At 41.9% G+C, this 72,089-nt stretch overlaps 1 protein-coding gene and 1 non-coding gene across 2 annotated transcripts; one reads left to right on the top strand and one right to left on the bottom strand.

The window, feature by feature from the left end:
- Positions 1 to 20,890: 20,890 nt before the first annotated feature.
- Positions 20,891 to 20,998, top strand: LOC130964857 (small nucleolar RNA R71). Its single transcript, XR_009080925.1, has one exon. It is a non-coding gene; the product is annotated as a small nucleolar RNA R71 (small nucleolar RNA).
- Positions 20,999 to 45,384: 24,386 nt separating this feature from the next.
- On the bottom strand, positions 45,385 to 45,777 carry LOC130962918 (proline-rich receptor-like protein kinase PERK2). The gene has a single exon (XM_057889074.1). It carries the CDS (start codon positions 45,775 to 45,777, stop codon positions 45,385 to 45,387), a length of 393 nt encoding a protein of 130 aa, XP_057745057.1.
- Positions 45,778 to 72,089: the final 26,312 nt, after the last annotated feature.

Raw genomic sequence — 72,089 nt, 5'->3', positions numbered from 1 at the left:
AAGCATTTTGGGCTCTAAAGATGTTGAACTTTGATAATCAAGCAGCTGGAGAAAGAAGGTTCTTGCAACTCAACGAGTTAGAAGAATTCAGATCTCAAGCTTATAAAATTGCCAAGATTTACAAGGAGAAAACAAGGAGATGGCATGATCAAAAGCTGGCAAGAAGAGAGTTTGTAGAAGGTCAAAAAATGTTGTTATATAACTTAAGGCTCAATTTTTTTCTAGGGAAGCTAAAGTCAAGATGGTCTGGACCATTCACAATCATCAAGGCCTGTCCTTATGGTCACGTGGAGCTTATGGATGACAAAACACAGAGGACTTTCACTATCAATGGCCACAGACTCAAGCACTACTTGGGAGACTCACTAGATAAGCAAAGAGTGAACTATAACCTCAGCTGAAGAGGAAGAACCGTCAAGCTAGTGACGTTAAAGAAGCGCTAGTTGGGAGGCACCCCAACATTTATATCCTTTCAATTTCGAGCTTTCTAGATTAGCTTATGATTAGTCACATAGATTGTTTGTTTTTCAGTTCAGTTGTTAGTTATTTTAGTTGATAGTTTCTTTGAACTTAGCTTCAAAAGTTTTTCTAGTTTTGCTGGAAATACAACCTTGCATGCTACATTATATGATGTTGTTAATTGGGTTGATTAACTAGCTAAAGAGCTAAGTTTGGTGTGGCCACCAACCCACTTATTTTGAGCTTACATCAAAACAATTGAATTAATCTTAAGAGTAAGCCCAAATTTAAGTTTGGTGTGGCCACCACCATAAAAAACCCATATGTACATGCAAGACCAGCCCAATTGATTAATGTCTGAATGCAATTAGTAAATTGGTGGGTGCATGAAACGGCTGCTTTATTGTGTACATATGAAATGGAAGTGGAAGGGTGTGAATGAATCAATTTTATTCAAATCATAATGTATACAATAAAGTTCAATCATGAGACCAATTACTATATGCAATGAACCTTAGTTTGGTGTCCAAAAGACACAAATTAAATGCTATTTAACTAGAGGAAATTGAAGCAAGTTTTGATCACTAATGGATTGTGTACCTAAATTTTCAAGAGAGGTGGGACCGACATGACATTAATCACTCATCAAGTCAAGGAGTCAAAGTGTACTTCACACTTTGGAACTCAAAAATTTGAAGAAAGCTGAACAGTTTGGGGTTGGCGCTTCTCCCCACGCTAGGCGGCACTTCCAAGTGTGAAAGCTTTAAATTTTTGCCAATTCACACCTTCTAGATTTTTCCCTTCCATCCTCTATATAATGCACTCACCCACCCCTCTTTTCCACACTACACACTCTCTCCTATAAGCCGAAACCTCTACCCCCTTTTCTTTACCTTATTTCTTTCTTTGTTTCTTGCTTTCTTGATTAGGACAATCAAGTCCTAAGTTTGGTGTTGAAGCAAACCCTTGATTTGCTTTCTTTCTTTACCCTTTTCATCACTCTTTGAACCCTATCCTCGCACCTAAATGGCACCACCAAAGGCCACCAGTTCAAAGAAGAGAAAGACCAAGGAGGCTTCTTCAGGCTCCTCAAGCTACAATGAGTTCAAGTTTCTCTCATTCTTCCACCAAAACCAATTTTAATGGTGGGTGAGTGAGAGACAAATAATCCCTGAAGTTGGCTTCCAACTAGGGAGAGACGAGCATAGAGAGATCAACATCGAAATTAACAGGAGGGGTTGGGCAATCTTGTGCAACCTAGCCAAGAAGGTGGTGAAAAGTTTAGTGAGGGAGTTCTATGCCAACGCCATGCCACAACCGGGTCAAGCTTTTGACTACCAAAGCTATGTGAGGGGGAAGAGCATTGACTACAGCCCTACCAATTTGGACAGAATGCTAGGGGTAAAGCACACAAGTTCCACCCAAAGCTATGAAAAAAGGGTGAAGCAACTTAATCCTGGCTTTGAATAGATCTTGAATGAGAATTGTGTCCTCAATGTCCAGTGGATTAATAACAAAGATGGAAGGCCAAACCAGCTGAGAAGATGAGACTTATGCCCTCAAGCTAGAGGGTGGCTAGATTTTGTGAGGAGATCCCTCAACCCCACCTCCAACACTTCGGAGGTAACTTAGGAAAGGGTTCTGCTAATTTATAGCATAATGAAGGGGGAGAACATCAATTTGGAGGAGATGATAGCAACCAACATCCATAGGGTGCTGAAAAGCACCAAGGATAGCACAAGGTTAGCCTTCCAAAGCATCATTCAGCGATTGTGTGATGAGGCTGGAGTGAAGAAGGTAATAGATGAAACATTGGTTGATTAAGACAAACCAATCACTGCCAAAAAAATGGAGAAAGTGGTGGCCATCAACTCACTACAAAAAGCCAGGGAATATAGGGCTCATGTGCAAGAACCACAATGGCCACCACAACAAGAAGAAGCATATGTGCAACTGCCATATCCACAGCTACTAGCACCAATTCCACAGTTTCAAGCACAATTTCCGAAAGGCTTTAATTGGGAAAAAATGCAAGGAAAGATTCACCAAATGCAAGGGAACATCAACCATCTGCAAGAAGATGTCACTCAACTTAGGGAGCAGCAAAAACAATAGAACAAATGCAAGAGAGTATCCAGCAGCTCCAAGGGAGTGTGGAATATATGAAAGAGCAGTAGGGAAAATTTTATTGGGGAGAAATGCAAGGCAGCCTCAACAAGATCATGGAGCGAAATCAAGTGCAACAGAGAAACCTTGCTAAATTTCGGTCCCTCTATGAGACTAGGACCACATCAAGGAGACAGTATGATATAAACACACAAGCGAAGCTAAATCACTTGTGTAATGTAGTAGCCACCTTGAATCCCAATTATCCAACATTCATGCAAGAAATGGAAGAGTTTAGTGCTAGGCAAGAGGAGATATTGGCCAAGCACAAGGAGGATGAGAGGACCTATATAAGGAGGCTAGGCTTTTGGAAGTCAAGAGACACTCAAGAAGAAGAAAGAGCCTCCACAAAGAAGAATAGGGATGAGTCCTCCAAGAAGAAGGATAGAGGGAAAGGACCTATGCATTGAAGCTGCTGATGAGTAAAAGGTTGTTGAGTCCCATGGTTAAAATTTATTCTCTGAATTTACTGCTAGTAGTGTCTTGATATGTTAGTTGTTGTTTGTTTTTTCTATGTTTTAGAGTCATTATATGAGTCCTTTAAATTCCAGTTTTTTTTTATATTGAGAAAGTGAATGTTTTCTTTGTTAAGTTCACTTTATCAATAAAATTAGTTGTTTCTATAAAAGTCAATGATGAGTTGTTGAAAAATAAGAGTGAGAGACTAAGACCCAAGTGAGCTAACTCAAATTAAGATATGAGGAACAAGTATGGAAACGTGAATGAAAATCTAAAAGTAAGTAGACCATAATGAACACTTAGACATAGAGGATATAACAAGTAGATGCCAAAGATAACCCTTGAATATCCATAGAACCAAAAAGTAGTAAGCAAAGACCTAGGCTTTGAGCATCAACTACTAGGATAAAAGAAAGAAAGAAATGGCTCAATGAGCCAAGATTCTAGTAGATGCTTGTGGTGAAGATGTGTCAAGAAGAGAGACCTGAGCAAGTAAATTCTTAGGGGTGTTTCAACACCTAGTACCCTAAGACCAACTGGTTTAGGAGTGCTAATTGAAAGCTTAAAATAAAGGGTTGTCTTGAGACAAAACACTTAGAGTTGTGGTCAAGCAAAGAAAAAAAAGAGTAATCAGAGGAAAAATAATAGTTCTTACTACTTCAAAGTGACAATCAATAGAAAGGGCTCTAGAAGCAAGCACTTAAAGAAATCCTCAAAGGTCTAAGAGTTCATTGTACTATGAAAATAACAAAATTCATGCATGATTTGATACTTAGCCTCTATCTCTAATTGTGAATACATCTCTTAAGGGTCAAGTCTCAATCAATTAGGAACAGTTCACATTGACTTGCTTGGGGACAAGCAAAATTTAAGTTTGGTATTGTGATAACTTACATCATCTACCTCCTTTTCATATCTAAAAAGACCATAGAATTAGTAAATTCTCATTCAATTAACACAATTACATAAACCAAATGCTGAATTTTATGGGACATTGCTTTGAAATGAGTCTTGTTTGAATTTTGGGTGAAAATAACAACAAAAGAGGAAGAAAGCAAGAAAAATAAGCTGGGCATGTGTATTGGGCGTGCCACTTGGTGCAAACACCATCATTTTTGACTGGGCGTGGCACACCAGCTACAGGGCGCCGCATGCGAGCTACAGGGCATGGCACGCCAGTTATTGATGCGCAACTATTTCATGGTACATTTTGTGCAAATTTAGAGGATTTCATCAACTTTCTTCACACTTATTCTCATAAAATGCATAGTTTTGTGTTTCCATATTAATCTTGCTTTACGGTTGAAAACATGCTTTTTAAGCTCTAAATAAGCTATATTTTAATTCTCCTTTATTACCATTCGATGTCGTGATCTGTTTGTTGAGTTTATAGGGGCAAGAATGGTCTAGAAGTGGGAAAAGAAGCCTGCATAAGTGGAAGGAGCATGAAAAATAGAGTTTTGAAGCATTGGCATCGACGCGCACGTGCAGCCAAAGCGCACGCGTGGAAGCTCGGATTTGGGATAGGCGCGCAAAAGTGGACGCATTCGCGTGGCTGGGCAAAATTCTCATCCACGCGTACGCATGGATCGCAAAAACCTATCGACGCGTACGCGTGACGCGTGCACGTGTCTTCTTTAATGAAAACATGACTGGAAATTTCAGAGGAGCTTCAGACCCAGTTTTGAGTAGAATTCTAGCGGGAAAAGACATAAAGGACAAAGGATTGAAGGGGATTATCATCTTTTACACATTTTTTAATTAGTTTTGGGAAGTTACATTTTTTTTAGAGAGAGAAACTCCAACTTCTCTCTAGAGTTTAGCTTTCTCAACTCCAATTGCACTTGGATCCTTTTGTTAGATCTGAATTTGATTCAATTTTACATTGCTCTAGATTGTAGATCTTTTTCTTCTACTCTCAGTTTAGTGTTCTTGTTATTCTAGCATTGTAGATCTTGGATTTGGAACTTGTTACTTTGATTTCTATTAATGCATTGAGGAATTTCATGTTTACTGTTGTTGATTGTTTGATTGTTGCCCATTGCTTGTGTTAGATATCTTGAATTCAATTTCTCTTCTCAAGTTCACAATGTCTTTCATTATTGTTCACCAAATGTTTGAGAAAATGTCAACTATAGCTATGGAGTAGATTTTCACTCTTGGCTTAGGGGTTGGATAATTGGAGACACTTGAATTGTCAAAGCTTTTTGTTGATTGATAAGTGGAAATTGCTAATTGACTTGAATTTCACTAAAGCTAGTCTTTCACTATGATTTGACTAGGACTTGTGGAATTAATTTGATTATTTCCACTTGACTTTCCTTCAATGTTAGAGGTTAACTAAGTGGAGCAATAACCAATTCTCATCATAATTGTTGGAGACAATGAGGATAGGAATTTCAATTCCCAACCCTAGCCAAGGCTTTTACATTGATTGATTGTCACTCACCTTTGTTTAGTTCAATTTATTGTGTCCCTTAGCCTACTTGTTATTTGTTCATTGCTTTTATGCAAACTTGTTTACATCTCTCGTATTCGACCTCAAACACCAAGAGAACTCCTAACCAATGATGTGCATCTTAGGGCAACTCCTAGGGAGAACGACTCGGGACTAATACTCTTGGTTATTGATTTGAATTGTGAACACACTCTTTGTTTGTTTGATGCATTATAGTTTGTTGGTTTAGACTATACCCACGATAAAATTCTATTGGAAAATTCTATACCGACAAAATATAGCTCATCAAAATGACGCTGTTGCCGGGGAGTTGCATATGTGTGCCATGTTGTTGGTTAGTGTAAATATGTTGATATGTGAATACTTACATCCTCATTGATTGTTCGCTAGTTTGATTGTTAGTTAGGATTAATCTTTGTTTAGTGCATTTTCTTGTTATGAGCTCTATGACTCTTTCATTGAATGACGCGCTCACAACCGAATCCGAGCTTAGCCACCTTTGATCCTGAAATTGAGAGAACGTTACTTCATATTAGGCAAGCTCGGAGAAGGTTAGCCTTTGGAGGTGGTGAAAGGGTTCCTACCAATTCACCAACCTCATCCGAGGTTGAATCGGAATCGTCATTCGAAGAAGGAACGATATACTCTTCCATCGATACTACTAATACCTCTTCTATTGATCTAGGTAGCGAACTATGGCCCCTTCAAGGAGAGTCACTCTTAAGGAAGCCGGTGCTCCGGACTTTATTCTTTAACCGCTTGAAGTGCTTCATCCGGAGTTAAATGCTAATTTTGAACTCAAGACCGCCTTGATTAATTTTCTACCCAAGTTTCATGGACTCTCCGACCGAGATCCTATTAGACACCTTAGAAACTTTCAAGGTGTATGTTCAACAACTAGGCGGGAGAGAGCTCATGAAGGATCACTATGGACGTGGCACGCTAGAGTAGGGCGTGGCACACCAGCTATTGCTACCAAAGAGAGTCCATGAAGATTACAATGGGTGTGTGATAACGAAAATTCTCTTGTATAGTTTGGAATTGATCAAAATCAAGAATCAATTCGTTAGTAGCATAGTCCAAACCAACAACGAAGTCTCATACTCAAATGTTAAATTCAATACAAAATAACCGAAAGTAATTAAACCTCGGGTCGTTTTCCCTAGGAGTCACAATTGAGCATGATCATCATTGGCTATGGGAGGAAATGGGGATTGGATGACATGATATGCAAGAAATGTAAATAGCAAGAAATTAAATGATCATGCAAGAAGTTAAAAGGAAAGCAATTAAAAGCAATGAAAATGGAAATTGAGTGCTAAAAAGGACTCTTGGTGAGAATTGGGGAATTTAGGATTCCTATCCTAGTTTTGGACCACAAACATGGCAATTGTGTGGAATTAATCCCAATTAGTCAATCCTACTTGAGAATTAGTCAAAAGGGCATAATTGATTCCAATCCTAAGTCCTAAGTCAACACTAGTGGGTCACTTAGAGTCAAGGGGAACCAAACCAATTAACAATCCTCACACAATGCGGAATAGACATCCACAATTTAATTCCACCCAACCACCCAATTTCTCAACCAAGAGTGTGAAAAGCTAAACATTCAAGAAGCTAAAGGTCAAAGCAAGGAAAATTAAAGTGCAAGAAACCTCTTCGCAAGTAATTGAGAGCCAAGGTTACCTATCCTAACCATTGACCACAAACACATGATGATTATGAAGAGTTAATCCTACTTAGTTAACCCTACATCGAGGATAAGTCAAGTAGGCATAGTTGATTTCAACCTATAAGTCCTGTGTCAACGCTTAGGGTCACATTGAGTCAATGGAGACCAAATCAACTAACTACTTTAATGTATCAAACAAGAATGGACATCAATGACTCAAGGGTCACCAAAGTCATCAATTTCAAGCTAAGAGTGGAGAAAAACTAAGCAAAAACTAAGCCAAGTATTTTATCAAACACTTGGTGTACATGAAAATAAAATAGTATTAAATTGCATTAAAAAGTAGAATCTAACTACCAAAAGCAAGAAGATCATAATAATAACTCAAGCAAGCATTAAATGAACATGAAACATAAATTTGCATTAATTGAAATTAAAATAACAAAGTGTGTTCATAAACATAAAAGAACAAAAGAAATGAAATAACAAAATAGAAGGAAAGAACAAAGATGCAATAACAATAAATGACAAGGAAAAGTAAATGAAAACAAGAATTAAAAGTAGAAATTGCAAGAAAGTAAACTAAGAAACCCTAATTCTAGAGAGAGGGGAGAGCTTCTCCCTCTAGAAACTAAGAGAAAAACATGTTAAAACTAAACCGAATTGCCCTCCCTTCATTTCTCTTCACTTCGGCCTCAAATAGCTTAAGAAAATGAGTTGGATTCGGTTTTGGGGGCCTAGAAATTGCTGCCAACGAGTTCCAATTAATGAAGTCACATGCCAGGACTTGTGCGTACGCACACATGCTGAATCCCGACTTGTGCGAATGCACAAATTGTGTGCGTACGCACATTTAGACTTATATCCACTATAGGAAATTGTATATTATTTTGAAGCTTCGAACGTTAGCTTTCCAATGCCGCAGCGTCATTTGGACCTCTGTAGCTCAAGTTATGACCAATTTAGTACAGAGAGGTCAGGACTGACAGCTTTCCAAATTCCATTTCCTACATGATTTCTTCCCTTTTGCATGTTCTTTTTCTCACTTCTTCAACCCATACTTTCCTTGGAAACCTGAAATCAGTTAACAAATACATTAAGGCATCAAATGGGATTAAAGTGAATAAAAATTGACTAAATTAAGCACAAAAGAGCATGTTTTCACTTTTAAGTATATTTTAGGAAGAAATCTCAAAAGCATGCTATTTAGATGAATAAATGTGGGTTTATATGATGAAATCCACTCAAATCAACCCAAAATATATCGTCAAATATGGATTCATCAATTTACCCACACTTAAACAATAGCATGTCCTCATGCTAAACACAACCAAGGAAGATGAATGAAAGGGTACAAAATTTATTCAATGCAACTACTTATATGCATACAAATATACTAAATTCTATCTATCTATATCTATACTATGGTTCCTCTTGAGTTTGGCAAAAACAAACAAGAGAATCTCAATCAATCCAAGGTAGAAACTTAGGGCCAAGGCAAAGCAAATATAGCAATGTGACCAATGTCCAAAGATATGATTTGAGGTTTTCAAAATTAAGTTCAATAACTTGCAAGAAGACACAAGATAGGCAATGGAATCATAGAATTGAGCGATCGAACCCCTCACCGGATATGTTTACACTCTAATCGCTCAGTGTGTAGGGCTTAATCACTCAATTCTCCTTTAATCATGTTTCTCAAAGATTTGCAAGTCATCTAACAATCAACTAATATTTGATGCATGAATGAAAATATCATGAGGACTTTTGAAGGTTGTAATGGGGCTAGGGTAAAGGTAGGATTAATATGGTTAAGTGGGCTAAGAGATTGGATCTTTGATTAGCTCAAGTATCCCACCTAATCCTATATCATCCTATATAATTAACAAAACAACCTAACTACCCATTTATCCTCTTTCTCACGTTCACTCATGCATCCTCTTTCCAATTCACACACATATGCATTATTTATTTACATTCTTATTGTCATTTCTTTTCTTTTGTTTTCTCTTTTTTTTCTTTTTTTTTTCAAAAGCAAAGTATGTACAAAAAAATTTTTCTTTTATCAACAAAAAGAAATGCATATGTTTCAAATAATGAATGCACGATTGTTTACCCATTTTTTGAAATATTTTCAATGAACACCCAAAGCACTAACTACCAATATTTTTCCACAAATCCCCCCACACTTGATTGACACAAACACTCAAACCTAAGCTAATCAAAGATACAAATCATGGACATAATGGTTTTTCACTTAGGAGAATGATGTGCTTAAAATTAGCACAAAGGGGAATTAAAGGCTCAAAAAGTGGTTTACAATAGTCGATGTAAGGGTTAGCCATATGGGTTAGTGAGTTCAATTTCAAAAAATGGCTTTAATCACACTAAATGCATTCAAAACATCAAATATAGGACATAAAAAATTAAACAAACCTAAGATCACAATCATAAAAAGAGTATATCACACAAGAACAAAATTTGTGGGAAAATGTACAACCACACAATTAAAGCTCAATTCACACTAGGTATTGTTCAAGCTCTTTTCTATGTTTCATAAAAAGATGCTTCAAGAAAGTTCAAAAACAATTTTTCAAATCTAATCAATGGAACGCCCTAAAAGAGATTTCTTGAAAATTCTTTGTTGTTTTAACCAAACTTGTTTCATATACTAGGCAACATGCAAATATAACTACAATAAAACTATAATCAAACTAAGATATATACAAGTAAATCAAACAAAGCATAAGGAAATAAAATACTAACAAATATTCACAAAAAATAGAACTATTAAAACTAGAAAATAATGCAAAGTGTTGAGAAAGAGAGAATTTACGCCCCAAAAATTGTGGATCCTCCCCCACACTTAAACGTTGCATGGTCCTCCATGCATGCACTCAATCTAGGGGTGAAGAGGTGCTCTAAGAGGCTCCACCTTCAGCTGGTGGGCACCGAGGCTCCGGGTTTCCGTATGAACACATAAACAACAAGAATTGAGGAAAAATGATGTATGTGGTGTGATAAAAGACAATGTGCATATTCCAAGTGCGCGCAGTTTAGAACACACACATTGATCAAGCAAAACGGAAACCTCATAAACAAAAGAAATAACATGCGTTCCTCAATTAGGTGGCCTAGGTTGCAAGTGAAAACTAAGCAAGAGTGAAGGCACAAATAACCCTAGGCAACCACAACTAAAGTGAATTGAATATGTAAGAAGTTGGATATTGAAGTTGTGCAAGTGAAAGATCAAAATTAATATAAAATGACACAATTAACAATAACCAATCCAATGATGAAAACAAACTACTTATTCATCCTTAGGAATAATAAAATAATCACATGTATAAGGTGCTTGTTACAAAAAGTGACAAGTCTTGATAAGAATCAAGTCAAGTCGACTAAAAAAAATGCAACGCATTAACAAGGAACAAATACCTTGTAATGTGATTATATTCACTTAAAACCGTAATGAATAAGTAGCTCAACTCAAATCACTAAATTAAAAGTGCACAATTCATAATCAAGTTGCCAAATAAGGATATAGTTTAACACATATGATCGCGACTGATGATTAGATTTTTGACGGTTTAGAATTTCACTAATGAAATCTCGTTGTAAAGTATAGTTTCTAAACCAAACAATAATCCTTTCATGCAAAAAATTGCTTGTCACTAGTACAAACCCCTAAAATTTATAAACTGAAGTATTCAGACCTCGGGTCGTTCTCCCTAGGAATTACAATAAAGTGTCTTGTTATTGGTTATGAGTTATTTTGGGGTTTTGATAAGAAGCATGAAAGATAAATGGCAAGAAAGTAAACTAAGGCCTAAAAAGGTCTTGGCAAGGGTTGGTGGTTAAGGATCTCTATCCTAATCACTAGCCACAATATGAGAATTGGCAAGGATTAATCTCATTAAATCATCCTCTAACTAGTAGTAAAGAAAAGTCAAATGAGCTATATCAATCCTAGTCCATAAGTCCTAACTCTCCACTAATTCAAATAGTGAGACTAGAGTCAATGGCTCCCAATCATCAATTACTTGGACATTAGCAACTCAAGAGTTCCTAAGTTACCTTTCCAAGCCAAGAGTATAAAATTCTACTCTAAAATCCAACCAAGCATTTCATCAAACACTTGAAAGGCACAAAAGAAAAGCATAGTAAATTGACAACAAGAACAAAATCTAACAACAATTATTGCAAAGAATTAACAACAACAATCAAGGAAATCACAATTATCATGAATTATCTCAAGTTGCATTATTGAAATAAAACAAAGGAACAACAATCTATCCAAAACAAGATGAAGAATTACAATTATTAAAGCACATAACTAGAAAGAGGAAGAAGAGAAGATTAAGATTTGATAAAGGAGAAGTGAATTAAAACATGAATTAAACCTAGATCTAAGAAAAGAGATTAACCTAAACCTAATCCTAATTCTAGAGAAAAGTGAGAGTTTCTCTCTCTAAACTAACTCTAACTAATCCTAATTGTGCTATATGGTATAATGATTATGATCCCCTTTATCCTTGATCCTTTTTATTCCTTTCTAGCAGTAATTGGCGCCAAAATGGGTTCAGAAACCCTTGCAAATCGCCAGGCACGTGTTGCTTTTTATGAAGTCATGTGCGAACTTCGACGCGTGCGCGCACGGTGCGCGTGCGCATCCCTGGCCGATTCTGCAATGTGCGCGCTGACGCCTTGTGCGCGTGCGCGTGCTCGGCTGATTTCACTTCTTTGACTTTTATGCTTCTCTCCACTTGTATGCTTCCTTCCTTGCTTCCCTTGATCCATGCCTAGCCTATTTCAATCCTGAAATTACTAGCAAACACATCAAGGCATCTTGTGGAATCAAAGAGGAATTAGAATTCATCAAAATAAGGCTTAAAAAGCATGTTTTTACACTTAAGCACAAATACGGGAGAGATTACGAAACCATGCCAATTCATAGGTTAAATGCGAGAAAAGGTCATCAAAATACTCTAAATTCAATACAAGATAAACCCTAAAAATGGGGTTTATCAACCTCCCCACACTTAAACCTTAGCATGTCCTCATGCTAAAATAAGAAGGAACTAAGGGGTATGACATTTATTGAATGCAACTAAACTATATGAGTCTATCTAAATGCAACTACCTAAAGCAAATGCAAATGCTTAGTTCAACAAATCAATTTCCAAGAGAACATGTGTAAGCACACGAGTTAGGGCAATAGGAATTAAGTCCAAACCACAATTGTATTTAATCCTCAAAATAGTTCAAACTTGCAAGAATATAAATAATATGGGTGAATACATGTAATTGAACTTTTGAACCCTCACCGGATGTGTATCCGCTCTATTCACTCAAGTGTTTAAGGGTTAATTCACTCAATTCTCCTCAAATCATACTTTCCAAAATTTGATCTTCTTCTAACAATCAACATTTATTCAATGCATGCACACATTCGTCATGAGGTCTTTCATTTAGGTTGTAATGGGGTTAGGGTTAAGGTAGGATCATTTATGGTTAAGTGGACTAGAGTTTAGGTCTTTGATTAGTATAGACTTTCCCACCTAACCTATATAGGGACCTATACAAATTCAAACTGTTCTAACTACCCATTCTTCACTTTTCTTACATATTCATGCATTCTTTTCCTTGCTTCATAACACTTATGCATTGACTCCCTTTTTTATTGAACTTCACTTTGGGGCATTTTGTTCCCTTTTATTATTATTTTTCTTCTCTTTTCATTCTCTTTTTTTTTCTATATTCTTCTTTTTTTTCTTTTTCTTTTATCTTTATACTTTGTGTAAGGACATCAATTGCATAAGGTCTTATACATTCAATCAATACATGGATATGTTCCCAATTCTAGAATATGAAAATGTACTACCCTTTTTATCCCATCCAATGTTCCCAAGCCTCACCAACTTTGAGTAATAAACACTCTCACTAGCCTAGGCTAATCAAAGATCCAAACAAGGACTTTTCATTGGTTTTCCGCCTTGGGTTTGTAATGTGCTAAAATGAGAACAAGTTGGTTAAGCATAGGCTCAAAATTGGCTAACAATGGAGAGTAAATGGTAGGCTATTTGGGTAAGTGGGCTAATGAAATAATGGCCTCAATCATATAAATGCATGAATATAAGAAATAAGTGGATATATAGAATCAAGCAAATCAAAGATCACAATCATAGATAGAGAACAATTTCACACAAGAATGGAAAATAAGTGGTTATAAAATATAATCACACCATTAGGCTCAAGTCTCACAAGCTTGTGTTCTTAGTTCAATACATGCTTCACAAAGTAAGAATTCAAGCAAGTTTCACCAAAAATTTCTTCAATCAATTGGGTTGGTGCCCTATAAATAAATTTCTTGGGAAATCTCAATATTTGACTAAGCATTGTTGTGATCGAAAAAAATCTCAAAAATTTTCCTTAGTTTACCCTTTTCTTTTCACTTAAAACACTTTCTTATGCAAAAAGGGGTAACTAAGTTTTTGCAATTCAAAATATGGTTTTTTAATCACAACCACAAACTAAAAAAGAAAGATATGCAAAAAATGTATAAAGAAAAATCCAACTAGAAGTATGAAATCTATCATCCAAAACATCTAAATCCAAAATAAGTAGTAAAGGTATCCAAAACAAACCAAAAATAGTAAGAGTATCCAAAATAAACTCAAAGTGCATCAAATATATACAAAAGTATGCAAAGTAAGATAACTAGAAAAATGGTCGAAATATTCACCGGTCCTCTAATGATGCTACCGGTGACCTCCCCACACTTAAGACCAAGCATCGTCCCCGATGCTAAACTGGAGGATCAGTGGAAGGTACAACGGTAGGTGCTGAATCTGTCTGAGGCTGTAGGACTGGCTTCTCATGGGTCTGTGGAGTCTCTGTAGTGTCAGGAGCAGCCGGAGGTGCATCCTGCTGAGTCGGCGCATCCGCATCCTCCTCCTGATGATCCTGCTCATCGGAGGCCGGAGAGTCTGGAAGTGGAGGTAACTCAGCGCCAAGGGAGACGAGTTCCTGATCCATCCGGTCCAGTCGGCGCCTGACATGGCGTCTCTCGCGCTCTAAGAACCGAAACAGACGCTGGACCAATAGATAAGTCAGCTCAGGTGCTAAAGGAGGAGCTGTCGAAGAAGATGGAGCTGCTGCTGTGGAAGAAGACGGGGCTGCTGTAGGGGTTGAAGGTCCAGCTGTCCCTACTACTGCTCTAGCCCGAGACCGGCGTCTAGCTGGGGGCTTCTCGTGCACCCAACCACCCCAAGGAATAGTAACCTCCTTGTCATCGTCATCTGGGGCTGGTGGTGTCATATCATCATCTGACCAGGGGACCTTAGCCAGGGCGGCCATACTGGTGACTGGTGCACGAAATTGTGATCAATACTTTTCACAACTCAAATAATCCCCGGTAATGAATCCAAAAACTTGGTGTTCAATACCATGGCATAAACACAACTTCGCACAACTAACCAGCAAGTGCACTGGGTCGTCCAAGTAATAAACCTTACGCGAGTAAGGGTCGATCCCACGGAGATTGTTGGTATGAAGCAAGCTATGGTCACCTTGTAAATCTTAGTCAGGCAGACTCAAATGGGTATAGATGATGAATAAAACATAAAGATAAAGATAGAGATACTTATGTAATTCATTGGTAGGAATTTCAGATAAGCGTATGAAGATGCTTGGTCCCTTCCGTCTCTCTGCTTTCCTACTGTCTTCATCCAATCCTTCTTACTCCTTTCCATGGCAAGCTTATGCAAGGGTTTCACCGTTGTCAGTGGCTACCTCCCATCCTCTCAGTGGAAATGTTCAACGCACCCTGTCACGGCACGGCTATCCATCTGTCGGTTCTCGATCAGGCCGGAATAGAATCCAGTGATTCTTTTGCGTCTGTCACTAACGCCCCGCCCTCAGGAGTTTGAAGCACGTCACAGTCATTCAATCATTGAATCCTACTCAGAATACCACAGACAAGGCTAGACCTTCCGGATTCTCTTGAATGCCGCCATCAGTTCTTGCCTATACCACGAAGACTCTGATCTCACGGAATGGCTGGCTCGTTTGTCAGGCGAGCGCTCGGTTGTCAGGCGATCAACCATGCGTCGTGTATCAGGAATCCAAGAGATATTCACCCAATCTAAGGTAGAACGGAGGTGGTTGTCAGTCACACATTCATAGGTGAGAATGATGATGAGTGTCATGGATCATCACATTCATCATGTTGAAGAACAAGTGATATCTTGGAACAAGAACAAGCGGAATTGAATAGAAGAACAATAGTAATTGCATTAATACTCGAGGTACAGCAGAGCTCCACACCTTAATCTATGGTGTGTAGAAACTCCACCGTTGAAAATACATAAGAACAAGGTCTAGGCATGACCGTGAGGCCAGCCTCCCAAAGTGATCAAAAGATCTAAAGATCAAAAGATTCCAAAGATCAGAAGATGAAAATACAATAGTAAAAGGTGCTACTTATAGAAAACTAGTAGCCTAAGGTTTACAAAGATGAGTAAATGACATAAAAATCCACTTCCGGGCCCACTTGGTGTGTGCTTGGGCTGAGCATTGAAGCATTTTCGTGTAGAGACTCTTCTTGGAGTTAAACGCCAGCTTTTGTACCAGTTTGGGCATTTAACTCCCATTTTGGTGCCAGTTCCGGCGTTTAACGCTGGGAATTCTGAGGGTGACTTTGAATGCCGGTTTGGGCCATCAAATCTTTGGCAAAGTATGGACTATCATATATTGCTGGAAAGCCCAGGATGTTTACTTTCCAACGCCGTTGAGAGCGCGCCAATTGGGCTTCTGTAGCTCCAGAAAATCCACTTCGAGTGCAGGAAGGTCAGAATCCAACAGCATCTGCAGTCCTTTTCAGTCTCTGAATCAGATTTTTGCTCAGGTCCCTCAATTTCAGCCAGAAAATACCTGAAATCACAGAAAAACACACAAACTCATAGTAAAGTCCAGAAAAGTGAAATTTAGCTAAAAACTAATAAAAATATACTAAAAACTAACTAGATCATACTAAAAACATACTAAAAACAATGCCAAAAAGCGTACAAATTATCTGCTCATCACAACACCAAACTTAAATTGTTGCTTGTCCTCAAGCAACTGAAAGTCAAATAAGATAAAAAGAGGAGAATATGCAATGAATTCCAAAAACATCTATGAAGATCAGTATTAATTAGATGAGCGAGGCTTTTAGCTTTTTGCCTCTGAATAGTTTTGGCATCTCACTCTATCCTTTGAAATTCAGAATGATTGGCTTCTTTAGGAACTCAGAATCCAGATAGTGTTATTGATTCTCCTAGCTAAGTATGATGATTCTTGAACACAGCTACTTATTGAGTCTTGGCTGTGGCCCAAAGCACTCTGTCTTCCAGTATTACCACCGGATACATACATGCCACAGACACATAATTGGGTGAACCTTTTCAGATTGTGACTCAGCTTTGCTAAAGTCCCCAATTAGAGGTGTCCAGGGTTCTTAAGCACACTCTTTTTGCCTTGGATCACAACTTTATTCCTTTTTTCTTTCTTTTTCTCTTTCATTTTTTTTTCGTTTTTTTTTTGTATTCACTGCTTTTTCTTGCTCCAAGAATCATTTTTATGATTTTTCAGATCCTCAGTAACATGTCTCCTTTTCCATCATTCTTTCAAGAGCCAACATTCATGAACCACAAATTCAAAAGACATATGCACTGTTCAAGCATGCATTCAGAAAACAAAAGTGTTGCCACCACATCAAAATAATTAAACTGTTATAAAATTCAAAATTCATGCAATTCTTATCTTTTTCAACTAAGAACATTTTTCATTTAAGAGAGGTGATGGATTCATAGGACATTCATAACTTTAAGGCATAGACACTAAGACACTAATGATCATAAGACACAAACATAGATAAACATAAGCACTAAATTTCGAAAAAAAAAAGAAAATAAAGAACAAGGAGATTAAAGAACGGGTCCACCTTAGTGATGGCGGCTTGTTCTTCCTTTTGAAGGTCTTATGGAGTGCTTGAGCTCCTCAATGTCTCTTCCTTGTCTTTGTTGCTCCTCTCTCATGATTCTTTGATCTTCTCTAATTTCATGGAGGAGGATGGAATGTTCTTGGTGCTCCACCCTTAGTTGTCCCATGTTGGAACTTAATTCTCCTAGGGAGGTGTTCAGTTGCTCCCAATAGTCTTGTGGAGGAAAGTGCATCCCTTGAGACATCTCAGGGATCTCATGATGAGAGTGGTCTCTTGTTTGCTCCATCCTCTTCTTAGTAATGGGCTTGTCCTCATCAATGGGGATGTCTCCCTTTATGTCAACTCCAACTGAATAACAGAGGTGACAAATGAGATGAGGAAAGGCTAACCTTGCTAAGGTAGAGGACTTGTCCGTCACCTTATAGAGTTCTTGGGCTATAACCTCATGAACTTCTACTTCCTCTCCAATCATGATGCTATGGATCATGATGGCCCGGTCTAGAGTAACTTCAGACCGGTTGCTAGTGGGAATGATTGAGCGTTGGATAAACTCCAACCATCCTCTAGCCACGGGCTTGAGGTTATGCCTTCTTAATTGAACCGGCTTCCCTCTTGAATCTCTCTTCCATTGGGCGCCCTCTTCACAAATGTCAGTGAGGACTTGGTCCAACCTTTGATCAAAGTTGACCCTTCTAGTGTAAGGATGTTCATCTCCTTGCATCATGGGTAAGTTAAATGCCAACCTTACATTTTCCGGACTAAAATCCAAGTATTTCCCCCGAACCATAGTAAGCCAATTCTTTGGATCCGGGTTCCCACTTTGATCATGGTTCTTGGTGATCCATGCATTGGCATAGAACTCTTGAACCATTAAGATTCCGACTTGTTGAATGGGGTTGGTAAGAACTTCCCAACCTCTTCTTCGGATCTCATGTCGGATCTCCGGATATTCACTCTTTTTGAGTGAAAAAGGGACCTCGGGGATCACCTTCTTCAAGGCCACAACTTCATAGAAGTGGTCTTGATGCACCCTTGAGATGAATCTCTCCATCTCCCATGACTCGGAGGTGGAAGCTTTTGTCTTCCCTTTCCTCTTTCTAGAGGTTTCTCCGGCCTTGGATGCCATAAATGGTTATGGAAAAACAAAAAGCAATGCTTTTACCACACCAAAATTAAAAGGTTTGCTCGTCCTCGAGCAAAAGAAGAAAGAAGAGAGTAGAAGAAGAAGAAATGAGGAAGAAGAGAATGGCTTTTGTGTTCGGCCAAAGAGGGGGAGAAGTGGTGTTTAGGTTGTGTGAAAATGAAGGAGTGAAGAAGGGTTTATATAGGAGAGGGGGGCTCATGGTTCGGTCATGTATGGGTGGGTTTGGGAGGGAAGGTAGTTTGAATTTGAAGGGTGAGGTAGGTGGGATTTTATGAAGGATGGATGTGAGTGGTGAAGAGAAGGATGGGATTTGATAGGTGAAGGGTTTTTGGGGAAGAGGTATTGAGGTGATTGGTGAATGGGGAAGAAGAGAGAGAGTGGTGGGGTTGGTGGGGATCCTGTGGGGTCCACAAATCCTGAGGTGTCAAGGAAAAGTCATCCCTGCACCAAATGGCATGCAAAATTGCGTTTTTAGCCAATTCTGGCGTTAAACGCCGGGCTGGTGCCCCTTTCTGGCGTTTAACGCCAGGTTCTTGCCCTTTCCTGGCGTTTAACGCCAGTCTGGTGCCCCTTTCTGGCGTTAAACGCCCAGAATGGTGCCAAACTGGGCGTTAAACGCCCATCTACTAGCCTTACTGGCGTTTAAACGCCAGTAGGTTCTTCCTCCAGGGTGTGCTATTTTTCTTCCTGTTTTTCATTCTGTTTTTGCTTTTTCAATTGATTTTGTGACTTCTCATGATCATCAACCTACAGAAAACATAAAATAACAAAAGAAAATAGATAAAATATGACATTGGGTTGCCTCCCAACAAGCGCTTCTTTAATGTCAGTAGCTTGACAGAGGGCTCTCATGGAGCCTCACATTTTCTCAGAGCACTGTTAGAACCTCCCAACACCAAACTTAGAGTTTGAATGTGGGGGTTCAACACCAAACTTAGAGTTTAGTTGTGGCCTCCCAACACCAAACTTAGAGTTTGACTATGGGGGCTCTGTTTGACTCTGAATTGAGAGAAGCTCTTCATGCTTCCTCTCCATGGTGACAGAGGGATATCCTTGAGCCTTAAACACAAAGGATTCTTCATTCACTTGAATGATCAATTCTCCTCTATCAACATCAATCACAGCCTTTGCTGTGGCTAGGAAGGGTCTGCTAAGGATGATGGATTCATCCATGCACTTCCCAGTCTCTAGGACTATGAAATCAGCAGGGATGTAATGGTCTTCAATCTTCACCAAAACATCCTCTACAAGTCCATGAGCTTGTTTCTTTGAATTGTCTGCCATCTCTAGTGAGATTTTTGCAGCTTGCACCTCAAAGATCCCTAGCTTCTCCATTACAGAGAGAGGCATGAGGTTTACACTTGACCCTAAGTCACACAGAGCCTTCTTGAAGGTCATGGTGCCTATGGTACAAGGTATTGAAAACTTCCCAGGGTCTTGTCTTTTTTGAGGTAATTTCTGCCTAGACAAGTCATCCAGTTCTTTGGTGAGCAAAAGGGGTTCATCCTCCCAAGTCTCATTTCCAAATAACTTGTCATTTAGCTTCATGATTGCTCCAAGGTATTTAGCAACTTGCTCTTCAGTGACATACTCATCCTCTTCAGAGGAGGAATACTCATCAGAGCTCATGAAAGGCAGAAGTAAGTCCAATGGAATCTCTATGGTCTCATTTTGAGCCTCAGATTCCCATGGTTCTTCATTGGGGAACTCAGTGGAGGCCAGTGGACGTCCATTGAGGTCTTCCTCAGTGGCGTTCACTGCCTCTCCTTCCTCTCCAAATTTGGCCATGTTGATGGCCTTGCACTCTCCTTTTGGATTTTCTTCTGTATTGCTTGGGAGAGTACTAGGAGGGAGTTCAGTAATTTTCTTGCTCAGCTGTCCCACTTGTGCCTCCAAATTCCTAATGGAGGACCTTGTTTCAGTCATGAAACTTTGAATGGTTTTGATTAGATCAAAGACCATGGTTGCTAAGTCAGAGTGGTTCTGCTTAGAATTCTCTGTCTGTTGCTGAGAAGATGATGGAAAAGGCTTGCCATTGCTAAACCTATTTCTTCCACTATTATTATTGTTGAAACCTTGTTGAGGTCTCTGTTGATCCTTCCATGAGAAATTTGGATGATTTCTCCATGAAGAATTATAGGTGTTTCCATAGGGTTCTCCTAGGTAATTCACCTCTTCCATTGAAGGGTTCTCAGGATCATAAGCTTCTTCTTCAGATGAAGCATCCTTAGTACTGCTTGGTGCATTTTGCATTCCAGACAGACTTTGAGAAATCAAATTGACTTGTTGAGTCAATATTTTATTCTGAGCCAGAATGGCATTCAGAGTATCAATCTTAAGAACTCCTTTCTTCTGATTAGTCCCATTGTTCACAGGATTCCTTTCAGAAGTGTACATGAATTGGTTATTTGCAACCATTTCAATTAGTTCTTGAGCTTTTGTAGGCGTCTTCTTCAGATGAAGAGATCCTCCAGCAGAGCTATCCAAAGACATCTTGGATAGTTCAGAGAGACCATCATAGAAAATACCTATGATGCTCCATTCAAAAAGCATGTCAGAAGGACATTTTCTGATCAATTGTTTGTATCTTTCCCAAGCTTCATAGAGGGATTCTCCATCCTTCTGTCTGAAGGTTTGGACTTCCACTCTAAGCTTACTCAATTTTTGATGTGGAAAGAACTTTGCCAAAAAGGCATTGACTAGCTTTTCCCATGAGTCCAGGCTTTCTTTAGGTTGTGAGTCCAACCATGTCCTAGCTCTGTCTCTTACGGCAAAAGGGAATAGCATAAGTCTGTAGACCTCAGGGTCAACCCCATTAGTCTTGACAGTGTCACAGATTTGCAAGAATTCAGCTAAGAACTGATGAGGATCTTCCAATGGAAGTCCATGGAACTTGCAATTCTGTTGCATTAGAGAAACTAATTGAGGCTTAAGCTCAAAGTTGTTTGCTCCAATGGCAGGGATAGAGATGCTTCTCCCATAGAAGTCGGGAGTAGGTGCAGTAAAGTCACCCAGCACCTTCCTTGCATTGTTTGAATTGTTGTTGTTTTCGATTGCCATGTCTTCTTCTTTGAAGATTTCTGTTAGGTCCTCTACAGAGAGTTATGCCTTAGCTTCTCTTAGCTTTCGCTTCAAGGTCCTTTCAGGTTCAGGGTCAGCTTCAACAAGAATGCCTTTGTCCTTGTTCCTGCTCATATGAAAGAGAAGAGAACAAGAAAATGTGGAATCCTCTATGTCACAGTATAGAGATTCCTTGAGGTGTCAGAGAAAAAGAAAATTAGAAGGAAGAGGTAGAAGAATTCGAACTTAATCAGATAGAGTTCGAATTGTGCATTGAGAAGGAGTGGTACTCCATAAATAGAAGGATGTGAGAAGAGAGGAAGAAATTTTCGAAAATTAATTAAAAAGATTTTAAAAACATTTTGAAAAACTTTAATTTGATATTCGAAAAACAGGAGTGAGAAAGAGATCAAGTAATTTTTGAAAAAGATTTGAAATTAGAAATCAAAAAGATATGATTAAAAACTGTTTTGAAAAAGACGTGATTAAAAAGATTTGATTGAAAAGTTATGGTTTTAAAAAGATATGATTGAAAAACAATTTAAAAAGATTTGATTTTAAAAATTAATGACTTGCCTAACAAGAAAAGATATGATTCAAACATTAAACCTTCCTCAACAGAAAAGGCAACTTACTTAAAATGTTCAATCAAATCATTAATTGTTAGCAGTATCTTTGAAAAAGGAAAGAAATTGATTTTGAAAACATTTGATTGAAAAGATATGATTTGAAAAAGATTTGATTTTGAAAAACTTTGAAAACTTGAAAAAAATTGATTTTGAAAACAAAATCCTCCCCCTTGTGCCATCCTGGCGTTAAACGCCCAGAATGGTGCACATTCTGGCGTTTAACGCCCAATGCACTACCTTTTTGGGCGTTAAACGCCCAACCAGGCACCCTGGCTGGCGTTTAAACGCCAGTCTATCCTTCTTCACTGGGCGTTTTGAACGCCCAGCTTTTTCTGTGTAATTCCTCTGCTGCATGTTCTGAATCTTCAGTTCCCTGTACTATTGACTTAAAAATAGAACCAAGATCAAATAAACAATGCATGCAAGACACCAAACTTAAAATTAGACACTAAACTCAAACAAGAAACATAAAATATTTTTGGTTTTTATGATTTTAAATTTTTTTTGGATTTTTCGAAAATTATATGGAAATAGAAAATAAAGGGTTCAGAATTCTTAATTTGGATTCCAGGAATCATTGCAATGCTAGTCTAAGACTCCGGTCCAGGAATTAGACATGGCTTCACAGCCAGCCAAGCTTTCAAAGAAAGCTTCGGTCCAAAACACTAGACATGGCCAATGGCCAGCCAAGCCTTAGCAGATCATTGCTCCAATAGCAAGATTGATAGAGATCAACAAGCTCTTGTGATGATCAGTTGAAACCTCGGTCCAATAAGATTAGACATGGCTTCACAGCCAGCCAGACTTCAACAGATTATCATGAAACTCTAGAACTCATTCTTAAGAATTCTGAGAAATACCTAATCTAAGCAACAAGATGAACCGTCAGTTGTCCATACACGAAACAATCCCCGGCAACGGCGCCAAAAACTTGGTGCACGAAATTGTGATCAATACTTTTCACAACTCAAATAATCCCCAGTAATGAATCCAAAAACTTGGTGTTCAATACCATGGCATAAACACAACTTCGCACAACTAACCAGCAAGTGCACTGGGTCGTCCAAGTAATAAACCTTACGCGAGTAAGGGTCGATCCCACGGAGACTGTTGGTATGAAGCAAGCTATGGTCACCTTGTAAATCTTAGTCAGGCAGACTCAAATGGGTATAGATGATGAATAAAACATAAAGATAAAGATAGAGATACTTATGTAATTCATTGGTAGGAATTTCAGATAAGCGTATGAAGATGCTTGGTCCCTTCCGTCTCTCTGCTTTCCTACTGTCTTCATCCAATCCTTCTTACTCCTTTCCATGGCAAGCTTATGCAAGGGTTTCACCGTTGTCAGTGGCTACCTCCCATCCTCTCAGTGGAAATGTTCAACGCACCCTGTCACGGCACGGCTATCCATCTGTCGGTTCTCGATCAGGCCGGAATAGAATCCAGTGATTCTTTTGCGTCTGTCACTAACGCCCCGCCCTCAGGAGTTTGAAGCACGTCACAGTCATTCAATCATTGAATCCTACTCAGAATACCACAGACAAGGTTAGACCTTCCGGATTCTCTTGAATGCCGCCATCAGTTCTTGCCTATACCACGAAGACTCTGATCTCACGGAATGGCTGGCTCGTTTGTCAGGCGAGCGCTCGATTGTCAGGCGATCAACCATGCGTCGTGTATCAGGAATCCAAGAGATATTCACCCAATCTAAGGTAGAACGGAGGTGGTTGTCAGTCACACGTTCATAGGTGAGAATGATGATGAGTGTCACGGATCATCACATTCATCAAGTTGAAGAACAAGTGATATCTTGGAACAAGAACAAGCGGAATTGAATAGAAGAACAATAGTAATTGCATTAATACTCGAGGTACAGCAGAGCTCCACACCTTAATCTATGGTGTGTAGAAACTCCACCGTTGAAAATACATAAGAACAAGGTCTAGGCATGGCCGTGAGGCCAGCCTCCCAAAGTGATCAAAAGATCTAAAGATCAAAAGATTCCAAAGATCAGACGATGAAAATACAATAGTAAAAGGTCCTACTTATAGAAAACTAGTAGCCTAAGGTTTACAAAGATGAGTAAATGACATAAAAATCCACTTCCGGGCCCACTTGGTGTGTGCTTGGGCTGAGCATTGAAGCATTTTCGTGTAGAGACTCTTCTTGGAGTTAAACGCCAGCTTTTGTGCCAGTTTGGGCATTTAACTCCCATTTTGGTGCCAGTTCCGGCGTTTAACGCTGGGAATTCTGAGGGTGACTTTGAATGCCGGTTTGGGCCATCAAATCTTTGGCAAAGTGTGGACTATCATATATTTCTGGAAAGCCCAGGATGTCTACTTTCCAACACCGTTGAGAGCACGCCAATTGGGTTTCTGTAGCTCCAGAAAATCTACATCGAGTGCAGGGAGGTCAGAATCCAACAGCATCTGCAGTCCTTTTCAGTCTCTGAATCAGATTTTTGCTCAGGTCCCTCAATTTCAGCCAGAAAATACCTGAAATCACAGAAAAACACACAAACTCATAGTAAAGTCCAGAAAAGTGAAATTTAGCTAAAAACTAATAAAAATATACTAAAAACTAACTAGATCATACTAAAAACATACTAAAAACAATGCCAAAAAGCGTACAAATTATCCGCTCATCAGTGACTAAAGTAGGGAACGGAAGGAGGCCACGGATATGTGCTCGCCACATACACTGTCGGATCAATTGAGGAAAATAGACCTCCTTCCCCTCCATAACACACCCAATCAGAAGTAGCATCTCCATAGGGATCTCAGAGAAGTGAGTGGTGGGCAAGACATAGTGGGCAAAAATCATCTGCCAAGTCTTGGCCTCTGTAGTCAGATGGGCAAAGAGCATCCCTTTAGGCTTAGTGTTGTTCGCATCCATGACCCAGGTAGCATCTGGTAAACCAATCACGCGCCTCAGCGCCTCATAGTCAAAGGTCATGCTGTGGATAGCGATCTCAGCCTGCCGATGAGTGCAGGTGCCATCAGGAAAATGTCGGCACTGCAATGCCTCCTCTATAGCAGTCTTAGTAATCATAACCTCTCTACCCCTCAACTGAACTGAATCCAAAGTGGGACGAAAGAAGTTGCAATAGAATTCCTTCACCCAAGAGATGTTGATGTCCCCCAAATCTCTGTCAACAAAATCCAACCCCAACTCTAGGATCCGACTAGTGATTGACCGTCTCACATCATTGGGAAGGACAAGTTTCTTCTTGGTATTTAGTTTCGTCGTCCGATACTTAGACAAGCGGAGCTCACAGTAAAGATTGGGAAACTTGGTTGGATCGGTAGAAGGTAGCAACTGATTTTCCTTTTCTTCATCATTCAGAGGGTTCTTAGCATAGTTCTTGTAAATGGAGGGAATAGAGGGTGTAGAATGTTTCCTTTTCTTGGAGGTAGTGGCAATAGCTTTCCCTTTATCTGACATCCTAAAAAAGACAATTATGATAGCAGTTAAACAGGTAGCATATAGCAATTAAAAGCAACTTCAAGATGTAAGAGGAATGACGAGCAATCATGATGTGTATTGAAAACTTGGTGTGCAAATAAGTATAAGTGGAAACATAAACCAAGAAATCAATACATCCAACAATGTACACAATTCTTAAAGAGTAGGCATATTCATCATCATAACTCAAAAGAATGGTTAATGAGTTAAGTAAAGAAAAAAAATGAAGTGAGTAGGTGAAACAAGTTAGCAAGTAAGAGGTGAGAGTGATAGTTAGTGTTATGATGAAAGAAAGCTCGCCTAACAAAAGGATTCACAAAATGCATTCAATGAGGTGTAATTATTAATGATGGAAATGAGATAGCAACGGGGTGCAATGAATTGAGAGGAAATCATCAATGTGATGGTCACTAATGTCAACAAATCTTATTCATTAAGCAGTGAAATTATCATACCTTTGAAAGAATGGTTAAAGAGGGTTAAATGTGAGTAGAAGTTAAATGGTTAAAGAAATTAGTAAGTTAGAAAAAATGGATTAGGGGCATGATGATGTTTAGGCTCAAAGAAAAGAGGAGTTGTGGCTAGACATAGAAAACATGTTTACAATGATTGGTGCAAATCCCGAAAGTCAAAAGGAAGCGGAAATTAGCCCAAAATTGTAATAAAGACCAAAATGAAATTAAATTTCTTGAAAATTGGGCAGCATCTCGGCTTAAAATTGGACGTTCCCGGATAGCAAAATAGCACAAACAGCATGATTACAACGTTAATTAAGCACAACAGCAATGGGATAGCACTCAGCAACACAAATTGCACAAAAGAGCAATCCAAACTCAGCATACAACACCCAAGGAAACAAACAGCGAACAAACAGCGAATATGCACGAACGGAGCACTTATCAGGCCTAGAATCCTCTATCCAGTCCTAGCTACCTAATAGCAATTGTTCCGAGGGTTACCTGAAACGTGTAGCTCGGTCGTCTGGTGAGGCCCGAGGTGGGGGTTCAGGGACCCGAGCTTGATGTGCGGAGTGGTTGGTGGTTGTACCTGCAATGACACTCCGATGCTTAAGTTAGCATGGGTCCAAGCAGATATGTGTAGAATGTGGAATGAATCTCATACCTGGGTGCTCCAGTGTATTTATAGTAGTTGGCCGTGATCTTCCCTGGATAAGATATTCTTATCTTATCTTATCTTTTGGGAGTTTTATCTCTATCTTTGTGGAACCGCCTTTTCTAGGCCCTTTCGGCCTTTAGGTTTTGGGCTGCGTTCCTTTTGATGGGCCTTCCTTTGCTTCATTGTCCGAGGTCCGACCTTTAGGCGTGGGCCTTAGGACGAGGTCGGACCTTTTATGGATTTGCCGAGTTGGAGGAGCCCGGTCAGGGTATGAACAGTGCCCCTGCCCGAGTTCGTCCTTTTTGGGAGGTCGAGCTCGGGCATAGTAGTTTTTCAAAATTCAAAAAATGGCCGTTCCTGCATTTATAGCATTTTACCGTTTTTTCCTTGATTTCCGTTCGGGCCCTGTGAAGGCTTTATTTATTTGCCCCTTTCCTCCTTTTCTGCGTTTTGTTTTTCTTTATCCTTTTTCGAGCATTGCTTCTTCTTTCTCTTTGCTCTGTTTCCCCGAATCTCTCCGTGTGTCTTTCTGGGGTTTTTCTCTGTGCCGCCGTTTCATTCTCCTTGCTCCGGAGCTTTGTCGTCTTCGTTTCCTTTTTCCAGGTTTGTTCCCATTTTTCTCTTTTCTTGTGCACATATGCTTCTGTTCTTTGTGTGGCTCTTGTTTCTTTTTCTTTATGCCTGGGTTGCCCCGAAAAGAGGCACCGCCATTGCTTGTTGTTTGTATATGGGGGGGGCTCTTTTTGTTCTCTGGTATTTTGCTCCGGGTTGCCGTATTTTCTTCGTTGGGTTTTTGTTTCTTGTTTTGCTGAATGGGTTTTCGCTGTCTGCTTTATGTGATTTTTGCTTGCTGTTGTATTCTTCTTTGTAGGTGTTCCGAGGGTTACCTGAAACGTGTAGCTCGGTCGTCTGGTGAGGCCCGAGGTGGGGGTTCAGGGACCCGAGCTTGATGTGCGGAGTGGTTGGTGGTTGTACCTGCAATGACACTCCGATGCTTAAGTTAGCATGGGTCCAAGCAGATATGTGTAGAATGTGGAATGAATCTCATACCTGGGTGCTCCAGTGTATTTATAGTAGTTGGCCGTGATCTTCCCTGGATAAGATATTCTTATCTTATCTTATCTTTTGGGAGTTTTATCTCTATCTTTGTGGAACCGCCTTTTCTAGGCCCTTTCGGCCTTTAGGTTTTGGGCTGCGTTCCTTTTGATGGGCCTTCCTTTGCTTCATTGTCCGAGGTCCGACCTTTAGGCGTGGGCCTTAGGACGAGGTCGGACCTTTTATGGATTTGCCGAGTTTGAGGAGCCCGGTCAGGGTATGAACAGTGCCCCTGCCCGAGTTCGTCCTTTTTGGGAGGTCGAGCTCGGGCATAGTAGTTTTTCAAAATTCAAAAAATGGCCGTTCCTGCATTTATTGCATTTTACCGTTTTTTCCTTGATTTCCGTTCGGGCCCTGTGAAGGCTTTATTTATTTGCCCCTTTCCTCCTTTTCTGCGTTTTGTTTTTCTTTATCCTTTTTCGAGCATTGCTTCTTCTTTCTCTTTACTCTGTTTCCCCGAATCTCTCCATGTGTCTTTCTGGGGTTTTTCTCTGTGCCGCCGTTTCATTCTCCTTGCTCCGGAGCTTTGTCGTCTTCGTTTCCTTTTTCCAGGTTTGTTCCCATTTTTCTCTTTTCTTGTGCACATATGCTTCTGTTCTTTGTGTGGCTCTTGTTTCTTTTTCTTTATGCCTGGGTTGCCCCGAAAAGAGGCGCCGCCATTGCTTGTTGTTTGTATATGGGGGGGCTCTTTTTGTTCTCTGGTATTTTGCTCCGGGTTGCCGTATTTTCTTCGTTGGGTTTTTGTTTCTTGTTTTGCTGAATGGGTTTTCGCTGTCTGCTTTATGTGATTTTTGCTTGCTGTTGTATTCTTCTTTGTAGGTAAGAATTTTATGTCTCGAAAGGTTCTTCAAGCGATGTCGACTAAAATTCCATGTGGTCTTGATTGGGTAGACCCTTCTCCTCTAAGAGTCCCTTCTGTGGTAGATTCTGAGTATCTAGTTAGGTTCCGTAGGCATTGTAGCATATGTGAGAATAGAGAGTCTGAGAGGGATTATGAACTAGTAGCCCCGGATTCTGAGGAGAGAGTGTGCTTCCCGCCCTTAGATAGTTCCGAGAAGCTCTTCTTTTATGCTTATGATTGTTTTTTCTCTAAGCTGAGTGTCCGACTTCCCTTTACCGATCTGGAGTCCGAGGTGTTATGGTCTTGTAACCTTGCCCCTACGCAGCTCCATCCAAATTCTTGGGCGTTTTTAAAGCTGTTTCAACTTTTGTGTCAGTTTTTGGGCATCTCTCCCTCTATTTCTCTTTTTTCCTATTTGTTTGTGTTGACGAAGCCGGGGTCGGGTGGAGGAAAGGTATCTTGGGTCTCTTTTAGGGCTAACCAGGGAAGGAAGTTTTGTACCCTGTATGATGAGTCTTTTCACGATTTTAAGAACTTTTATTTCAAGGTCCGGGCTACTGGAGACGTCCGACCTTTCTTTCTAGATGAGAGTGGGGAGCCTTCTTTTCCTCTTTGTTGGCAGGAGAATGTAGTGTCTACTAAGTATACCTTTGAGAGTCTAGATGAGGTGGAGCAGGCTTTTGTGGGTGTGGTAAGCAGTTTATGGGGTCAGGCACCTCACTTGGACACGAAGAAAATGTTGGGAGATCCAAGCCTTCTCCGTTCCGAGTTAGGTAGTTCCCGACCTCTCCGAGACTCATCTTTTTCAGTATTTTGGCTTTGCTTGTTTTGGTGGATTTTTCTGTTGTGGTAATCCTTTTCTTTTATTTCTGCAGAGATGTCTTCTCAGGCGGATTCCATGAAGTACCTTCGTCGGACGAAGAAGTCTGTGGCCGCTCGAAATATTGAGGCTGTGGAGGCTTCTGCCCGATCTTCTCCGAAGAAGACTACTGTAGGTGTCACTACTCGGTCGAAGACTATTCCGACTCCCCAGTTCCGACCTGTAAATCAAGATCCTCCGACCTCTGGACCCGGTCACTCTTCCTCGCCTTCGTCCTCGGGTCCTCCTCCCAAGAAACAGAAGACCTCTCAAGAGCTTGCGGGTTTTAATGACAAGGATTTTGATGCTCTTGGTTGGGTTGAACAGCATATTCTCCCTCAGACCTTTATTTCTACTGATGATGTGTCTATGGAGCACCATTTTCAGTATATGGCGCGGAGCTGTGTCCGGATGGCTAGTCTTCATGCCGCTATTGCCCGGGAGTTCAAGAAATCCCCCATTGGTGCGACCAGTTCCCGACTTGAGAAGGCTCAGTCTGAGCTCGAGAGGTTTAGTAAGCTGAAGGCTGCTAGGATTACTGAGCTGGAGGCATCTTTGGAGAAAGAGAAAGCTAAAGCTACTGCGGCTGTGGCGGCAGCGAATGCATCTGAGGAGATGGCGAAGGCGGCGAAGGATAGTTATACTCGAACATTTGCCGAGCTTTGTGGAGGCAAAGGAGAAGTTGCAATCCGCTCAGGATGATTTTTATGAGCTAGAAGGGCATGTGGCTAAGGGTATGGATGCTATGTATGAAAATTTGAAGGCTCAGGTCCGGGTTCTTGCCCCTGACCTGGATCTGAGTTTATTCAGTATGGATAATGTTGTCGTGGAGGGAAGGATTGTTCCTGCTCCCAATGAGGATGAGGTTCCGGTGTCTGACCCCGAAGTTCCGGTTGCGAACCCGACCTCACCTCCGACCAGGGAGGAGTCTGGTGTGGAGGTTTTAAACCGAGATGACGGTGCTGTCAAGGCTGTGCCGATTTCTATGGTTCTTCCTCCGCAGCCTCCTACTGATGTGGAGTCCGGAAAGGATCCTGATTCTCTGTAATCCTTTGTCTTTGGTTTTGTGCCCGGCCTGTGGGCTCTTTTTGGATGGTTTAAGTACTTTGAACACCTTTTTGCTATTAGCTACTTGTAGTAACTTTTTAGCTTATTATGTGGTGTTTTGTTCGTGTTTTGAGTTTTTGTTCCGCTTTTATGCTTTTTAGTTGTTTTTGGATAACAACTTTTTAGCTAGCGCTTGGAACTTTTGTTTTATCCCTTCCTTTGATTTCGTTTTTTCGCTTGTACTTTTTAGTTGTTTTTGTATAGAAACTTTTTAGTAAGCGTTTTCGAAATCTTGGCTTTCGCCGTTTTAAGGCTTCTTTCTTTGATCCGGGCTTTTTCTCGGACCTCGGGCGTTCGAGTACCTCCCTTTGTTGGGTCCGACTTTGTCGTTGGTCGGCCTTTTAAGTTATTTTTGTAATCTCTTTTTATTTGGCTTTTTGAGCCTTTTCAGAGTTGCTTTATAACTTCTCACATTAATTTGAACCTCGTCGCTTTATCTTTGCCGACCTTGTGTGGTCTCTTGGCAAATGATTTTTTGCGTTTTGTCGAGCATAAATTAATGCGCCTTGGGGGGTACTTTTCAGGATTTGTTTCATCACGAGACAGAAGAAAAGAAAATAGAAAAGTTTGATTAGTATATATAAAAAAGAAAGAACATTTACAGAGTGTTTACCCCTGACTAGGTCGGGTGCCTTACTTGACCGGGTGTCTTCATTAAAAAACCCTTGTAGGGAAAAAGAGTACACCTCGGGTTATCTCTTTCTAGCTGTAGTATCGTCTTAGATTACAGGCGTGCCAGGCCCTGGGCAACTCATTGCCTTCTAGGTCGGATACTTTGTAATAGCCTGTTCCTAAGACTTCTGTTACCTTGTAGGGTCCTTTCCAATTTGCAGCTAGCTTTCCTTCTCCCGACTTTTGTGTTCCGATGTCATTTCGGATTAGAATCAGGTCGTGAATGGAGAAGCTTCGCTTTATTACTTTCTGATTGTATCTGAGGGCCGTTCGCCGTTTTAAGGCTTCTTCTCGGATCCGAGCTCTTTCTCGGACCTCGGGGAGGAGGTCGAGTTCTTCCCTTTGTGCCTGCGGGTTACCTTTTTCGTTGTAGAAGATGGTTCTAGGGGACCCTTCCTCTATTTCGATAGGAATCATTGCCTCCATCCCATAAGCTAGTCGGAATGGCGATTCTCCCGTTGTAGAGTGTGGAGTTGTCCGATATGCCCATAGCACCTGGGGGAGCTCTTCGGCCCATGCCCCTTTGGCCTCTTGGAGTCTCCGTTTTAACCCGGCCAAGATGACTTTATTTGCAGCCTCTGCTTGTCCATTGGCTTGTGGGTGCTCGACTGAGGTGAATTGCTGTTTGATTTTTAGTTCGGCCACCAAGTTCTGAAAACTTGTGTCCGTGAACTGTGTTCCATTGTCTGTTGTGATGGAGTAGGGGACTCCGAACCTTGTGACAATGTTTTTGTATAGGAATTTGCGACTTTTCTGAGCCGTAATGGTGGCTAAGGGTTCAGCTTTGATCCACTTTGTGAAGTAGTCGACTCCTACTATGAGGTATTTGACTTGCCCCGGTCCTTGGGGGAACGGGCCGAGTAGGTCAAGTCCCCATTTTGCGAAGGGCCATGGTGCGGTGATGCTGATAAGGTCCTCGGGTGGTGCCTTGTGAAAATTGGCGTGTTTTTGGCAGGGGGGGCATATTTTCACAAATTCCGTTGCGTCTCTTTGCAAGGTCGGCCAGTAGAACCCGGCTCGGACTATTTTCTTGGATAATGCCCGAGCTCCGAGATGGTTCCCGCACATGCCTCCGTGGACTTCTTCGAGGACGCTCTTTGTCGTGAATTAGTGTATAATTCTGGGCGTCTTTCGTGAGTCTTTTAGCTTCCTTTCTTTCGGCGGGGAAAGTTCCCGACTTCAGGTAGTTGAGTATGAGGGTCATCCATCCTTGCTGTTGGTTGGATATATTTAGCGTTTCTTCCTCTCTTAGCACGGAGGGGGATTGTAAGGTTTCCTGGAGGAGACTTCTGTTGTTGCCTCCGGGCTTGGTGCTGGCGAGCTTTGAGAGGGCGTCTGCTCGGGCGTTTTGTTCCCGAGGTATGTGCTGGATCTGTATTTCTGATAAGTGGCGTAATTGTGCCTGTGTTTAGTCCAGGTATTTTTTCATAGTTGGGTCTTTGGCCTGGTAGCATCCATTTACTTGTGACGTGACGACCTGGGAGTCGCTGAAGATCATAATTCTCTGGGCTCCGACCTCTTCGGCTAGTTTTAGACCTGCTAGTAGGGCCTCGTATTCGGCTTGGTTGTTTGAAGCCTGGAACTCGAATTTTAGGGATAGTTCTATCCGCGTTCCTTGGTCGCTTTCGAGTATAACCCCGGCTCCGCTTCCTGTTTTGTTTGAGGACCCGTCGACATACAGGTTCCATGAGAGTGGGGTTCCAGGGGTCTCAGTGTATTCTGCGATGAAGTCGGCTAGATACTGAGATTTTATGGCAGTCCGGGCTTCATAGTGGAGGTCGAACTCGGACAGTTCTACCGCCCATTTTAGTATTCGTCCTGCCAGGTCTGTTTTTTGCAGGATGTGCCTCATGGGTTGGTTTGTCCGGACTTTGATGGTGTGGGCTTGAAAGTAGGGACGGAGCCTCCGAGCTGTGAATACTAGGGCGTAGGCGAATTTTTCTATCTTCTGATAGTTTAATTCGGCCCCTTGTAGTGCCTTGCTTACAAAGTATATGGGGTGTTGTCCTTGGTCATTTTCTCGTATTAACGCTGAAGCGACTGCTCGATTTCCAACCGAGAGGTATAGTACGAGTTCTTCTCCTTTTAAGGGTCGGGTTAGGATTGGTGGCTGCCCGAGGAATTCCTTGAATTCTTGAAAGGCTTTCTCGCACTCCCGGGTCCATGAGAAGGGTTTCCCTTTCTTCAGGAGTGAGTAGAGAGGTAGTGATTTTATCGCTGATCCTGCCAAGAATCTTGATAGGGCGGCTAGCCTTCCATTCAGTTGTTGTACTTCTTTGACACACGTCGGGCTCTTCATATTGAGTATCGCTTGGCATTTGTCTGGGTTCGCTTCGATGCCCCTTTGAGTCAGCATGAAGCCTAAGAATTTTCCGGCTTCTGCGGCGAAGGTGCACTTTGTCGGGTTAAGTCTCATGTTGTGTTTTCTGAGGGTGCCGAAGACACTGGCGAGGTCGGTCAGCAAGTTTCTGTCTTCTTGTGTCTTTACCAGCATGTCGTCGACGTACACCTCCAGTTGTAGTCCGATGTGCTCTGAGAACACTTTGTTCATTAGCCTCTGGTAGGTTGCCCCTGCGTTCTTCAGCCCGAAGGGCATTACTACGTAGCAGTAGTTTGCCCTTGGGGTTATGAACGAGGTCTTTTCTTGGTCGGGTCCGTACATCGGGATTTGATTGTATCCCGAGTATGCGTCCATGAAGGAGAGATATCTGTAGCCTGAGGCTGCGTCTACTAAGGCGTCGATGTTTGGTAATGGATATGGGTCTTTGGGGCAGGCTTTGTTGAGATCCGTGTAATCGACGCACATCCTCCATTTTCTGTTGGGCTTTTTTACTAGTACCACGTTTGCGAGCCGTAGGGGGTATTTTACTTCCCTAATGAACCCTGCTTCTAGCAGTGCTTGTACTTGTTCTTCTATTGCTTGCATGCGCTCGGGTCCGAGCTTCCGGCGTCTTTGTTGGACAGGTCTGGATCCCGGGTATACTGATAGCTTATGGCACATCAGTTCGGGGCTTATGCCTGGCATGTCGGAGGCTTTCCAGGCGAAGAGGTCGAAATTCTCCCTTAAGAGGGTTATGAGTTCCTCTTTTAGGCCTGCCTCGAGGTTTGCTCCTATGTTCGTTATTTTTTCAGGTGTGTTCCCAATCTGGACTTTTTCGGTTTCTCCCTCTGGTTGTGGCCGAAGATTTTCTCGGGCTTGAACTCGTCCGAGTTCTATTGTGTTGATCTCTTTCCCTTTTAGGCTCAGGCTTTCGTTGTAGCATCGCCGTGCTAGTTTTTGGTCGCCTTTTAGGGTAGCGATTCCTTTTGCGGTAGGGAACTTCATACAGAGGTGTGGGGTCGAGACTATAGCTGCCAGTCTGTTTAGGGTTGGTCGCCCAATGAGGGCATTGTATGCTGAAGTGACGTCGACTATAATGTAGTCGATGCTTAATGTTTTAGATTGCTCGCCTCTTCCAAAGGTAGTGTGTAGCGAGATGTATCCTAAGGGATGGATCGGGGTGTCCCCTAGCCCAAATAGGTCGGTGGGATAGGCCTTTAGCTCTTTTTCCTCAAGTCCGAGCTTGTCGAAGGCCGTTTTGAACAGGATATCTGCTAAGCTTCCCTGGTCAATCAGGGTTCGATGTAAGTTGGCGTTTGCTAGGATAATGGTGATTACCATTGGATCGTCGTGCCCGGGTATTATCCCTTGAGCATCTTCTCGGGTAAATGAGATAGTAGGTAATTCGGGCAGGGGACTGTCTTCTCGGACGTGATAGACTTCTTTGAGGTGTCTTTTTCGCGAGGATCTGGATGTTCCTCCGCCTGCAAAACCTCCGTTTATCATGTGTACGTGCCTTTCAGGGGTTCGCGGGGTTTGTTCGGCCCGATCTTCGTTATCTCCCCGCCTTCTCTTCCTGGTCTCTTCTCCTTTCTCTGCTACGTATCTGTCGAGTTTTCCTTCTCTGGCTAGCTTTTCTATAACATTTTTTAGGTCGTAGCAGTCGTTAGTAGAATGACCGTAGAGCTTGTGATATTCACAGTATTCGGACCGATCTCTCCCCGCTTTCTTGTGTTTTAGCGGTCGGGGCGGTGGGATCTTTTCGGTGTGGCATACTTCTCTATAGACGTCTACCAGGGAGACTCGGAGGGGGGTGTAGTTGTGGTACTTCCGTGGCTTGTCCGAGTTGGGTTCTTCTTTCTTCTTCTGTTCCCGATCTCGATCTCGGAGTGGGTAGGTTGATTCTTTCCTAGAAGAGTCTCTTAGCTGGGAGGTTTCCTCCATGTTGATATATTTTTCTGCCCGCTCCTGCACCTCGTATAGGGAAGTCGGGTATCGTTTGGATAGGGATTGGCTAAACGGTCCCTCTTTTAGGCCGTTTGCTAGTCCCATGATGGCTGCTTCAGTGGGTAAGTGTTGTATGTCCAGGCAGGCTTTGTTGAATCGCTCCATGTATTCTCGGAGGGTTTCTTGGTTACCTTGTTTGATCCCGAGTAGACTGGGGGCATGTTTTGCCTTGTCCTTTTGAATAGAGAACCTTGTTAGGAATTTTTTGGTTAGGTCTTCGAAGCTGGTGATTGATCTTGGTGGCAGGATGTCGAACCACCTCATGGCTGACTTGGTGAGAGTGGTGGGGAAGGCTTTGCACCGAATCGCGTCGGAGGCGTCGACTAGGTACATTCTGCTTCTGAAGTTGCTGAGGTGGTGACTTGGATCGGTGGTGCCGTCGTAGAGATCCATATCGGGTGGTTTGAAGTTTCGTGGTACCTTCTCCTTCATGATCTCTTGCGTGAAGGGATCATGGTTGCCTTCGGGGGTGGTGCCGCGCTCTGTCCGGTCTTTCAGGTTGGCCTCTATTTTCCGTAGTTTTTCTTCTAATTCTCTGCGCTTGCGAGCCTCCCTTCTCAGATCTTGTTCAGTTTCTTTCTGCTTCTTTATGTCTTCCTCGAGTTGTTTCAATCAATTTTGTTGTGCCCGGACTGCTTCTAGAATTTTCGAGCTCTTTTCTTTTTCGGGATTTTGTGGATCTTTGTTTGGGAGTGATGTCTTTGGGCGATTCAGTTTGTTTCCTCCTGGAGTGCTTGGTGATAGAGGGCTGTCCGGTCGTTCTCCGGTGTCAACTTTATCCTCTTGTTCTGATGCAGCGTGGTCATTGTTGAGAGGGTCGTCCGCCATGGTAAAGGGATGACTTCCAGGTCCCCGGCAACGGCGCCAATGTTCCGAGGGTTACCTGAAACGTGTAGCTCGGTCGTCTGGTGAGGCCCGAGGTGGGTGTTCAGGGACCCGAGCTTGATGTGCGGAGTGGTTGGTGGTTGTACCTGCAATGACACTCCGATGCTTAAGTTAGCATGGGTCCAAGCAGATATGTGTAGAATGTGGAATGAATCTCATACCTGGGTGCTCCAGTGTATTTATAGTAGTTGGCCGTGATCTTCCCTGGATAAGATATTCTTATCTTATCTTATCTTTTGGGAGTTTTATCTCTATCTTTGTGGAACCGCCTTTTCTAGGCCCTTTCGGCCTTTAGGTTTTGGGCTGCGTTCCTTTTGATGGGCCTTCCTTTGCTTCATTGTCCGAGGTCCGACCTTTAGGCGTGGGCCTTAGGACGAGGTCGGACCTTTTATGGATTTGCCGAGTTGGAGGAGCCCGGTCAGGGTATGAACAGTAGGTAAGAATTTTATGTCTCGAAAGGTTCTTCAAGCGATTTCGACTAAAATTCCATGTGGTCTTGATTGGGTAGACCCTTCTCCTCTAAGAGTCCCTTCTGTGGTAGATTCTGAGTATCTAGTTAGGTTCCGTAGGCATTGTAGCATATGTGAGAATAGAGAGTCTGAGAGGGATTATGAACTAGTAGCCCCGGATTCCGAGGAGAGAGTGTGCTTCCCGCCCTTAGATAGTTCCGAGAAGCTCTTCTTTTATGCTTATGATTGTTTTTTCTCTAAGCTGAGTGTCCGACTTCCCTTTACCGATCTGGAGTCCGAGGTGTTATGGTCTTGTAACCTTGCCCCTACGCAGCTCCATCCAAATTCTTGGGCGTTTTTAAAGCTGTTTCAACTTTTGTGTCAGTTTTTGGGCGTCTCTCCCTCTATTTCTCTTTTTTCCTATTTGTTTGTGTTGACGAAGCCGGGGTCGGGTGGAGGAAAGGTATCTTGGGTCTCTTTTAGGGCTAACCAGGGAAGGAAGTTTTGTACCCTGTATGATGAGTCCTTTCACGATTTTAAGAACTTTTATTTCAAGGTCCGGGCTACTGGAGACGTCCGACCTTTCTTTCTAGATGAGAGTGGGGAGCCTTCTTTTCCTCTTTGTTGGCAGGAGAATGTAGTGTCTACTAAGTATACCTTTGAGAGTCTAGATGAGGTGGAGCAGGCTTTTGTGGGTGTGGTAAGCAGTTTATGGGGTCGGGCACCTCACTTGGACACGAAGAAAATGTTGGGAGATCCAAGCCTTCTCCGTTCCGAGTTAGGTAGTTCCGACCTCTCCGAGACTCATCTTTTTCAGTATTTTGGCTTTGCTTGTTTGGTGGATTTTTCTGTTGTGGTAATCCTTTTCTTTTATTTTTGCAGAGATGTCTTCTCAGGCGGATTCCATGAAGTACCTTCGTCGGACGAAGAAGTCTGTGGCCGCTCGAAATATTGAGGCTGTGGAGGCTTCTGCCCGATCTTCTCCGAAGAAGACTACTGTAGGTGTCACTACTCGGTCGAAGACTATTCCGACTCCCCAGTTCCGACCTGTAAATCAAGATCCTCCGACCTCTGGACCCGGTCACTCTTCCCCGCCTTCGTCCTCGGGTCCTCCTCCCAAGAAACAGAAGACCTCTCAAGAGCTTGCGGGTTTTAATGACAAGGATTTTGATGCTCTTGGTTGGGTTGAACAGCATATTCTCCCTCAGACCTTTATTTCTACTGATGATGTGTCTATGGAGCACCATTTTCAGTATATGGCGTGGAGCTGTGTCCGGATGGCTAGTCTTCATGCCGCTATTGCCCGGGAGTTCAAGAAATCCCCCATTGGTGCGACCAGTTCCCGACTTGAGAAGGCTCAGTCTGAGCTCGAGAGGTTTAGTAAGCTGAAGGCTGCTAGGATTACTGAGCTGGAGGCATCTTTGGAGAAAGAGAAAGCTAAAGCTACTGCGGCTGTGGCGGCAGCGAATGCATCTGAGGAGATGGCGAAGGCGGCGAATGAGAGTTATACTCGAACATTTGCCGAGCTTTGTGGAGGCAAAAGAGAAGTTGCAATCCGCTCAGGATGATTTTTATGAGCTAGAAGGGCATGTGGCTAAGGGTATGGATGCTATGTATGAAAATTTGAAGGCTCAGGTCCGGGTTCTTGCCCCTGACCTGGATCTGAGTTTATTCAGTATGGATAATGTTGTCGTGGAGGGAAGGATTGTTCCTGCTCCCAATGAGGATGAGGTTCCGGTGTCTGACCCCGAAGTTCCGGTTGCGAACCCGACCTCACCTCCGACCAGGGAGGAGTCTGGTGTGGAGGTTTTAAACCGAGATGACGGTGCTGTCAAGGCTGTCCCGATTTCTATGGTTCTTCCTCCGCAGCCTCCTACTGATGTGGAGTCCGGAAAGGATCCTGATTCTCTGTAATCCTTTGTCTTTGGTTTTGTGCCCGGCCTGTGGGCTCTTTTTGGATGGTTTAAGTACTTTGAACACCTTTTTGCTATTAGCTACTTGTAGTAACTATTTAGCTTATTATGTGGTGTTTTGTTCGCGTTTTGAGTTTTTGTTCCGCTTTTATGCTTTTTAGTTGTTTTTGGATAACAACTTTTTAGCTAGCGCTTGGAACTTTTGTTTTATCCCTTCCTTTGATTTCGTTTTTTCGCTTGTACTTTTTAGTTGTTTTTGTATAGCAACTTTTTAGTAAGCGTTTTCGAAATCTTGGCTTTCGCCGTTTTAAGGCTTCTTTCTTTGATCCGGGCTTTTTCTCGGACCTCGGGCGTTCGAGTACCTCCCTTTGTTGGGTCCGACTTTGTCGTTGGTCGGCCTTTTAAGTTATTTTTGTAATCTCTTTTTATTTGGCTTTTTGAGCCTTTTCAGAGTTGCTTTATAACTTCTCACATTAATTTGAACCTCGTCGCTTTATCTTTGCCGACCTTGTGTGGTCTCTTGGCAAATGATTTTTTGCGTTTTGTCGAGCATAAATTAATGCGCCTTGGGGGGGTACTTTTCAGGATTTGTTTCATCACGAGACAGAAGAAAAGAAAATAGAAAAGTTTGATTAATATATATAAAAAAGAAAGAACATTTACAGAGTGTTTACCCCTGACTAGGTCGGGTGCCTTACTTGACCGGGTGTCTTCATTAAAAAACCCTTGTAGGGAAAAAGAGTACACCTCGGGTTATCTCTTTCTAGCTGTAGTATCGTCTTAGATTACAGGCGTGCCAGGCCCTGGGCAACTCATTGCCTTCTAGGTCAGATACTTTGTAATAGCCTGTTCCTAAGACTTCTGTTACCTTGTAGGGTCCTTTCCAATTTGCAGCTAGCTTTCCTTCTCCCGACTTTTGTGTTCCGATGTCATTTCGGATTAGAATCAGGTCGTGAATGGAGAAGCTTCGCTTTATTACTTTCTGATTGTATCTGAGGGCCGTTCGCCGTTTTAAGGCTTCTTCTCGGATCCGAGCTCTTTCTCGGACCTCGGGGAGGAGGTCGAGTTCTTCCCTTTGTGCCTGCGGGTTACCTTTTTCGTTGTAGAAGATGGTTCTAGGGGACCCTTCCTCTATTTCGATAGGAATCATTGCCTCCATCCCATAAGCTAGTCGGAATGGCGATTCTCCCGTTGTAGAGTGTGGAGTTGTCCGATATGCCCATAGCACCTGGGGGAGCTCTTCGGCCCATGCCCCTTTGGCCTCTTGGAGTCTCCATTTTAACCCGGCCAAGATGACTTTATTTGCAGCCTCTGCTTGTCTATTGGCTTGTGGGTGCTCGACTGAGGTGAATTGCTGTTTGATTTTTAGTTCGGCCACCATGTTCTGAAAACTTGTGTCCGTGAACTGTGTTCCATTGTCTGTTGTGATGGAGTAGGGGACTCCGAACCTTGTGACAATGTTTTTGTATAGGAATTTGCGACTTTTCTGAGCCGTAATGGTGGCTAAGGGTTCAGCTTCGATCCACTTTGTGAAGTAGTCGACTCCTACTATGAGGTATTTGACTTGCCCCGGTCCTTGGGGGAACGGGCCGAGTAGGTCAAGTCCCCATTTTGCGAAGGGCCATGGTGCGGTGATGCTGATAAGGTCCTCGGGTGGTGCCTTGTGAAAATTGGCGTGTTTTTGGCAGGGGGGCATATTTTCACAAATTCCGTTGCGTCTCTTTGCAAGGTCGGCCAGTAGAACCCGGCTCGGACTATTTTCTTGGATAATGCCCGAGCTCCGAGATGGTTCCCGCACATGCCTCCGTGGACTTCTTCGAGGACGCTCTTTGTTTCTGAGGTCAGGACTCACCTAAGGAGGGGGTTTGAGAATCCTCTTCTGTATAATACGTCGTGAATTAGTGTATAATTCTGGGCGTCTTTCGTGAGTCTTTTAGCTTCCTTTCTTTCGGCGGGGAGAGTTCCCGACTTCAGGTAGTTGAGTATGGGGGTCATCCATCCTTGCTGTTGGTTGGATATATTTAGCGTTTCTTCCTCTCTTAGCACGGAGGGGGATTGTAAGGTTTCCTGGAGGAGACTTCTGTTGTTGCCTCCGGGCTTGGTGCTGGCGAGCTTTGAGAGGGCGTCTGCTCGGACGTTTTGTTCCCGAGGTATGTGCTGGATCTGTATTTCTGAAAAGTGGCGTAATTGTGCCTGTGTTTGGTCCAGGTATTTTTTCATAGTTGGGTCTTTGGCCTGGTAGCTTCCATTTACTTGTGACGTGACGACCTGGGAGTCGCTGAAGATCATAATTCTCTGGGCTCCGACCTCTTCGGCTAGTTTTAGACCTGCTAGTAGGGCCTCGTATTCGGCTTGGTTGTTTGAAGCCTGGAACTCGAATTTTAGGGATAGTTCTATCCGCGTTCCTTGGTCGCTTTCGAGTATAACCCCGGCTCCGCTTCCTGTTTTGTTTGAGGACCCGTCGACATACAGGTTCCATGAGAGTGGGGTTCCAGGGGTCTCAGTGTATTCTGCGATGAAGTCGGCTAGATACTGAGATTTTATGGCAGTCCGGGCTTCATAGTGGAGGTCGAACTCGGACAGTTCTACCGCCCATTGTAGTATTCGTCCTGCCAGGTCTGTTTTTTGCAGGATGTGCCTCATGGGTTGGTTTGTCCGGACTTTGATGGTGTGGGCTTGAAAGTAGGGACGGAGCCTCCGAGCTGTGAATACTAGGGCGTAGGCGAATTTTTCTATCTTCTGATAGTTTAATTCGGCCCCTTGTAGTGCCTTGCTTACAAAGTATATGGGGTGTTGTCCTTGGTCATTTTCTCGTATTAACGCTGAAGCGACTGCTCGATTTCCAACCGAGAGGTATAGTACGAGTTCTTCTCCTTTTAAGGGTCGGGTTAGGATTGGTGGCTGCCCGAGGAATTCCTTGAATTCTTGAAAGGCTTTCTCGCACTCCGGGGTCCATGAGAAGGGTTTCCCTTTCTTCAGGAGTGAGTAGAGAGGTAGTGATTTTATCGCTGATCCTGCCAAGAATCTTGATAGGGCGGCTAGCCTTCCATTCAGTTGTTGTACTTCTTTGACACACGTCGGGCTCTTCATATTGAGTATCGCTTGGCATTTGTCTGGGTTCGCTTCGATGCCCCTTTGAGTCAGCATGAAGCCTAAGAATTTTCCGGCTTCTGCGGCGAAAGTGCACTTTGTCGGGTTAAGTCTCATGTTGTGTTTTCTGAGGGTGCCGAAGACACTGGTGAGGTCGGTCAGCAAGTTTCTATCTTCTTGTGTCTTTACCAGCATGTCGTCGACGTACACCTCCAGTTGTAGTCCGATGTGCTCTGAGAACACTTTGTTCATTAGCCTCTGGTAGGTTGCCCCTGCGTTCTTCAGCCCGAAGGGCATTACTACGTAGCAGTAGTTTGCCCTTGGGGTTATGAACGAGGTCTTTTCTTGGTCGGGTCCGTACATCGGGATTTGATTGTATCCCGAGTATGCGTCCATGAAGGAGAGATATCTGTAGCCTGAGGCTGCGTCTACTAAGGCGTCGATGTTTGGTAATGGATATGGGTCTTTGGGGCAGGCTTTGTTGAGATCCGTGTAATCGACGCACATCCTCCATTTTCCGTTGGGCTTTTTTACTAGTATCACGTTTGCGAGCCATAGGGGGTATTTTGCTTCCCTAATGAACCCTGCTTCTAGCAGTGCTTGTACTTGTTCTTCTATTGCTTGCATGCGCTCGGGTCCGAGCTTCCGGCATCTTTGTTGGACAGGTCTGGATCCCGGGTATACTGATAGCTTATGGCACATCAGTTCGGGGCTTATGCCTGGCATGTCGGAGGCTTTCCAGGCGAAGAGGTCGGAATTCTCCCTTAAGAGGGTTATGAGTTCCTCTTTTAGGCCTGCCTCGAGGTTTGCTCCTATGTTCGTTATTTTTTCAGGTGTGTTCCCAATCTGGACTTTTTCGGTTTCTCCCTCTGGTTGTGGCTGAAGATCTTCTTGGGCTTGAACTCGTCCGAGTTCTATTGTGTTGATCTCTTTTCCTTTTAGGCTCAGGCTTTCGTTGTAGCATCGCCGTGCTAGTTTTTGGTCGCCTTTTAGGGTAGCGATTCCTTTTGCGGTAGGGAACTTCATACAGAGGTGTGGGGTCGAGACTATAGCTGCCAGTCTGTTTAGGGTTGGTCGCCCAATGAGGGCATTGTATGCTGAAGTGACGTCGACTATAATGTAGTCGATGCTTAATGTTTTAGATTGCTCGCCTCTTCCAAAGGTAGTGTGTAGCGAGATGTATCCTAAGGGATGGATCGGGGTGTCCCCTAGCCCAAATAGGTCGGTGGGATAGGCCTTTAGCTCTTTTTCCTCAAGTCCGAGCTTGTCGAAGGCCGTTTTGAACAGGATATCTGCTGAGCTTCCCTGGTCAATCAGGGTTCGATGTAAGTTGGCGTTTGCTAGGATAATGGTGATTACCATTGGATCGTCGTGCCCGGGTATTATCCCTTGAGCATCTTCTCGGGTAAATGAGATAGTAGGTAATTCGGGCAGGGGACTGTCTTCTCGGACGTGATAGACTTCTTTGAGGTGTCTTTTTCGCGAGGATCTGGATGTTCCTCCGCCTGCAAAACCTCCGTTTATCATGTGTACGTGCCTTTCAGGGGTTCGCGGGGTTTGTTCGGCCCGATCTTCGTTATCTCCCCGCCTTCTCTTCCTGGTCTCTTCTCCTTTCTCTGCTACGTATCTGTCGAGTTTTCCTTCTCTGGCTAGCTTTTCTATAACATTTTTTAGGTCGTAGCAGTCGTTAGTAGAATGACCGTAGAGCTTGTGATATTCACAGTATTCGGACCGATCTCTCCCCGCTTTCTTGTGTTTTAGCGGTCGGGGCGGTGGGATCTTTTCGGTGTGGCATACTTCTCTGTAGACGTCTACCAGGGAGAATCGGAGGGGGGTGTAGTTGTGGTACTTCCGTGGCTTGTCCGAGTTGGGTTCTTCTTTCTTCTTCTGTTCCCGATCTCGATCTCGGAGTGGGTAGGTTGATTCTTTCCTAGAAGAGTCTCTTAGCTGGGAGGTTTCCTCCATGTTGATATATTTTTCTGCCCGCTCCTGCACCTCGTATAGGGAAATCGGGTATCGTTTGGATAGGGATTGGCTAAACGGTCCCTCTTTTAGGCCGTTTGCTAGTCCCATGATGGCTGCTTCAGTGGGTAAGTGTTGTATGTCCAGGCAGGCTTTGTTGAATCGCTCCATGTATTCTCGGAGGGTTTCTTGGTTACCTTGTTTGATCCCGAGTAGACTGGGGGCATGTTTTGCCTTGTCCTTTTGAATAGAGAACCTTGTTAGGAATTTTTTGGTTAGGTCTTCGAAGCTGGTGATTGATCTTGGTGGCAGGTTGTCGAACCACCTCATGGCTGACTTGGTGAGAGTGGTGGGGAAGGCTTTGCACCGAATCGCGTCGGAGGCGTCGACTAGGTACATTCTGCTTCTGAAGTTGCTGAGGTGGTGACTTGGATCGGTGGTGCCGTCGTAGAGATCCATATCGGGTGGTTTGAAGTTTCGTGGTACCTTCTCCTTCATGATCTCTTGCGTGAAGGGATCATGGTTGCCTTCGGGGGTGGTGCCGCGCTCTGTCCGGTCTTTCAGGTTGGCCTCTATTTTCCGTAGTTTTTCTTCTAATTCTCTGCGCTTGCGAGCCTCCCTTCTCAGATCTTGTTCAGTTTTTTTCTGCTTCTTTATGTCTTCCTCGAGTTGTTTCAATCGGTTTTGTTGTGCCCGGACTGCTTCTAGAATTTCCGAGCTCTTTTCTTTTTCGGGATTTTTTGGATCTTTGTTTGGGAGTAATGTCTTTGGGCGATTCTGTTTGTTTCCTCCTGGAGTGCGTGGTGATAGAGGGCTGTCCGGTCGTTCTCCGGTGTCAACTTCATCCTCTTGTTCTGATGCAGCGTGGTCATTGTTGAGAGGGTCGTCCGCCATGGTAAAGGGATAACTTCCAGGTCCCCGGCAACGGCGCCAATGTTCCGAGGGTTACCTGAAACGTGTAGCTCGGTCGTCTGGTGAGGCCCGAGGTGGGGGTTCAGGGACCCGAGCTTGATGTGCGGAGTGGTTGGTAGTTGTACCTGCAATGACACTCCGATGCTTAAGTTAGCATGAGTCCAAGCAGATATGTGTAGAATGTGGAATGAATCTCATACCTGGGTGCTCCAGTGTATTTATAGTAGTTGGCCGTGATCTTCCCTGGATAAGATATTCTTATCTTATCTTATCTTTTGGGAGTTTTATCTCTATCTTTGTGGAACCGCCTTTTCTAGGCCCTTTCGGCCTTTAGGTTTTGGGCTGCGTTCCTTTTGATGGGCCTTCCTTTGCTTCATTGTCCGAGGTCCGACCTTTAGGCGTGGGCCTTAGGACGAGGTCGGACCTTTTATGGATTTGCCGAGTTGGAGGAGCCCGGTCAGGGTATGAACAGCAATTATTTCTATCTAACCTAACATACAAAGTTTCAATTCTAACTAGCTACAAACAACTAACAGTAGCTAACAGAAATGAAAAATTAAAAACAAGCAGAGTTGGAGCAGGAACCTGGGAGCGGGGAAGAACTGAAAAATGGAAAAGGGAATTGGAGTTAGAACGAAAGCAACAGAGTCAGCGATTCACGCCGCTGTGGACGGTGGCGGTGGAGATGGCGGGGCGGCGGCTGTGGCGGCGTTCGGAAGAGTGAGAGACTGAGTACAAGGGAAGTTGGCTATGATGAGAGAAGGAAAGCGAAGAGGTGTTGGTTGGTGGTGAGAGAGAGGGGGAGACTGGCCGTGTGATGGTGGTGGCCGGCGAAGGTTCACGGCGGCGGGTGGTTGTCCGAAAGGAGAAAGTGAAGGGAGAGGTTTGAGGATGGTGACAGGGGAAAGAAGGAGGATGATAGGGGAAGGTAGAGGGGTGGGTGGCGACGGCGGCGCCGCTGTTAGCGGCAGAGGTTGAAGGTTGCAGAAGAAGAAAATGGTGAGGGAGAGGAAGAGAGAGTGCGCGACTGCGCAATGCTCGCCGCGCATTAGGGTTATCCCTTTTTTGAATCGACGCGAGCGCGCACCTTGCGCGTCCGCGTACATTGATGAAACTAGGTACCTACGCGTGCGCGTACAGCGTGCTCAGGCGTGGATGGGGAATCTTCATAGGGGCGCGTACGCGGCAAGTGCGCGTCCGCGTACATCGAGTTGGGCTGGAGGCTTAGAGTGGGCTCAGCGTGCACCCAATTCTCTGGACAAAGGCCTGGAATGACGGCATCAGCTAGGGCGCGTACGCGGCAAGTGCGCGTCCGCGTGTATTAGTAGCGTATCATAAGGCGCGCAAGCGCGGTGCGTGCGCTCGTGATGAGCGGATAATTTATACGCTTTTTGGCATTATTTTTAGTATGTTTTTAGTATGATCTAGTTAGTTTTTAGTATATTTTTATTAGTTTTTAATTAAAATTCACTTTTCTGGACTTTACTATGAGTTTGTGTGTTTTTCTGTGATTTCAGGTATTTTCTGATTGAAATTGAGGGTCCTGAGCAAAAATCTGATTCAGAGACTGAAAAGGACTGCAGATGCTGTTGGATTCTGACCTCCCTGCACTCGAAGTGGATTTTCTGGAGCTACAGAAGCCCAATTGGCGCGCTCTCAATGGCATTGGAAAGTAGACATCCTGGGATTTCCAGCAATGTATAATAGTTCATACTTTGCCCGAGATTTGATGGCCCAAACCGGCTTGGCAAATCAGCCTCAGAATTTCCAGCGTTTAACGCTGGAACTGGCATAAAACTTGGAGTTAAACGCCCAAACTGGCATGAAAGCTGGCGTTTAACTCCAGAAAAGGTCTCTACACATGAAAGCTTCAATGCTCAGCCCAAGCACACACCAAGTGGGCCCGGAAGTGGATTTTTCTGTCATTTACTCATTTCTGTAAACCTTAGGTTACTAGTTTACTATTAATAGGATCTTTTGACATTGTATCAGTACCTCATGACACTTTACACGTTTCTTTGTGTACCTTCCACGGCATGAGTCTCTAAACCCTATGGTTGGGGGTGAGGAGCTCTGCTGTGTCTTGATGGATTAATGTAATTACTATTGTTTCTTATTCAATCATGCTTGCTTCCATTCTAAGATATCACTTGCTCTTAACCCGGATGAATGTGATGATCCGTGACACTCATCATATTCTCAACTATGAACGTGTGCCTGACAACCACCTCCGTTCTACTTTAGATTGAGTAGATATCTCTTGGATTCTTTAATCAGAATCTTCGTGGTATAAGCTAGAACTGATGGCGGCATTCAAGAGAATCCGGAAGGTCTAAACCTTGTCTGTGGTATTCTGAGTAGGATTCAATGATTGAATGACTGTGACGAGCTTCAAACTCCTGAAGGCGGGGCGTTAGTGACAGACGCAAAAGAATCATTGGATTCTATTCCGGCCTGATTGAGAACTGACAGATGGATAGCCGTGCCGTGACAGGGTGCGTTGAACATTTCCACTGAGAGGATGGGAGGTAGCCACTGACAATGGTGAAACCCTACATACAGCTTGCCATGGAAGGAGCCTTGCGTGTTTGATGAAGAAGACAGTAGGAAAGCAGAGATTCAGAAGATGGAGCATCTCCAAAACCTCAACCTATTCTCCATTACTGCATAACAAGTACTTATTTCATGATCTTTTGCTTTTCACAATCAATCCTGATAATTTCTGATATCCTGACTAAGATTTACAAGATAACCATAGCTTGCTTCAAGCCGACAATCTCCGTGGGATCGACCCTTACTCACGTAAGGTATTACTTGGACGACCCAGTGCACTTGCTGGTTAGTTGTGCGGGGTTGCAAAAGTGTGATTGCAATTTCTTGCACCAAGTTTTTGGCGCCGTTGCCGGGGATTGTTCAAGTTTTGACAACTGACGGCTTATCTTGTTGCTTAGATTAGAACTGTTTTGTTTTTATTGGTTTAGAGTCTTTTAGTTGAGTCTAGTTTCATATTTTAAGTTTGGTGTCAATTGCATGCTTTTGCTTTTCTTTTAATTTTCGATTTTGCATGTCCTGAATCCCTTTTTGATCCATAAAAGTTCTAAGTTTGGTGTCCTCTTTGTGTTTTTCTCTTAAAAATTTTCGAAAAAATTGTGTTTGATTTTCTAAAAATTTTAAGTTTGGTGTCATTTTGTTGTTTTTCTCTTTCCTCTTTTCAAAAATCAAATCTTTTTCATAAAAATTTTTCAATCATATCTTTCTAATTGCTAATCTTAAAATCTTTTTAATTAACTACTTGATTCAGTTTTCAATTTGCTTTGATCTTATCTTCTTTCAATTTTTGAATTTTTTTATTTTATTTTATTTTCCTTTTATTTTTATTTTATTTTTCGGTTAATTCAAAAAAAAAAACAAAATTTATCTATTGGCAATCCATATCATTTCCCTTTATCCATTATGGACCTAAGTGGGATTGATCAGTCCAGAAGGACTCTGGGGTCATATGCTAACCCCATTACAGCTGCATATGGGAGTAGCATCTGCACGCCTCCCATTAAAGCAAGCAGCTTTGAGCTAAATCCTCAACTCATTATCATAGTGCAGCAAAATTGCCAGTATTCTGATCTTCCTCAGGAAGAGCCTACTGAGTTTCTGGCACAGTTCTTACAAATTGCTGACACAGTACATGATAAAGAGGTAGATCAGGATGTCTACAGACTATTACTGTTTCCATTTGCTGTAAAAGATCAAGCTAAAAGGTGGTTAAATAACTAACCTACAGCAAGCATAAAGACATGGAAACAGTTATCAGACAAATTCCTGAATCACTTTTACCCTCCAAGGAGGATGACACAGCTAAGGCTGGACATCCAAGGCTTTAAACAAGAGGATAATGAATCCCTTTATAATGCCTGGGAGAGGTATAGAGGTATGCTAAGAAAATGCCCCTCTGAAATGTTTTCAGAGTGGGTACAGTTAGACATCTTCTACTATGGGCTTACAGAAAAAGCTCAGATGTCTTTAGACCACTCAGCTGGTGGATCTATACACATGAGAAAGACAATTGAAGAGGCTCAAGAGCTTATAGACACTGTTGCTAGAAACCAATATTTGTATTCTAGCAATGAGTTCTCTCTAAAGGAGGAAATCATGACAGTAGTCACTGATCCTAATCCTCAAGAACAGATGATTGAGCTTAATCAACAATTGCTCTTGATGACAGAACAGTTGGCAGAATTTAAAGAAATGCTCCATGAAACTAAAGTTGCTAACAAGAACATAGAACTGCAGTTGAATCAAGCAAAACAGCAAATATCTAAACAGATAACAGAGGAATGTCAAGCAGTTCAACTGAGGAGTGGGAAGACACTGAATAACACTGCTCAAAAGAGCAAAAAGCCAAACAAGGAACAATTGACAGAGGATAACCAAGCCACTGTTCAAATTCCCTCTGAGGACAGTAAGAGCCCAGAGAGGAAAGTTATTGGCGTTCAAATGCCAGAAAGGGAAGGAAAGCTGGCGTTAAACGCCCATTCCTTGCCCAGTTCTGGCGTTCAAACGCCAGAAAAGGGGGAAAAGTTGGCGTTAAACGCCCATTTTCCACCCAATCCTGGCGTTCAGACGCCAAGGGAGGATCAGACACCTGAGAGTGCTGACAGTAATCCCTCTAACAAGGCTTCTTCAACCACTTCTGTAAGGAATAAACCTGCAGCATCTAAGGTTGAAGAATATAAAGCCAAGATGCCTTATCCTCAAAAACTCCGCCAAGCGGAACAAGATAAGCAATTTGCCCGCTTTGCAGACTATCTAAGGACTCTTGAAATAAAGATTCCGTTTGCAGAGGCACTTGAGCAAATACCTTCTTATGCTAAATTCATGAAAGAGATCTTAAGTCATAAGAAGGATTGGAGAGAAACTGAAAAAGTGTTTCTCACTGAAGAATGCAGTGCAGTCATACTGAAAAGCTTACCAGAAAAGCTTCAAAATCCAGGAAGCTTTATGATACCATGCACATTAGAAGGAGCTTGCACCAAGACAGACCTATGTGATCTTGGAGCAAGCATCAATCTAATACCTGCATCCACTATCAGAAAGCTTGGGTTGACTGGAGAAGTCAAACCAACCCGAATATGCCTCCAACTTGCTGATGGTTCCATTAAACACCCATCAGGCATAATAGAGGACATGATTGTCAAGGTTGGTCCATTCGCCTTTCCAACTGACTTTGTGGTGCTGGAAATGGAGGAGCACAAGAGTGCAACTCTCATTCTAGGAAGACCTTTCCTAGCAACTGGACGAACTCTCATTGATGTACAAAAAGGGGAAGTAACCCTGAGAGTCAATAAGGATGAGTTCAAGTTGAATGCTGTAAAAGCTATGCAGCATCCAGACACACCAAATGACTGCATGGGCGCTGACATTATTGACTCTCTGGTAGAAGAGATCAATATGACTGAAAGCCTAGAATCTGAGCTTGAGGACATCTTCAAGGATGCTCAACCTGATCAAGAAGAATCAGTGGAAACAAGGGAATTTTCGAAAATTCCTCAGGAGGAGGATAAGCCTCCCAAACCTGAACTCAAACCACTACCACCATCCCTGAAATATGCATTTCTGGGAGGGGGTGAAACTTTTTCAGTGATTATAAGCTCTGCTTTAAATCCACAGGAAGAGGAAGCACTGATTCAAGTGCTAAGAACACACAAGACAGCTCTTGGGTGGTCCATAAGTGATCTTAAGGGCATTAGCCCAGCTAGATGCATGCACAAGATCCTGTTAGAGGATAATGCCAAACCAGTGGTCCAACCACAAAGGAGGCTAAATCCAGCCATGAAGGAGGTGGTGCAGAAAGAGGTCACTAAATTACTAGAGGCTGGGATTATTTATCCTATTTCTGATAGCCCCTGGGTGAGCCCTGTCCAAGTCGTTCCCAAAAAGGGAGGCATGACAGTGGTTCATAATGAAAAAAATGAACTGGTTCCTACAAGAACAGTCACAGGGTGGCGTATGTGTATTGACTATAGAAGGCTCAATACAGCCACCAGAAAGGATCATTTTCCTTTACCATTCATAGACCAAATGCTAGAAAGACTAGCTGGTCATGATTATTACTGCTTTTTGGATGGCTATTCAGGCTACAACCAAATTGCAGTAGATCCTCAGGACCAAGAGAAAACAGCATTTACTTGCCCTTCTGGCGTGTTTGCCTACAGGAGGATGCCTTTTGGTCTGTGCAATGCACCTGCAACCTTTCAGAGGTGCATGCTCTCTATCTTTTCAGATATGGTAGAGAAGTTTTTGGAAGTCTTCATGGATGACTTCTCAGTATATGGAGACTCATTCAGCTCCTGTCTTAATCACCTAGCACTTGTCCTGAAAAGGTGCCAAGAGACTAACCTGATTTTAAACTGGGAGAAATGTCACTTTATGGTGACTGAAGGAATTGTCCTTGGGCACAAAATTTCAAGCAGGGGGATAGAGGTGGATAAGGCAAAGGTAGAGGTAATTGAAAAATTACCACCACCTGCCAATGTTAAGGCAATTGGAAGCTTTCTGGGGCATGCAGGATTCTACAGAAGGTTTATAAATGATTTTTCGAAAATTGCAAAACCTTTGAGTAACCTGCTAGCTGCTGACACACCATTTGTGTTTGACACACAGTGTCTGCAGGCATTTGAGACCCTGAAAGCTAAGCTGGTCACAGCACCAGTCATCTCTGCACCAGATTGGACATTGCCATTTGAATTAATGTGTGATGCCAGTGACCATGCCATTAGTGCAGTGTTGGGACAGAGGCATAACAAGCTTCTGCACGTCATTTACTATGCCAGCCGTGTTCTAAATGACGCACAGAAGAACTACACAACCACAGAAAAAGAGTTACTTACAGTGGTCTATGCCATTGACAAGTTTAGATCCTATCTAGTGGGATCTAAAGTAGTTGTGTACACTGACCATGCTGCTCTTAAATACTTACTCACAAAGCAGGATTCAAAACCCAGGCTTATAAGATGGGTGTTGCTTCTGCATGAGTTTGATATAGAAATAAGAGACAGAAAAGGGACAGAGAACCAAGTAGCTGATCATCTATCCCGAATAGAACCAGTAGCTGGGACGTCCCTCCCTTCTACTGAGATCTCTGAGACTTTTCCAGATGAGCAACTCTTTGCCATTCAGGAAGCTCCATGGTTTGCAGATATTGCAAACTACAAAGCTGTGAGGTTCATACCCCAAGAGTACAGCAGAGTGCAAAGAAAGAAATTAATTTCAGATGCCAAGTACTACCTATGGGATGAGCCATATCTCTTTAAGAGATGTGCAGACGGAATGATCCGCAGATGTGTACCCAGAGAAGAAGCACAAAGGATCCTATGGCATTGCCATGGATCACAGTATGGAGGACATTTTGGAAGTGAGCGAACAGCCACTAAAGTCCTCCAATGTGGCTTCTACTGGCCTACTCTCTATAAAGACTCCCGAGAGTTTGTGCGTAACTGTGACAGTTGCCAAAGAGCTGGTAACTTGCCTCACGGATTTGCCATGCCTCAACAAGGGATACTAGAGATAGAATTGTTTGATGTATGGGGAATTGACTTCATGGGTCCATTCCCACCATCATACTCAAACACTTACATTCTGGTGGCAGTGGACTATGTATCTAAGTGGGTAGAAGCAATTGCTACACCCACTAATGATACTAAGACCGTGCTGAAATTCCTCCAGAAACACATCTTCAGCAGGTTTGGTGTTCCCAGAGTACTAATCCGTGACGGGGGCACTCATTTCTGCAATAGACAGCTATACTCTGCTATGGTTAGATATGGAATTAGCCACAAAGTGGCAACTCCGTATCATCCACAGACAAATGGGCAAGCTGAAGTCTCTAACAGAGAGCTAAAAAGAATCCTGGAACGGACTGTGATAGCCCGAAGAAAGGATTGGGCAAAGAGCTTGGATGATGCTCTGTGGGCATACAGAACAGCATTCAAGACTCCTATAGGAACCTCTCCATACCAACTGGTGTATGGGAAGGCCTGTCATTTGCCCGTGGAACTGGAACATAAAGCCTACTGGGCAACCAGATTCCTAAACATGGATGCTCAGTTAGCTGGTGAAAAAAGATTACTCCAGCTAAACGAGCTAGAAAAGTTCAGACTCAATGCCTTTGAAAATGCAAAAATTTATAAGGAAAAGGCAAAGAAATGGCATGACAAGAAGTTGTCAACCAGAGTCTTTGAGCCAGGACAAAAAGTTCTGCTCTTCAACTCTAGGCTTAGATTGTTTCCAGGAAAACTCAAATCCCGGTGGAGGGGTCCGTATGTGATTACAGGAGTGTCACCATATGGATATGTTGAGCTTCAAGATATTGATTCTGATAAAAAGTTCATTGTTAATGGACAGAGAATCAAGCATTATCTTGAAAGCAATTTTGAGCAGGAATGCTCAAAACTGAGACTTGAGTGATTCTCAGTAAAAGTCCAGCTAAAGACAGTAAAGAAGCGCTTGCTGGGAGGCAACCCAGTCATTAGGAGGTTATATGATTTGTTTTTACAGAGGCAAGTATCAAAAATGAAGGAATTCACAGAGTTACAGAAGGATTCAGCTCAAAAAGCAGAGAAAAAGAGCTTACTGGCGAAAAAATGCCAGTAAGGGGCATTTTGGGCGTTAAACGCCAGAATGGGCACCATTCTGGGTGTTTAACGCCAGTAAAGGTGCCATTTTGGGCGTTAAACGCCAGAATGGGCACCATTCTGGGCGTTTAACGCCGGGTGTGCAGCATCCTGGGCGTTTAGAAAAATGCCCAGTGATAAAGGAATTCTGGCGTTTAACGCCAGCCAGGGCACCTGGCTGGGCGTTAAACGCCCAAAAGGGGCAACAAAATGGGCGTTAAACGCCAGAATGGGTGCCATTCTGGGCGTTTAACGCCAGAAAGGTGGGGGGACCCAATTTTGTTTTCAAACCAAATTTTTTCAAACTTTCCTTTTCTTACCCATACTTTTCTACAAAATCACACTTCAACCATTCATCATTCATTTTCAAATCTTCAAAAATCAAACCATTCTTCAAATCTATTTCAAATCAATCCCAAATCTCATTCAAAAACTCACCCTTTTCTCAATTCCTCTCCATATCTTCTCAAATCTCTTTTCAATTTTTTTTCGAAATCTCCTCCCCCCCTTATAAAAAGGTTCGGCCTCACCATTCCCCCACACCATTCGAATTTGCTCTTCTCCTCTCTCTCCTCCTTCCTTTCTTTTTCTTGAGGACAAGCAAACCTCTAAGTTTGGTGTGCTTTTCCGTGATCACTAAAGCCAAGATTCATCAAGATCATGGCTCCTAAGGGAAAACAAACCAATTTAAGAGGAAAGAAAGAGAATAATCCAAAGAATCTGTGGAATCAAGAGAAGTTCTTAACCAAAGAACATGAAAACCATTATCACAAGATAATGGGTCTGAGGTCAGTGATCCCGGAAGTAAAATTTGATCTGAAAGAAGATGAATATCCGGGGATCCAAGAGCAAATTCGAAACAGAGGATGGGAAGTTCTAACCAATCCTGAGATAAAGGTTGGAAGGAACATGGTTAAGGAATTATACTCAAATCTGTAGTTAACAGATAAGCAGAGAATGACTGGAACTGCTTACCATACCTACAGAACCATGGTCAGAGGGAAAGTTATGTACTTCCATCTGGACAAAATAAGAGAAATCTTCAAACTGCCTCAACTGCAAGATGATCCTGAATCCTTAGTAGGATGGTGAGAGCAGATAAAGGGTTGGATCAAGTTCTAGAGGACATATGCCTCCCTGGAACTAAGTGGATAACCAATTCTAAGGGTGTCCCAAACCAACTCAAGAGGGAGACCTCAAACCAATTGCAAGAGGTTGGCTAGACTTTATTGGGCGTTCCATATGCCCACTAGCAACCGTTCTGAGGTCACTATCAAGAGAGCAGTGATGATTCATTGCATTATGCTTGGAAAAGAAGTGGAGGTTCATCATGTGATTGCTTGTGAGATCTACACAATTGCAAATAAGAATTCCACTGAAGCCAAACTAGCTTACCCAAGCTTAATCTCCTTGCTCTGTAAAGAGGCTGGGGTAAAGATGGGAGTAGATGAGTTCATACCCATTGAACATCCAATCACCAAGAAGTCAATGGAAGGACAAATGCAAGACAACTCTATCAAGAGGAGGGCGCAGGAGTTCCCCCCTGAATTCCCTGAAATTGGCTACTGGGCCAGCCTAGAAGCATCTATCACCAAGCTGCAAGAGACTATGGAGCAACTAAAGGAAGAACAGCAGAATCAGAACTGCATGCTCTGCAAATTGCTGAAGGAACAAGAGAAGCAGGGGCGTGAACTCCAAGAGATGAAACGCCAAAAGCTCTCCTCTCACGTTGAGGGAGCATCCACTTCTCAAAATCAAGGTTGTTGAGTTCTAACTCTGTGAAAACCTCTATCATTAGGAGCCTAATTTTTTTCGTTTTTTTTTGTTTTGTTTTGTTTTCTATTTTTTTAGTCTCATCTTATATCTATTTTTGAGTCTTGTTCTTAATTCATAATTAATAAAATTTATAAAATTTATGCCTTAAAGCTATGAATGTCCTATGAATCCATCACCTCTCTTAAATAAAAAAATGCTTTAATCACAAAAGAACAAGAAGTACAGGATTTCGAATTCATCTTTAAAACTAGCTTAATTAGTTTGATGTGTGGTGACAATACTTTTTGTTTTCTGAATGTATGCTTAAACAGTGCATATGTCTTTTGAATTTGTTGTTCATGATTGGTTGGCTCTTGAAAGAATGATGAAAAAGGAGACATGTTACTGAGGATCTGAAAAATCATAAAAATGATTCTTGAAGCAAGAAAAAGCAGTGAATACAAAAAAAAAAACGAAAAAAAAGAAAAAGAAAGAAATAAAGTTGTGATCCAAGGCAAAAAGAGCGTGCTTAAGAACCCTGGACACCTCTAATTGGGGACTTTAGCAAAGCTGAGTCACAATCTGAAAAGGTTCACCCAATCATGTGTCTGTGGCAATTATGTTCAAGAATCATCATACTTAACTAGGAGAATCAATAACACTATCTGGATTCTGAGTTCCTAAAGAAGTCAATCATTCTGAATTTCAAAGGATAAAGTGAGATGCCAAAACTGTTCAGAGGCAAAAAGCTACTAGTCCCGCTCATCTAATTTGGAGCTAAGTTTCATTGATAATTTGGAGTCTATAGTATATTGTCTTCTTTTTATTCTATTTTGATTTTCAGTTGCTTGGGGACAAGCAACAATTTAAGTTTGGTGTTGTGATGAGCGGATAATTTATACGCTTTTTGGCATTATTTTTAGTATGTTTTTAGTATGATCTAGTTAGTTTTTAGTATATTTTTATTAGTTTTTAATTAAAATTCACTTTTCTGGACTTTACTATGAGTTTGTGTGTTTTTCTGTGATTTCAGGTATTTTCTGACTGAAATTGAGGGTCCTGAGCAAAAATCTGATTCAGAGACTGAAAAGGACTGCAGATGCTGTTGGATTCTGACCTCCCTGCACTCGAAGTGGATTTTCTGGAGCTACAGAAGCCCAATTTTCGCGCTCTCAATGGCATTGGAAAGTAGACATCCTGGGCTTTCCAGCAATGTATAATAGTCCATACTTTGTCCGAGATTTGATGGCCCAAACAGGCTTGGCAAATCAGCCTCAGAATTTCCAGCGTTTAACGCTGGAACTGGCATAAAACTTGGAGTTAAACGCCCAAACTGGCATGAAAGCTGGCGTTTAACTCCAGAAAAGGTCTCTACACCTGAAAGCTTCAATGCTCAGCCCAAGCACACCCAAGTGGGCCCGGAAGTGGATTTTTCTGTCATTTACTCATTCTGTAAACCTTAGGTTACTAGTTTACTATTAATAGGATCTTTTGACATTGTATCAGTACCTCATGACACTTTACACGTTTCTTTGTGTACCTTCCACGGCATGAGTCTCTAAACCCCATGGTTGGGGTGAGGAGCTCTGCTGTGTCTTGATGGATTAATGCAATTACTACTGTTTCTTATTCAATCATGCTTGCTTCCATTCTAAGATATCACTTGCTCTTAACCCGGAAATGTGATGATCCGTGACACTCATCATATTCTCAACTATGAACGTGTGCCTGACACCACCCTCCGTTCTACTTTAGATTGAGTAGATATCTCTTGGATTCTTTAATCAGAATCTTCGTGGTATAAGCTAGAACTGATGGCGGCATTTAAGAATCCGGAAGGTCTAAACCTTGTTTGTGGTATTCTGAGTAGGATTCAATGATTGAATGACTGTGACGAGCTTCAAACTCTGAAGGCGGGGCGTTAGTGACAGACGCAAAAGAATCATTGGATTCTTTCCGGCCTGATTGAGAACCGACAGATGGATAGCCGTGCCGTGACGGTGCGTTGAACATTTCCACTGAGAGGATGGGGTAGCCACTGACAACGGTGAAACCCTACATACAGCTTGCCATGGAAGGAGCCTTGCGTGTTTGATGAAGAAGACAGTAGGAAAATAGAGATTCAGAAGATGGAGCATCTCCAAAACCTCAACCTATTCTCCATTACTGCATAACAAGTACTTATTTCATGATCTTTTGCTTTTCACAATCAATCCTGATAATTTCTGATATCCTGACTAAGATTTACAAGATAACCATAGCTTGCTTCAAGCCGACAATCTCCGTGGGATCGACCCTTACTCACGTAAGGTATTACTTGGACGACCCAGTGCACTTGCTGGTTACTTGTGCGGGGTTGCAAAAGTGTGATTGCAATTTCTTGCACCAAGTTTTTGGCGCCGTTGCCGGGGATTGTTCGAGTTTGGACAACTGACGGCTTATCTTGTTGCTTAGATTAAGACTGTTTTGTTTTTATTGGTTTAGAGTCTTTTAGTTGAGTTTGAGTCTTTTAGTTGAGTTTAGTTTCATATTTTAAGTTTGGTGTCAATTGCATGCTTTTGCTTTTCTTTTAATTTTCGATTTTGCATGTCCTTAATCCCTTTTTGATCCGTAAAAGTTCTAAGTTTGGTGTCTTTTGTGTTTTCTCTTAAAATTTTCGAAAAAATTGTGTTTGATTTTCTAAAAATTTTAAGTTTGGTGTCATTTTGTTGTTTTTCTCTTTCCTCTTTTCAAAAATCAAATCTTTTTCATAAAAATTTTTCAATCATATCTTTCTAATTGCTAATCTCAAAATCTTTTTAATTAACTACTTGATTCAGTTTTCAATTTGCTTTGATCTTATCTTCTTTCAATTTTCGAATTTTTTTATTTTATTTTATTTTCCTTTTGTTTTTATTTTATTTTTCGGTTAATTCAAAAAAAAAAAAACAAAATTTATCTATTGGCAATCCATATCATTTCCCTTTATCCATTATGGACCTAAGTGGGATTGATCAGTCCAGAAGGACTCTGGGGTCATATGCTAACCACATTACAGCTGCATATGGGAGTAGCATCTGCACGCCTCCCATCAAAGCAAGCAGCTTTGAGCTAAATCCTCAACTCATTATCATAGTGCAGCAAAATTGCCAGTATTCCGGTCTTCCTCAGGAAGAGCCTACTGATTTCTGGCACAGTTCTTACAAATTGCTGACACAGTACATGATAAAGAGGTAGATCAGGATGTCTACGACTATTACTGTTTCCATTTGCTGTAAAAGATCAAGCTAAAAGGTGGTTAAATAACCAACCTACAGCAAGCATAAAGACATGGAAACAGTTATCAGACAAATTCCTAAATTACTTTTACCCTCCAAGGAGGATGACACAGCTAAGGCTGGACATCCAAGGCTTTAAACAAGAGGACAATGAATCCCTTTATAATGCCTGGGAGAGGTATAGAGGTATGCTAAGAAAATGCCCCTCTGAAATGTTTTCAGAGTGGGTACAGTTAGACATCTTCTACTATGGGCTTACAGAAAAAGCTCAGATGTCTTTAGACCACTCAGCTGGTGGATCTATACACATGAGAAAGACAATTGAAGAGGCTCAAGAGCTTATAGACACTGTTGCTAGAAACCAATATTTGTATTCTAGCAATGAGTTCTCCCTAAAGGAGGAAATTATGACAGTAGTCACTGATCCTAATCCTCAAGAACAGATGATTGAGCTTAATCAACAATTGCTCCTGATGACAGAACAGTTGGCAGAATTTAAAGAAATGCTCCATAAAACTAAAGTTGCTAACAAGAACATAGAACTGCAGTTGAATCAAGCAAAACAGCAAATATCTAAACAGATAACAGAGGAATGTCAAGCAGTTCAACTGAGGAGTGGGAAGACACTGAATAACACTGCTCAAAAGAGCAAAAAGCCAAACAAGGAACAATTGACAGAGGATAACCAAGCCACTGTTCAAATTCCCTCTGAGGACAGTAAGAGCCCAGAGAGGAAAGTTATTGGCGTTCAAACGCCAGAAAGGGAAGGAAAGATGGCGTTAAATGCCCATTCCTTGCCCAGTTCTGGCGTTCAAACGCCAGAAAAGGGGGAAAAGTTGGCGTTAAACGCCCATTTTCCACCCAATCCTGGCGTTCAGACGCCAAGGGAGGATCAGACACCTGAGAGTGCTGATAGTAATCCCTCTAACAAGGCTTTTTCAACCACTTCTGTAAGGAATAAACCTGCAGCATCTAAGGTTGAAGAATATAAAGCCAAGATGCCTTATCCTCAAAAACTCCGCCAAGCGGAACAGGATAAGCAATTTGCCCGCTTTGCAGACTATCTAAGGATTCTTGAAATAAAGATTCCGTTTGCAGAGGCACTTGAGCAAATACCTTCTTATGCTAAATTCATGAAAGAAATCTTAAGTCATAAGAAGGATTGGAGAGAAACTGAAAAAGTGTTTCTCACTGAAGAATGCAGTGCAGTCATACTGAAAAGCTTACCAGAAAAGCTTCAAGATCCAGGAAGCTTTATGATACGATGCACATTAGAAGGAGCTTGCACCAAGACAGCCCTATGATCTTGGAGCAAGCATCAATCTAATACCTGCATCCACTATCAGAAAGCTTGGGTTGACTGGAGAAGTCAAACCAACCCGGATATGCCTCCAACTTGCTGATGGCTCCATTAAACACCCATCAGGCATAATAGAGGACATGATTGTCAAGGTTGGTCCATTCGCCTTTCCAACTGACTTTGTGGTGCTGGAAATGGAGGAGCACAAGAGTGCAACTCTCATTCTAGGAAGACCTTTCCTAGCAACTGGACGAACTCTCATTGATGTACAAAAAGGGGAAGTAACCCTGAGAGTCAATGAGGATGAGTTCAAGTTGAATGCTGTAAAAGCTATGCAGCATCCAGACACACCAAATGACTGCATGGGCGCTGACATTATTGACTCTCTGGTAGAAGAGATCAATATGACTGAAAGCCTAGAATCTGAGCTTGAGGACATCTTCAAGGATGCTCAACCCGATCAAGAAGAATCAGTGGAAAAAAGGGAATTTTCGAAAATTCCTCAGGAGGAGGATAAGCCTCCCAAACCTGAACTCAAACCACTACCACCATCCCTGAAATATGCATTTCTGGGATGGGGTGAAACTTTTCCAGTGATTATAAGCTCTGCTTTAAATCCACAGGAAGAGGAAGCACTGATTCAAGTGCTAAGAACACACAAGACAGCTCTTGGGTGGTCCATAAGTGATCTTAAGGGCATTAGCCCAGCTAGATGCATGCACAAGATCCTGTTGGAGGATAATGCCAAACCAGTGGTCCAACCACAAAGGAGGCTAAATCCAGCCATGAAGGAGGTGGTCAGAAAGAGGTCACTAATTACTAGAGGCTGGGATTATTTATCCTATTTCTGATAGCCCCTGGGTGAGCCCTGTCCAAGTCGTTCCCAAAAAGGGAGGCATGATAGTGGTTCATAATGAAAAAAATGAACTGGTTCCTACAAGAACAGTCACAGGGTGGCGTATGTGTATTGACTATAGAAGGCTCAATACAGCCACCAGAAAGGATCATTTTCCTTTACCATTCATAGACCAAATGCTAGAAAGACTAGCTGGTCATGATTATTACTGCTTTTTGATGGCTATTCAGGCTACAACCAATTGCAGTAGATCCTCAGGACCAAGAGAAAACAGCATTTACTTGCCCTTCTGGCGTCTTTGCCTATAGGAGGATGCCTTTTGGTCTGTGCAATGCACCTGCAACCTTTCAGAGGTGCATGCTCTCTATCTTTTCAGATATGGTAGAGAAGTTTTTGGAAGTCTTCATGGATGACTTCTCAGTATATGGACTCATTCAGCTCCTGTCTTAATCACCTAGCACTTGTCCTGAAAAGGTGCCAAGAGACTAACTGATTTTAAACTGGGAAAATGTCACTTTATGGTGACTGAAGGAATTGTCCTGGGCACAAAATTTCAAGCAGAGGGATAGAGGTGGATAAGGCAAGGTAGAGGTAATTGAAAAATTACCACCACCTGCCAATGTTAAGGCAATCAGAAGCTTTCTGGGGCATGCAGGATTCTACAGAAGGTTTATAAAGGATTTTTCGAAAATTGCAAAACCTTTGAGTAACCTGCTAGCTGCTGACACACCATTTGTGTTTGACACACAGTGTCTGCAGGCATTTGAGACCCTGAAAGCTAAGCTGGTCACAGCACCAGTCATCTCTACACCAGATTGGACATTGCCATTTGAATTAATGTGTGATGCCAGTGACCATGCCATTGGTGCAGTGTTGGGACAGAGGCATAACAAGCTTCTGCACGTCATTTACTATGCCAGCCGTGTTCTAAATGACGCACAGAAGAACTACACAACCACAGAAAAAGAGTTACTTACAGTGGTCTATGCCATTGACAAGTTTAGATCTTATCTAGTGGGATCTAAAGTAGTTGTGTACACTGACCATGCTGCTCTTAAATACTTACTCACAAAGCAGGATTCAAAACCCAGGCTTATAAGATGGGTGTTGCTTCTGCATGAGTTTGATATAGATATAAGAGACAGAAAAGGGACAGAGAACCAAGTAGCTGATCATCTGTCCCGAATAGAACCAGTAGCTGGGACGTCCCTCCCTTCTACTGAGATCTCTAAGATTTTTCCAGATGAGCAACTCTTTGCCATTCAGGAAGCTCCATGGTTTGCAGATATTGCAAACTACAAAGCTGTGAGGTTCATACCCCAGGAGTACAGCAGAGTGCAAAGAAAGAAATTAATTTCAGATGCCAAGTACTACCTATGGGATGAGCCATATCTCTTTAAGAGATGTGCAGACGGAATGATCCGCAGATGTGTACCCAAAGAAGAAGCACAAAGGATCCTATGGCATTGCCATGGATCACAGTGTGGAGGACATTTTGGAAGTGAGCGAACAGCCACTAAAGTCCTCCAATGTGGCTTCTACTGGCCTACTCTCTATAAAGACTCCCGAGAGTTTGTGCGTAACTGTGACAGTTGCCAAAGAGCTGGTAACTTGCCTCACGGATTTGCCATGCCTCAACAAGGGATACTAGAGATAGAATTGTTTGATGTATGGGGAATTGACTTCATGGGTCCATTCCCACCATCATACTCAAACACTTACATTCTGGTGGCAGTGGACTATGTATCTAAGTGGGTAGAAGCAATTGCTACACCTACTAATGATACTAAGACCGTGCTGAAATTCCTCCAGAAACACATCTTCAGCAGGTTTGGTGTTCCCAGAGTACTAATCAGTGACGGGGGCACTCATTTCTGCAATAGACAGCTATACTCTGCTATGGTTAGATATGGAATTAGCCACAAAGTGGCAACTCCGTATCATCCACAGACAAATGGGCAAGCTGAGGTCTCTAACAGAGAGCTAAAAAGAATCCTGGAATGGACTGTGATAGCCCGAAGAAAGGATTGGGCAAAGAGCTTGGATGATGCTCTGTGGGCATACAGAACAGCATTCAAGACTCCTATAGGAACCTCTCCATACCAACTGGTGTATGGGAAGGCCTGTCATTTGCCCGTGGAACTGGAACATAAAGCCTACTGGGCAACCAGATTCCTAAACATGGATGCTCAGTTAGCTGGTGAAAAAAGATTACTCCAGCTAAATGAGCTAGAAGAGTTCAGACTCAATGCCTTTGAAAATGCAAAAATTTATAAGGAAAAGGCAAAGAAATGGCATGACAAGAAGTTGTCAACCAGAGTCTTTGAGACAGGACAAAAAGTTCTGCTCTTCAACTCTAGGCTCAGATTGTTTCCAGGAAAACTCAAATCCCGGTGGAGGGGTCCGTATGTGATTACAGGAGTGTCACCATATGGATATGTTGAGCTTCAAGATATTGATTCTGATAAAAAGTTCATTGTTAATGGACAGAGAATCAAGCATTATCTTGAAAGCAATTTCGAGCAGGAATGCTCAAAACTGAGACTTGAGTGATTCTCAGTAAAAGTCCAGCTAAAGACAGTAAAGAAGCGCTTGCTGGGAGGCAACCCAGTCATTAGGAGGTTATATGATTTGTTTTTACAGAGGCAAGTATCAAAAATGAAGGAATTCACAGAGTTACAGAAGGATTCAGCTCAAAAAGCAGAGAAAAAGAGCTTACTGGAAAAAACAAAAACGCCATAAGGGCATTTTGGGCGTTAAACGCCAGAATGGGCACCATTCTGGGCGTTTAACGCCAGTAAAGGTGCCATTTTGGGCGTTAAACGCCAGAATGGGCACCATTCTGGGCGTTTAACGCCAGGTGTGCAGCATCCTGGGCGTTTAGAAAAACGCCCAGTGATAAAGGAATTCTGGCGTTTAACGCCAGCCAGGGCACCTGGTTGGGCGTTAAACGCCCAAAAGGGGCAACAAATGGGCGTTAAACGCCAGAATGGGTGCCATTCTGGGCGTTTAACGCCAGAAAGGTGGGGGGACCACAATTTTGTTTTCAAACCAAATTTTTTCAAACTTTCCTTTTCTTACCCATACTTTTCTACAAAATCACACTTCAACCATTCATCATTCATTTTCAAATCTTCAAAAATCAAAACCATTCTTCAAATCTATTTCAAATCAATCCCAAATCTCATTCAAAAACTCACCCTTTTCTCAATTCCACTCCATATCTTCTCAAATCTCTTTTCAATTTTTTTCGAAATCTCCTTCCCCCCCTTATAAAAACAGGTTCGGCCTCACCATTCCCCCACACCATTCGAATTTGCTCTTCTCCTCTCTCTCCTCCTTCCTTTCTTTTTCTTGAGGACAAGCAAACCTCTAAGTTTGGTGTGCTTTTCCGTGATCACTAAAGCCAAGATTCATCAAGATCATGGCTCCTAAGGGAAACAAACCAATTAAGAGGAAAGAAAGAGAATAATCCAAAGAATCTGTGGAATCAAGAGAAGTTCTTAACCAAAGAACATGAAGACCATTATCACAAGATAATGGGTCTGAGGTCAGTGATCCCGGAAGTAAAATTTGATCTGAAAGAAGATGAATATCCGGGGATCCAAGAGCAAATTCGAAACAGAGGATGGGAAGTTCTAACCAATCCTGAGATAAAGGTTGGAAGGAACATGGTATAGGAATTCTACTCAAATCTGTGGTTAACAGATAAGCAGAGAATGACTGGAACTGCTTACCATACCTACAGAACCATGGTCAGAGGGAAAGTTATGTACTTCCATCTGGACAAAATAAGAGAAATCTTCAAACTGCCTCAACTGCAAGATGATCCTGAATCCTTTAGTAGGAGGATGGTGAGAGCAGATAAAGGGTTGGATCAAGTTCTAGAGGACATAGCCTCCCTAACTAAGTGGATAACCAATTCTAAGGGTGTCCCAAACCAACTCAAGAGGGAGACCTCAAACCAATTGCAAGAGGTTGGCTAGACTTATTGGGCGTTCCATATTGCCCACTAGCAACCGTTCTGAGGTCACTATCAAGAGAGCAGTGATGATTCATTGCATTATGCTTGGAAAAGAAGTGGAGGTTCATCATGTGATTGCTTGTGAGATCTACACAATTGCAAATAAGAATTCCACTGAAGCCAAACTAGCTTACCCAAGCTTAATCTCCTTGCTCTGTAAGAGGCTGTGGTAAAGATGGGAGTAGATGTTCATACCCATTGAACATCCAATCACCAAGAAGTCAATGGAAGGACAAATGCAAGACAACTCTATCAAGAGGAGGGCGCAGGAGTTCCCCCCTGAATTCCCTGAAATTGGCTACTAGGCCAGCCTAGAAGCATCTATCACCAAGCTGCAAGAGACTATGGAGCAACTAAAGGAAGAACAGCAGAATCAGAACTGCATGCTCTGCAAATTGCTGAAGGAACAAGAGAAGCAGGGGCGTGAACTCCAAGAGATGAACGCCAAAGCTCTCCTCTCAAGTTGAGGGAGCATCCACTTCTCAAAATCAAGGTTGTTGAGTTCTAACTCTGTGAAAACCTCTATCATTAGGAGCCTAATTTTTTTCGTTTTTTTGTTTTGTTTTGTTTTCTATTTTTCTAGTCTCATCTTATATCTATTTTTGAGTCTTGTTCTTAATTCATAATTAATAAAATTTAAAATTTATGCCTTAAAGCTATGAATGTCCTATGAATCCATCACCTCTCTTAAATAAAAAAATGCTTTAATCACAAAAGAACAAGAAGTACAGGATTTCGAATTCATCTTTAAAACTAGCTTAATTAGTTTGATGTGGTGACAATACTTTTTGTTTTCTGAATGTATGCTTAAACAGTGCATATGTCTTTTGAATTTGTTGTTCATGATTGGTTGGCTCTTGAAAGAATGATGAAAAAGGAGACATGTTACTGAGGATCTGAAAAATCATAAAAATGATTCTTGAAGCAAGAAAAAGCAGTGAATACAAAAAAAAAACGAAAAAAAAAGAAAAAGAAAGAAATAAAGTTGTGATCCAAGGCAAAAAGAGTGTGCTTAAGAACCCTGGACACCTCTAATTAGGGACTTTAGCAAAGCTGAGTCACAATCTGAAAAGGTTCACCCAATTATGTGTCTGTGGCATGTATGTATCCGGAGGTAATACTGGAAGACAGAGTGCTTTGGGCCACGGCCAAGACTCAATAAGTAGCTGTGTTCAAGAATCATCATACTTAACTAGGAGAATCAATAACACTATCTGGATTCTGAGTTCCTAAAGAAGTCAATCATTCTGAATTTCAAAGGATAAAGTGAGATGCCAAAACTGTTCAGAGGCAAAAAGCTACTAGTCCCGCTCATCTAATTTGGAGCTAAGTTTCATTGATAATTTGGAGTCTATAGTATATTCTCTTCTTTTTATCCTATTTTGATTTTCAGTTGCTTGGGGACAAGCAACAATTTAAGTTTGGTGTTGTGATGAGCGGATAATTTATACGCTTTTTGGCATTGTTTTTAGTATGTTTTTAGTATGATCTAGTTAGTTTTTAGTATATTTTTATTAGTTTTTAATTAAAATTCACTTTTCTGGACTTTACTATGAGTTTGTGTGTTTTTCTGTGATTTCAGGTATTTTCTGACTGAAATTGAGGGTCCTGAGCAAAAATCTGATTCAGAGACTGAAAAGGACTGCAGATGCTGTTGGATTCTGACCTCCCTGCACTCAAAGTGGATTTTCTGGAGCTACAGAAGCCCAATTGGCGCGCTCTCAATGGCATTGGAAATTAGACATCCTGGGCTTTCCAGCAATGTATAATAGTCCATACTTTGCCCGAGATTTGATGGCCCAAACCGGCTTGGCAAATCAGCCTCAGAATTTCCAGCGTTTAACGCTGGAACTGGCATAAAACTTGGAGTTAAACGCCCAAACTGGCATGAAAGCTGGCGTTTAACTCCAGAAAAGGTCTCTACACATGAAAGCTTCAATGCTCAGCCCAAGCACACACCAAGTGGGCCCGGAAGTGGATTTTTCTGTCATTTACTCATTTCTGTAAACCTTAGGTTACTAGTTTACTATTAATAGGATCTTTTGACATTGTATCAGTACCTCATGACACTTTACACGTTTCTTTGTGTACCTTCCACGGCATGAGTCTCTAAACCCTATGGTTGGGGGTGAGGAGCTCTGCTGTGTCTTGATGAATTAATGCAATTACTACTCTTTCTTATTCAATCATGCTTGCTTCCATTCTAAGATATCACTTGCTCTTAACCCGGATGAATGTGATGATCCGTGACACTCATCATATTCTCAACTATGAACGTGTGCCTGACAACCACCTCCGTTCTACTTTAGATTGAGTAGATATCTCTTGGATTCTTTAATCAGAATCTTCGTGGTATAAGCTAGAACTGATGGCGGCATTCAAGAGAATCCGGAAGGTCTAAACCTTGTCTGTGGTATTCTGAGTAGGATTCAATGATTGAATGACTGTGACGAGCTTCAAAATCCTGAAGGTGGGGCGTTAGTGACAGACGCAAAAGAATCATTGGATTCTATTCCGGCCTGATTGAGAACCGACAGATGGATAGCCGTGCCGTGACAGGGTGCGTTGAACATTTCCACTGAGAGGATGGGAGGTAGCCACTGACAACGGTGAAACCCTACATACAGCTTGCCATGGAAGGAGCCTTGCGTGTTTGATGAAGAAGACAGTAGGAAAGCAGAGATTCAGAAGATGGAGCATCTCCAAAACCTCAACCTATTCTCCATTACTGCATAACAAGTACTTATTTCATGATCTTTTGCTTTTCACAATCAATCCTGATAATTTCTGATATCCTGACTAAGATTTACAAGATAACCATAGCTTGCTTCAAGCCGACAATCTCCGTGGGATCGACCCTTACTCACGTAAGGTATTACTTGGACGACCCAGTGCACTTGCTGGTTAGTTGTGCGGGGTTGCAAAAGTGTGATTGCAATTTTGTGCACTAGCTCGCGTCCTTTCCTCCATTTAGCATATGGGCGCGCGCGTGTCGAGTGCGCGTTCGCGCGAGTTGAGTTGGGCTAAGGGTTTAAAATTGGCCCAGGTCCAGCACAACTCTCTGGTGATTGGCGCAAGATTTTGTAGCAGCAGATCGACGCGGACGCGGCAGGTGCGCGTCCGCATGCACTTCCTTATTCTTGTGATCGGCGCACACACACGTAGTGCGCGTCAGCGTGGGTTGCATTGGGCTCAGGGCATAATATTTGCCCAAAAGAGGCCCAGCTCTCTGGAGTGTGGGTGTTGGTGCGTCCGCTCATGGACGCGTGCGCGTACAGCGTGCGCGCGCGTCCACCCCTTTTTTTTATGCAGAAAAATTGTGCTCAGGTGCTCCCTATACTGCTCACAACTCTTTATTCAATCAACCATCATACAATTCACAAAAATGCAATTTGATATTATTCATCTACTACTAAACACAACATACATGTGACTAAGCTAACAATTAAGTTGTACAAACAGATTTTTATGAAACATCTACCTACAATGGCAACTCAAATCACTTATTGAGCACAGTTAAAAGAGAATGGAAAGAGTTTACCATGGTGGGGTGTCTCCCACTGATGAGCGGATAATTTATACGCTTTTTGGCATTGTTTTTAGGTAGTTTTTAGTAAGTTCAAGCTACTTTTAGGGATGTTTTCATTAGGTTTTATGTTAAATTCACATTTCTGGACTTTACTATGAGTTTGTGTGCTTTTCTGTGATTTCAGGTAATTTCTGGCTGAAATTGAGGGACTTGAGCAAAACTCTGAAAAGGGCTGACAAAAGGACTGCTGATGCTGTTGGAATCTGACCTCCCTTCACTCAAAATAGATTTTCTGGAGCTACAGATCTCCAATTGGCGCGCTCTCAACGGCGTTGGAAAGTAGACATCCAGAGCTTTCCAACAATATATAATAGTCCATACTTTATTCGGAAATTGACGACATAACTTGGCGTTGAACGCCAAGTACATGCTGCTGTCTGGAGTTAAACGCCAGAAAAACGTCATGATCCGGAGTTGAACGCCCAAAACACGTCATAACTCGGAGTTCAACTCCAAGAGAAGCCTCAGCTCGTGGATTGATCAAGCTCAGCCCAAGCATACACCAAGTGGGCCCCGGAAGTGGATTTATGCATCAATTACTTACTCATGTAAATCCTAGGAGCTAGTTTATTATAAATAGAACATTTAACTATTGTATTAGACATCTTTTGACAGTTTAATCTCTTGACTGTTTAGCCTTTGATTATTTGGTCTCTTGATCACATTTTGGGGGCTGGCCATTCGGCCATGCCTGAACCTTTTACTTATGTATTTTCAACAGTGGAGTTTCTGCACACCATAGATTAAGGGTGTGGAGCTCTGCTGTACCTCAAAGTTTCAATACAATTACTATTACTTTTTATTCAATTCTCTCTTATTCTTATTCCAAGATATATGTTGCACAACACCTTGATGAATGTGATGATCCGTGACACTCATCATCATTCTCACCTATGAACGCGCGTGATTGACAACCACTTCCGTTCTACCTTAGGCCAGGCCCATATCTCTTAGATTCCCCAACAGAATCTTCGTGGTATAAGCTAGATAGATGGCGGCATTCATGGGGATCCGGAAAGTTTAACCTTGTCTGTGGTATTCCGAGTAGGATCCTGGGAATCCGGAAAGTCTAACCTTGTCTGTGGTATTCCGAGTAGGATTCCGGTATTGAATGACTGTGACGAGCTTCAAACTCCTGAAGGCTGGGCGTTAGTGACAAACGCAAAAGAATCAATGGATTCTATTCCAACCTGATTGAGAACCGACAGATGATTAGCCGTGTTGTGACAGAGCATTTGGACCATTTTCACCGAGAGGATGGGATGTAGCTATCAACCAAGGGTGATGCCTCCAGACGATTAGCCATGCAGTGACAGCGCATAGGACCATTTTCCCGAGAGGATTAAAAGTAGCCATTGATGATAGTGATGCCCTACATACAGCTTGCCATAGAAAGGAGTAAGAAGGATTGAAGGAAGAGCGAGTAGTGAAGTAGAGTTTCATGAGGAACACAGCATCTCCATACACCTATCTGAATTTTCCACTATTGATTTACATAAGTATTTCTATCCCTTTTTATTTTCTATTTTATTATTAATTATTCGAAAATCCATAAATCAATTTAATCTGCCTAACTGAGATTTACAAGGTGACCATAGCTTGCTTCATACCAACAATCTCTGTGGGATCAACCCTTACTCACGTAAGGTTTATTACTTGGACGACCCAGTACACTTGCTGGTTAGTTGAACGGAGTTGTGAATTCAACTGGTGCCATAATAATGATTTCATACAAATACAAAGAATATGGATCACAATTTCGTCCACCAAGTTTTTGGCACCGTTGCCGGGGATTGTTCGAGTATGGACAACTGACGGTTCATCTTGTTGCTCAGATTAGGTAATTTTCTTTTCAAAAAAATCTTTTTCAAAATTTTTCTTTTATTTTTCGTTTTTCCAAACTCTATTTTCGAAAAAAATTAATAAAAATCAAAAAAAAAATCATAAAATCATAAAAATCAAAAATATTTTGTATTCTTGTTTGAGTCTTGAGTCAATTTTTAAGTTTGGTGTCAATTGCATGCTTTAAAAATTTTTCTTACATTTTTCGAAAATCCCATGCATTCATAGTGTTCTTCATGATCTTCAAGTTGTTCTTGATAAGTCCTCTTGTTTGATCTTGATGATTTCTTGTTTTGTGTTGTTTGTTGTTTTTCATATGCATTTTTTGTTTGTTAGAGTCCATGCATTAAAGATTTCTAAGTTTGGTGTCTTGCATGTTTTCTTTGCATCAAAAATTTTTCAAAATTATGTTCTTGATGTTCATCATGATCTTCAAAGTGTTCTTGGTGTTCATCTTGACATTCATAGCATTCTTGCATGCATTCATTGTTTTGATCTAAAAATTTCATGCATTGAGTATTTTTGTTGTTTTTCTCTCTCATAATTAAAAATTCAAAAATCAAAAAAATATCTTTTCCTTATTTCCCTCCAAATTTTCGAAATTTTGGGTTGACTTGGTCAAAAAATTTTTAAAATTAGTTGTTTCTTACAAGTCAAGTCAAAATTTCAATTTTAAAAATCTTATCTTTTCAAAATCTTTTTCAAAAATCATATCTTTTCCATTTTTTTTCTTATTTTCGAAATCTTTAAAAATTATTTTTCAAAATCTTTTTCTTATCTTTATATCAAATTTTCAAAAATATGCTAACAATTAATGTGATTGATTCAAAAATTTGAAGTTTGTTAGTTTCTTGTTAAGAAAGGTTCAATCTTTAAATTCTAGAATCTTATCTTGTAGTTTCTTGTTAGTTAAGTCATTTTAAAAAATTAAATCTTTTTCAAAATATCTTTTTCTTAAAACTTTTATCTTATCTTTTTATCTTATCCTTTTCAAAATTTTATATTTTTCAAAATTTGATTTCAAAATATCTTATCTAACTTCTTTTCTTCTTATCTTTTTAAAATTTAATTTCAATATCTTTTTCAATCAACTAACTAACTTTTTGTTTGTCTCTTATCTTTTTCAAAACCACCTAACTACTTTTCCCTCTTCAATTTTCGAAAATATCTCTCTCTTTTCAAAAATTCTTTTTAATTAACTAAATGTTTCATATTTTAATTTTAATTACATCTTATCTCTAAATTTCGAAAATTACTAACCCCTTTTTCAAAAAAAATTATTTTCGAAATATCCCTTCTCTTTTCTTCTTCTATTTAATTATTTAATTACTAACACTTCTCTTCACCTCTCTTCATCTAAAAATCCGAACCCATCCTTCTTCACTCTTCTCCCCTTTCTTTTTCTACTAACATAAAGGAATCTCTACACTGTGACATAGAGGATTCCTCTTTCTTTTCTTGTTTTCTTCTCTTTTATATGAGCAGGAACAGGGATAAAGGCACTCTTGTTAAAATTGATCCAGAACCTGAAAGGACTTTGAAGAGAAAATTAAGAGAAGCTAAATTACAACAATCCAAAAATAACCTTTCAGAAATTTTCGAACAAAAGAAGGAGATGGCAGCCGAAAATAATAATAATGCAAGGAGAATGCTTGGTGACTTCACAAAGCCAACGTCCAAGTTTGATGGAAGAAGCATCTCTATTCCTGCCATTGGAGCCAATAACATTGAGCTTAAGCATCAACTAGTTGCTTTAATGCAACAAAACTGCAAGTTTTATGGACTTCCATCTGAAGATCCCTATCAGTTCTTAACTGTGTTCTTGCAGATCTGTGAGACTGTAAAGACGAATGGAGTTGATCCTGAAGTCTACAGACTCATGCTTTTCCCTTTTGCTGTAAGAGACAGAGCTAGAATATGGTTGGATTCACAACCCAAGGATAGCCTGGACTCCTGGGATAAGCTGGTCACTGCCTTCTTGGATAAATTCTTTCCTCCTCAAAAGCTGAGCAAGCTGAGAGTGGATGTTCAAACCTTCAAGCAAAAAGATGGTGAATCACTCTATGAAGCTT

Source organism: Arachis stenosperma, chromosome 2 (assembly GCF_014773155.1).
Source record: "Arachis stenosperma cultivar V10309 chromosome 2, arast.V10309.gnm1.PFL2, whole genome shotgun sequence".
Lineage (NCBI taxonomy): Eukaryota > Viridiplantae > Streptophyta > Magnoliopsida > Fabales > Fabaceae > Arachis > Arachis stenosperma.
Note: the sequence above shows the minus strand (reverse complement) of the source record. Positions and strands in the feature narration are given on the sequence as shown.

Bases quoted from the DNA above. Each gene is read 5' to 3' on its own strand.
- LOC130962918 (XM_057889074.1), bottom strand. From the start codon at position 45,777: ATGCGCGGCGAGCATTGCGCAGTCGCGCACTCTCTCTTCCTCTCCCTC.